The 72,089-nt window shown below is 50.0% G+C and overlaps 1 pseudogene; it reads right to left on the bottom strand.

Annotated features, from left to right (window-relative positions):
* Positions 1 to 28,209: 28,209 nt before the first annotated feature.
* On the bottom strand, positions 28,210 to 71,306 carry LOC125940296 (uncharacterized; annotated as a pseudogene).
* Positions 71,307 to 72,089: the final 783 nt, after the last annotated feature.

The following is a 72,089-nucleotide window of genomic DNA, read 5'->3' as shown; positions in this document are numbered from 1 at the left end:
CGAATGTCGTACTCCTGCCGTCGAAACGCCCATCGAGCAAGACGACCGGATGGTTCTTTTAAGGACGACAGCCAGCACAGCGAATGGTGATCAGTAATCACGTCAAATAGGCGGCCATAGAGATACGGGCGGGATTTGGTTATGGCAGAAATTATAGCCAGGCACTCTTTTTAAGTTACAACAGAATAGTTCGATTCAGGTTTAGTGAGTGCACGACTGGCGAAGGCCACGACGTACTCATCGAAGCCAGCCTTTCTCTGAGCGAGAACGGCACCAAGGCCGACGCCACTGGCATCCGTGTGGATTTCTGCTGGAGCGCTTGGGTCGAAATGGCGCAGGATTGGGACGTCAAGAGACGACGCAGCTTCAGTGAATGCGGCGTTGCATTCCGGTGACCAGGTCCAAAGGTTGTAGTCACCACCAAGAATCTGCATAAAGGTGCTATTATGGCGGCGAAATTGCGGATGAAACGGCGGAACTATGACGCTAACCCAATGAAGCTGCGCAGGTCTTTCAAGGTCTTTGGTCGTGGAAACTGGGCAACAGCTTGCAGTTTCGCCTGATCAGGGAGTACACCTTCTTTCGACACGACATGGCCGAGGATGACCAGCTGCCGGGCAGCGAAGCGACACTTCTTCAAGTTAAGCTGGAAGCCAACATCGGCGACGCATTTGAGGACGCGTTCAAGTCGAAGTAAGTGAGAAGGAAAGTCCGGTGAAAGATAATGATGTCCAGATAACACAGGCATATCTGCCATTTCAGGCCGCGCAAGATGTTGTCCATCATTCTTTCAAATGTGGTAGGCACGTTACACAGGCCAAATGGCATCGCGGTGAATTCAAATAAACCGTCGGGTGTGATGAAAGCCGTTTTTGGACGGTCTGACTCAGCCACTGGCATTGCCAGTACCCGGATCGTAAGTCTTTTTTTAAAGATGAGATGAATTCGGCGCCCAGGAGGCAGTCTAGCGCATCGTCAATGCGGGGTAGTGGATAAACGTCCTTTCTGATCTTATTGAGGCGCCGGTAGTCCACGCAAAAGCGAATTGTGCCATCTATCATTTGACCAGCACTACAGGAGAAGCCCAGGGACCGTGCGAAGGTTGTATGACACTGCGTTGGAGCATGTCTCCAACGTGGTCAGCGATGACGCTACGCTCCGTGGCGGATGGATGATACGGCATGTGGCGTAATGGCGCATGGTTGCCGGTGTCGATGTGATGAACAACAGTGGAAGTACGGCCTAAGCGAGATGGTTGTAGGTCGAATGACGTGCGAAAGCGGTCAACGAGATCAACTATCTGGGCGTGCGGACTTGGAGTGAAGTTGGGATCAATACATCGAGAAAATGTGTCACACGGCAGTGTCGGAGGAGAAACTTGAAGGGCCATAGCGTCAACCTGAGGAGAAGCCGGGTCGTCAGGCACATCATAAAGGAAGCTTGGATCGATTGCATCAGCATAACCAAGACACTCATCGCGGAGTAGGCTAGCAGGGCAAGGAAACAGGTTCGAGACAAAGTGCGCTGGAACCTTGTCGGACGGCAAGGAGAGCAAAAGGAAGCAAGGGGGGACGGCGAACAACAAGTTTAGACGGCGTGACAAGAACAGTAGAGTCGGAAAACCCAACGCAGGAAACGGGTACAAGTGCGGCAGAGTATGAAGTAATCTCGGTGTCCGCGGCGACGAACACACGACCGGAAGCGTCAGCAGCATCTTCAAAAGCGTTGGTGCCGAATGGCGACAGAGCGAGTTCAGCACGGGCACAATCTATAACGGCATGATGAGTTGACAGAAGGTCCCATCCTAAAATCATGGCATGGGAGCAGCGGGGCAGAATAGCGAACTCAACACGGTATAAAGTGCCGCTTATAACAACACGTACGGTACACTTCCCTAAGGGTTCAATCGGCGCAGCGCTTGCGGTGCGTAATGAAACGGCAGAATATGGCGTCGCGACTTTTCATAGTTGAAGACGAAGCTGGTTTGAAATCACTGATATTGCTGCTCCCGTGTCTACAAGCGCATGAAGGACAATGTCTTCTGCATAAACTTCAAGGACGTTCGCAGGAGATAAATTAGGGCTTGAGGAGTTCGTTGAGATCGCAGTTCTTGCCTCCGGAACTGCGTTCCTTAGTTTTCCTCTCGGATAGCTTCAGGGCGACGGACAAGCGGCGACAGAGAACGCCGACGGGGTGACGGAGACCGACGGGTATTGAAGGTGCGGGAAGCAGGAGGTGAAGCTTCGAAGTGCTGAGCGGCAGGAGTGGAACGGAACGGAGAGTCGAAACCGTTCCTTGGAGCCCTCGGTCAATCCGAAGGATACCATCCGCGCCGGCGGCAAAACCGCGCTACGTGCCCTGGCAGGCCGCACGAATAACAGATAGGGAGGTTGTCATGGGTGCGCCATGGATTGAGAACAGCGGGCTGCGACTGATGGAGATATTGGCGAGGTGGGCGCACAGGCTGCTGTGACGGCCAGTAGCTGCTTGTAGGTGCATATGTTGCAGCTACTTACGGAGGTGAGGGAAAGGCGCTGGTAGGTCTGGATTCAATAGCTGCAGACGGAGGCCTTGGATTCGCGACAGCGGCAGCGTACGTAAGTGGAATAGGCGGAGCAGGCGGTTGATGAGCAAGTGCTACGGCGCTAGCGACTTGGTGTTTTATCACCTGACGGAGATCGGGAGACAAGGGCGACTCTGACGCTTGACTGGCTGGCAGAAGAGAGAGTTGGCGTGCCACTTCTTCTCGTACAAATTGCTTGATTTGGTCGAAGAGTGCTGAACTGGAAGGAGTAGCACTGACACCGTCACTCAGAGCTGAAAGCGCGACGTTCGGAGCGGAAGTGCGGTGCGTAGAAAGCCGTTGTTTGCGTAGCTCTTCATAGCTCTGGCAAAGCGTTAGGAGGCCGTTGACCGTCTGAGGATTCTTTGCCAAGAGCATTTGGAAGGCGTCATCGTCGATGCCTTTCAATATGTTCTTGATTTTGTCCTCGTTGGTCATATCTGGGTTGATACGCCGGCAAATGTCAACTACATCTTCAATGTAGCAGGTAAAGTTTTTGTCCTTTTGTTGGGCACGACAGCGAAGCTGTTGTTCAGCCCGAAGTTTGCGCACAGCAGGGCGACCGAATGCTTGTTGAAGTTTCATTCGGAATGCTGTCCAGGTAGAAAAGTCAGCCTCATGGTTGCGGAACCAAAGATGGGCGACCCCAGAAAGGTAGAATGGTACGTTACGAAGCTTGTCAGCGTCATTCCATTTGTGTGGGTACTCACTCGGTCCTACGATAACAGCCAGTCCTCTACGTCATGATCGTCAGTGCCATTGAAGATGGGAGGATCCCGTTGGCGTGGCGCACCAGGACAGACGACCGGAGGTGGGGCCGGGGGTGGATAGCTAGGACCAGTCTCCTCAAGCATGGGAGATGTGACAGGGATTGTCCGACTTCGGAGATCCAGGTTTGCAACAGGTCCAGCACCTTCCACCAAATGTCACGAAGCACATGGGGAAGTCAGCGTTCGCGACTAGAACGATAAAGCAGCGAGGCAGCATAGCCGATCGACCACCGAAACAAGGTTTATTTCTCGTCGTCGTTCTCGCTGCCATAGCCACATCCCCACTGCTCCTTAATTTACAGTACAATATATATATATATATATATATATATATATATATATATATTGCAAGCAGACGTTCAGGTCAGGGCGTGATTTATCGGAATAATCTGGCGCGACGAAAGCGGTCCGGCCAATGGCAAAGCAGCGCGAGCACCAACAATACTCTTCGTCCTCGTCTTCTGCTTGCGTCCGTGTTTGTCGCTACAATTATCCGCCGGTGAAAAGGGAGTCACTTTGACGACCTAAGGAAATTGCGATACTGGCGGGTCGGAGTGCAGTTTCAACCGTTCAACATGCGCCGTGTCGCGGCCGCGGCGCCGTTGGTCCGTAGATGGCTGAAGGGGCCCAATGACGTAATTGACAGGGGACGTCTGACGTAGAACCCGGTAAGGACCGTCATACTTAGGCAGCAGCGTTGTGGAAAGGCCGGGAGCGGAGAAGGGAACGCGCAGCCACACCAATGTACCAGGTGAATATGACGGCGAAGAGGTGCTACGGTCATGACAGTCTTTCTGGCGGGCCTGGTCCTGCGAGGTAAGTGAGCGTTAGAGCTGGTGGTATTCCTCGGCATAGGTGGCTACTTCAGTTAGAGTCGTGGGTTCGGAGGCATCGGGGCGATATGGGAGGATAGTGTCAATGAAGGAGGAAGGCTCACGGCCGTAAAGAAGGAAGAACGGGGAGAATCCTGTGGCAGACTGAGTGTTGCTGTTGTAAGCGTAGGTAATGAAGGGTAATATCTGATTCCAATTAGTATGGTCAGCGGAAACGTACATGGCAAGCATGTTGCCTAGTGTGCAGTTAAAGCGCTCAGTCATACCATTGGTATGCAGATGATATGCGCTGGTAGTGCGATGAACTATGTTGCATTCACGTAGAAGGGCTTCAACTGCTTCGGACAGGAAGGAATGTCCGCGATCACTCAGTAGCTCACGAGGCGCGCAGTGCCGGAGAACGAGGTTATGGAGGATGAACAAGGCCACTTCACGTGATGTGGTAGACGGAAGTGCTGAAGTTTCGGCGTAGCGCATGAGGTGGTCCACAGCGAGTATTACCCAGCGGTTGCCATTTGGAGTACTCGGAAGGGGTCCGTACAAATAAATTCCGATACGGTCGAAAGGCCGGGTGGGACAGGGTAGGGGTTGAATTGGGCCATACGTTGCGTAAGGTGGGCTCTTGCGGCGTTGGCACTCTGAGCACGAGCGGACGTACTGTTGAACGAAGCGGTACATTCCACGCCAGTAGTACCGAAGCCGCAGGCGTGCGTAGGTATTCAATACGCCGGCATGGGAGCATTGCGGATCCGAATGAAAGGAGACACAGATGCTGGAACGTAGACGGCGAGGGATCACGAGCAGCCATTTACGGCCCTCAGATGTGTAATTGCGGCGGTACAGAAGCCCATCGTGGATGGTAAAGTGACGAGCAGCTCGTTGAAGCGTGCGGTTGGTGGTGCGCGGCGACGGCTCGGACAAGAACTCTAGGAGTGAGGCAATCCAAGGATACTGGCGTTGCTCGGATGACATGTCCGCATATGTAAGGGACGAAGAATCGTAGCTGGGGACAGACGCAGCTCCAGGCCCATGGGCAAGTGGAGAGCGGGAAAGGGCGTCGGCATCCCCGCAGGGGCGTCTGCGTCAGCAGGCGTTTGGTGGGCTGCGACACCACGTACCCGAGCACACTAGGGTTGGACCCTCCCGCGTCTAACTATGCGAGGCTTAGCCGTGTCCGGGGAAAAGGGAATCCGGGGGGTTGAGCCAATGCCGGGTGTTCGGACCTTTACGGCTCCTCGGCTGAGGCAACACACCCCTTTCGCCTCGACTTCACGTAGGCGGCACCCCCGAACTGGCCCATCCGGGGGAAATCGGAAGTCGCCTTTTCCTGTCCCCCTCTCCGATCTGCGTCTTTCTCTCTTGCTTTCAATCTTTCCTGTCTTCTCCTCTCTTCTATATTACTTCCGATCTTCTTGGAAGCGATGGTTAACCCTGTGTGAGTAGCCACCCTAGGTTATACCATATTCGGTTATAGTGGCGACGTACAGCTGGCGTCTGCAGGACCTGTATTTACAGGCCCTGCAGCGTCCCCTTCTAGGACTCCATGGTGGGTGGCTGGCGTTACTGCCGAAAACTACACATTCACCTATGGCGAGTTCTTTCGCCCCACTCCCTGATAGCCCTCTGAAGCGAGGCCACACCGAAGACGTGTTCCAGTTCTCTGCACATCAAAGACAAAACTTTTCCCGATTCCATGTGATTCACTTAGAAAAACCAGAGAAATCAGTACGAACAATCTCGCTTTTCCTTGTCTCAAAGTCTTTGGTATTTTTGGACCAGGCTATAAAGCATCTAGGATGGCAAGTGGGTATCTCCTCTTGGAACGCCGTGATGTCAAACAATACGAGAAACTGCCCAATCTGGTGTCATTCGGAGATGCCCAAGTAACAGTGAATATCACCCGTGGCGTTGTCTCAGATGATGATCTGTTGCAGCTGAGTGAGGTTGAACTCCTGGAGGGTTTCAGTGACCAGAATGTCATCAATGTTAAACGGATTAAGATGAGGCGAGACGGCGAAGAAATCCAAACCAAGCATCTGATGCTTTCAACTCAAGTGTTCTGCCCGAGTTCATCGAGGCCGGGTACATCAAGCTTCGTGTTAGGCCATACGTGCCAAATCCTCTTCGATGTTTCAAATGCCAGCGGTTCGGTCATATTTCGCAGAACTGCCGAGGCCGCCAAACTTGTGCGAAATGCAGTGCTCATGAACACTGCTCTGAGGCTTGTGAAAGCTCTCTACATTGTGTTAACTGTGATGGGGAGCACACCGCATACTCGCGGTCGTTCCCATCCTGGAAAAAAAGAAAAGGGAATAGTGACAATTAAGGCAAAGGAAAACATAACTTTCAAGGAGGCACGCGGGCGGGTATCGTACCTGCCGAAAACCAGTTTTGCCGAAGTGGCGCGCCAGGAGGCAAGCGCCACAACGGCCCCCGGCGGCTGTCTGGCACACGCGTAGTGAGCCGGCGGTGATGCCATCCGCCCTCTAGGCGGGTGCAGCCAGTGCTGCTCCACCATCTAAGAAGGGCCGATCAACCTCCAGGCTGGTGTGCACCAAGGTCTCGTCTTTTGAGGCGAGGCTTTCAAAGCAAACACAGCGCCCGCAAGAACGCGTGTCCAGCGCCTCGCAAGAGGACATGGACACAACACCAAGCGTGAGGGCGCAGCCAGCGCCTAAAGAGCGGCGCGATTCTATCGACCGCTCCAAAAAAGAAAAATCTCGTGTCACGGCGCCTGGAAAAGGCCCGTGAGCTAACATTGCATTCTTGAACACACAGCATAAAACATATACAAATGGACACACAAATCCTACAATGGAATGTGAGAGGACTTCTCCATAATCTTGACGACATCACAGAACTCCTCCATAAATATAAGCCAAAAGTGCTGTGTGTTCAGGAAACACATATAAAACCCCAACAAACAAACTTCCTCAGACAGTATGCTATCTTCCGGAGGGATTGTGACGACGCTGTTACCCCGTCCGGTGGAGTAGCAATAATTGTAGATAAGTCTGTTGCTTGTCAGAACCTTTCTCTTCAGACGCCCCTTGAGGCGGTGTCTGTGCGGGCAATTCTCTTTAACAAATGAATAACAATCTGTTGCATTTACATACCGCCTCGTTACTAACTTAGCAAAACAGATTTCTACAAGCTGACTCATCAGCTTCCGGAGCCCTATATTATAACTGGTGATTTTAACGCTCACAGTACTTTGTGGGAGACTCCCGGTGTGATGCCAGGGGTGGACTTATTGAAAACTTTTTGGTCACATCTGGTGTGTGCCTCTTTAATAAAAAGAGCCCACTTATTACAATAGCCACAATTCATATTCTTCTATAGATTTAGGAATTGACACTGCGAGCCTCCTTCCTTACAAGACTGGAATGTCATTAAGAATCCATTTGGGAGCGACCTGTGACATTGACCTTGATAGAGGAACACGATAGTCTACCCCAGGCCCCCCGTTGGAAAATAAAATCAGCTGACTGAAAAGGTTTTAAAGAGTCAACTTACTTAACACAAGCTTTTATCAATGATTTTAGTATCGATGATGCAGTAGCGTATTTTACTGGTTTTATACTCGACGCAACTGAAAAATTCACTCCACAAACAAAAGGTCTATCATGTAAAAGAAGGGTCCCTTGGTGGAATGAGGAGTGCAGACTGGCACGAAAGAAACAGAATAAAGCGTGGGGCGCACTGCGTCCTCCCCGACTGCGGAAAATCTTATCGAATTAAGGGGATTCACGAGTCAAGGGGATTCCACGGGAATCAAACGAGAACCTCGAAGGTATACTTGGCAAAGTGGGCGATGTAATTGGTGAACCAATAAGGAAAGATGATATTGAAATTTGCCACCGGTTGCCTGTGCGGGTTGCTGATTCTGACCCGAACATTGTGGTCGTTTTCAACAACCGTGCTAAGCGAGATGCTATCATTGAAAAGGCAAGAAAAAGTAGGTTCACTACATCAGACATCGGTTACACAAAAAACAGTGTGTCTATGTTAATGAGCACCTGTGTCCGCGGTTGAAGAAACTTCTCGGGATGACCATTGCAAAGAAAAGGGAATTGAACTGGCGCTTCGCGTGGGCTAACGGTGGCAAAGTTTTCGCACGTCAAACGGAAACATCCCGCATTGTGCGGATTGCATGTGAAGCTGACTTGGAAAAAATCTTTGACACAACATCTACTCGATAATCGCATTGCTGTCGTCGCCACAGTTTCTCAGATATTTTGTGAAAACTATGCTTAGTAACATAGACATTGCAAACCATGGCGATTATCTCAAATTCTTGCACTGCAATGCGCAGTCCGCGAGAAATAAATACGACGAGTTGACTTTGTTTTTGATGGGTTTCCTTATAAATTTGATGTAATAATGTTATCAGAAACTTGGTACAAATATGATGACGAGGTACTTCGTGTGCCCGGTTATCAAACTTTATTTTTAAACAGGGCTACACGTCGCGGTGGGGGCGTGTTGCAGTTGGTCTCGAATGAATTGTCATGCACGATGCTACCAGAATTCTCCCTTATAACGCCAGACTATGAAGTCTTAAGCGTGCAGTGCAAAAAATATGTTTTCGTTGTGATGTACCGCCCGCCAAATGGGAATATGGACGCATGCCTTTCTTTCCTTGACAGACTGCTAAGTTTCGTCTGCATAAATGACCTATATCTCGCGATCGGTGGGGATTTCAACGTTAACTTTTTGCAAAATACTAAATACGCGCGTGATCTGCAACTACTTCTTGAATCATTTTATTGTAGAAATGTGATAACAACCCCCACGCGCCTTAGCAACACTTCCGATAGCCTTCTTGACCCTTTTATAACAATCTGTACTAACGTAGACACAAGATCGGGTACCATTGTGGCTGATATGGCAGATCATTTACCTATTTATATGTTCTGTCGGTTCGGTGCAGATTCTAAGGGTGCTCGTCACGCCGAGACATTTCTTGTCCAAGAAATAAACCGCAAAACACTAAGCACGTTCCGTAATGAGATCTCAAACGTAGATTGGGCACCTGTGTTTCAATGCGCCCACCCTGACAGAGCATATAACACGTTTCGGCGCATCTTGCAAAATGTATATGAGAAGTGTTTTAAGTTTAAAACCATTAAAAAATGTTCTAAGATTCGTAAACCATGGCTTACTAATGAATGCGTTGTCATGATAAGCAAAAAGAATTCATTATACAATAAGTTTGTAAAAACAAGGGATCCAACTGATTTTACAATGTTTAAGAAATACCGCAACCAGGTTACAAAGTTTTTGAGAAATGCTAAAAAACATTATTTTGAAAACTTTTTCAGTCAAATAAGAAATCGGAGTGACAGGCTGTGGCGCGAAATTAACAAATTATTACTTCGCAATAATTCCCAGACTGCTGAGCTCGAGCTAATTCAAAATAACAGGACTATAAAAGGCGCAGAACTTGCAAATAAATTTAACCATTATTTTACTAGTTTGGAAAAAAGCGATCACAATGTGGCCGTAACTGCATATCTAGGTCCGCGCAATGCACATACAGTTTTCTTTGCGCGAACAACTTCAGATGAAGTCTTTTCTACTTTTATGTCCTTGAAAAATAGCAAAGCACGTGACATAAACGGGCTAGAGATAAGGCCAATAAAGTTTGTGCTTGACATCTTATCACCTGCACTTACCCACATTTTTAACCTTTCAATATCTACTGGAATCTTCCCTCAAGAAATGCAGCGTGCGAAAGTTAGTGTCATATTCAAAGCTGGTGATAAAAATGTGTTCTCCAATTATCGGCCAGTGTCTGTCCTACCCGTCATATCAAAAGGATTGGAAAAAATTATTTGCAAAAGAATAGCGTCTTTCTGTGATAAAAACTCAATCATAATGACGCAACAGTTCGGCTTCCGTGAAGGAATGTCAACGGAGTTGGCTTTACTAGCACAAAAGGAGCTAATATTGAACAGTTTTGAAAACAAGGAATTTATATTAGGTGTCTTTATTGACTATTCTAAAGCGTTCGATAGACTTAATCACCGAAATTTATTTACAAAACTAGAACATTACGGATTTCGAGGTGCGCCTCTTGATTTATTAATTTCGTACCCAAAGCACAGAAAACAATGCGTTGCCATCACGTCAAAACAATCTGATGAAAGAGAAATAGCTCAGGGAGTACCACAAGGTAGCATACTAGGGCCAATACTGTTCAATATCTACATCAATGATATAATAAATATTTCTAAAGCTGCCCACTACATAGTTTACGCAGATGACACAAGCATTTTTTTCAGATCACGCGATATAAGCAACCTCTCAGTCATTTGCAATACATCCCTAAAACAATTAGCTGAATGGAGCACAGTTAACTCGCTAAAACTGAATACTACAAAGACTAAAGCTATCCTTTTCACCCCGCCACAACGGCATATCAATGAAGAGTTTAGAATACAGCTTGGAACTGATAGTATAGAACTCGCGCCAAATGTTAAAACCTTGGGAGTTGTTTTTTAGTGATCATCTGACTTGGAATGATCACGTAGACCTTATCGCTACACGTTTAGCTAAAGCTTGCGGAGTGCTCTGTAGACTACGATATATTTTACCGCGCAACGTAAAACAAATGATTTATAATACCCTATTTTCCCCTCACTTAACCTATTGTCACTTAGTATGGGGTAATACTACAAAAGCCAATTTACAGAAGTTGATTGTGCTCCAGAAGAGAGCAGTTTGCCATAAAGCAAATGCCCAGTATGATGCCCATACTCGAGAGCTGTTTACCACCCTTAAAATTTGCCCCTTGAAACATTTTTATAATCTTAACCTTGCTCTAAAATGCCAAAAATATTTCCGATGTAACAATCGTACATTTTTGCAGTTATGTAATCTTACTGCGCCCATAGTTATCTCGTACAACATTAGAGAAAAAGCAAATGGCTGTTGCCTTTTTCACGTACCACATATGGGTTCAGTAGATTATCACATTGCGTACCAAGCTTGCTCAATAAAATTCAAAGAGATGGCATTGACATAGAAAAAACTTCAAGGAGTGCAATAATGCAATATGTTATGGAACACCTGCTTTCGAAACAATAACATGTGTTTTTTGGTAGCATGACTGATTGCCTGTGGTGTGCTTGTTTTTGAACCTTTTGAGTTTTCTTCTTTACATTTTTGTAATCTTGTGTAGTTATGAGGTTTGCATATAATAAATCACCCTTCACTACGTATACGACAATCCTTGTAATGCATATCAAACCTGCACTTAATTATAGAAAGAGTTGATGTATTTTTTATTATATTAAATTTTGTATTTTTGCTGCTTTCTTCGTGCAAAATTATCACGTTGTTTCTATTTTGTTGCGAGGCAATGCCTTTTGTTACCACTATGTGCGTATTTCGTAACTGACATAATTGTTTTATGTATATTTTTTCTTTGCACTCTAATATTCTGGTCTTGCATTTACTTTAGTTATACCAAATTGGTATACATGCAAACGAAAACTTGTGTACTTATGTGATGTATTTATATGTGTTTCTGTTTTTGGCTGCCAAGGATAGGGCAAGAACCTTGTCAAGCTGCTACTTAGCAGCTTTTTGTTCTTGTCCTCGCATTTGTTATGTGCAGATGCTGTACTGAATGCCAAATAAATCGATTCATTGATTGAATTCAAACTGGTAAAATCACAGAGAAGGCGTACGCGGCGACAGGCAAGGAGGGCTAGCTGGAGAGGTTTCTCTCTAGCATAACATCCTATACTCAAGAGTTTTGAGTATGGAATGGAATCAGAAAGCTAAAGGGGCAGCAAATCCACCCATTACCTTTAGTTGATGACTATGGGAATCCCTTGGAAGACCAGGCCAACGCTCTGGGCAAACACTTCGAGCGTGTATCAAGCTCCATACATTACTCAAAATCATTCCTTAAATATTGTTACGCGAAGAACGAGTCAGCAAGACGGGCAACTATTTACAGGTTGTATTTCAACAGCGGTTGCAGCGCTGACCGGCTAGGTTCACAGCGCGAGCCCAGCTCGTTCTTCCTCTTCTTTTCTCGAGTGATGGCGCCCGCGCGCCTCGGTCAAACAATCAAATACCACACGCGTGTAGCATAATCCCCCGGCGGCAGAAGCGACGTCCCGGAGCGTCTAAATGTCATCACTGGGAGGGTGATAGTGCTTCAGTCGTGTAACGTGCACGATATCAATGGACTGGGAAGCAGATGGGGCGTCAGGGGCGATCTCGTAGGTGACGGGAGTCACGGCACGAAGCACTCGGTAGGGGCCTGTGTAACGCGACGGCAGTTTTTCTGACAGGCCGACCTGACGCGACGGAGACCATAGAAGCACCAAAGAACCAGGCGGGAAGTGCACGTCTCGGTGTCGCTGGTCGTACAAACGCCTTTGACTCTCTTGGGAGTTCAGAAGGCGGTCACGGGCAATTTCCCTTGCGTGAGCAGCGCGGTCGACGGCATCAAGTACATATTCACTGGTGGGTGCCGCGTGAACAGGGAGAGTTGTGTCGAGGGGCAGTGCTGGTTTTCGGCCGAACAGGAGGAAAAATGGGGAATAGCCGGCTGTGTCGTGGCGCGAGCAATTATAGGCAAAGGTGACAAACGGCAGAGTGAGGTCCCAGTCAGTGTGGTCGGAAGAGACATACTTCGCGAGCATGTCTGTGAGAGTGCGATTAAGACGCTCCGTGAGGCCATTAGTTTGCGGATGGTATGACGAGGATAGCTTGTGCCTCGTGGCACAGGACTGCAGGATGTCCGCGATAACTTTTGACATGAATGTCCCGCCACGGTCTGTGAGAAGTTGTCGCGGAGCTCCATGTAATAAAATCACGTCGCGTAAAAGAAAATCGGCAACATCTGTGGCGCAGCTTGAAGGGAGCGCTCGGGTGATGGCGTAGCGCGTGGCGTAATCTGTGGCCACTGCGATCCACCTGTTCCCAGAGGTAGAAAGAGGAAAGGGACCAAGTAAATCTAAACCAACCCGAAAGAATGGCTCCGCGGGAATGTCGATTGGTTGTAGGTACCCAGCAGGTAGCGTCGATGGTGTCTTGCGTCGCTGGCATTTATCACATGCAGCTACGTATCTTCGAACGGAGCGAGCAAGCCCAGGCCAAAAGAAGCGTCGGCGGATCCGGTCGAAGGTACGTGACACACCGAGGTGACCGGCAGTGGGGAGGTCGTGAAGTTCGTGGAGAACAGCCGAGCGAAGGTGTTTAGGGATCACAAGGAGTAATGCTGGGCCGTCGGGGTGAACGTTGTGGCGGTAGAGTACGCCATCTTGAAGTGTGAATAAGCGAAGGGAATTGTCGGCAAGTGGAGATTCCAGGCGGTCAATGATTACACGCAAGGACGGGTCACGGCGCTGCTCGTCGGCGACATGGACCAGTGGAAAAACAGAGAGAACGCAGGCGTCGGTGTCAGGCTTAGACGTAGAGGTCGGGTCTTCGACTGGGTAGCGAGAGAGGCAATCTGCGTCCTGGTGTTGGCGTCCCGACTTGTACGTCACTGTGTAGGGATATTCTTGTAGTCGGAGAGCCCAACGACCGAGCCGGCCAGTAGGATCCTTGAGCGACGAAAGCCAACACAGCGCATGATGGTCTGTGATTACTGAGAAGGGCTTGCCATATAATTATGGGCGGAACTTTGAAACATCCCAGACGAGAGCAAGACATTCGCCCTCGGTAATCGAATAGTTGCGCTCTGCAGTTGTCAGGAGTCGGCTAGCGTCGGCTATAACGCGGTCGTGTCCGTGTTGGCGTTGCGCTAAGACGGCGCCGATCCCATTACCACTGGCATCGGTTCGGACCTCTCTTGGTGCGGATGGGTCAAAGTGGGCCAAGATCGGTGGATTAGTCAGAATCGTGATTAGGCGTGAAAATGCGGCAGCCTGAGGGGAACCCCACGTAAAAGGCACGTCTTTCTTCATAAGTTCTGAGTGGTTGAGCGATTGCTGCGAAATCTTTCACGAACCGTCTGAAATAAGAACAGAGCCCCACAAAACTCCGGACGTCTTTGACAGACTGAGGCACAGGAAAAGCCGTTACTGCTCGAACCTTCTCCGGGTCGGGTTGTACTCCGGAAGCATCGACGAGATGGCCGAGCGCTGTAATATGTCGGCGCCCGAAGTGGCACTTCGATGAGTTTAATTGGAGCCCAGCCTTTCGGAAGACGTCAAGGATGGCTGCAACGCGCTCAAGGTGCGTCTCAAATGTAGGAGAAAACACAAGGACGTCGTCGAGGTAACAAAGGCAAGTTGACCATTTGAAACCTTGAAGCAGAGAGTCCATCATCCGTTCGAACGTGGCGGGGGCATTGCATAAACCGAACGGCATAACCTTAAATTGGTAGAGGCCATCTGGAGTGACAAAAGCGGTCTTTTTTTGATCTTGCTCATCGACGGGAATCTGCCAATAACCAGATCGAAGGTCAATGGACGAAAAGTATTTGACACCGTGAAGACAATCAAGAGCGTCGTCAATTCGTGGTAAAGGGTAAACGTCCTTCTTAGTGATTCGGTTTAGGTGGCGGTAATCAACGCAGAAACGCCACGTGCCATCTTTCTTTTTGACGAGCACGACCGGCGACGCCCAAGGACTCGACGAGGGCTCAACAATGCCTTTGGCGAGCATCTTGTTTAATTCCTGCTGAATAACTTGCCGTTCTGCCGGGGACACACGATACGGTCGGCGGTGAATGGGAACAGCATCACCTGTGTTTATCCGATACTGAACAAGGGACGTCTGACCAAGTGGGCGATTTTCAGTGTCAAATATGTCGCGGTAGGACAACAAAAGGCGATATAGGGCACCTGCTAGGTCAGGGGCGAGGTCCGGACCGACCATGGGACGTAATGGGCCGCCGAGGTTCAAGGCATCCTGTGGGTAATCAGGAGGATCTGGAGACGCGTCGGCTGCAAAAGCAGTGACGTGGTCGTCTGTCAGAGACCGGAGCGTGGCCACCACTATGCCTTCAGGTAACACTTGCTTCGTCAAGCCAAAATTGATGACGGGGAGACACATCCGATTAGCGGCAAGGGTAACGACGGAGTGTGGCACAGAGACGTCGCGCGCCAGGAGGACGTCACGAATAGGTGCAACGACATAGTCGCCATCAGGCACGGTTGCCGTTGAGGCCAATTCGACGAAGGTTAGGGATTTTGGAGGTAACCGAACTGGAGGTAACCTACTGGAGGTAACAAGTAGCTGAACTTAAGTCACTGGATAGTAAGTGCCGACCGAATGAACAATTTACAACCGTCCATGTAATATTGCCGAGCAGAGAGCTGCCTTGAGCGTGTGCAGCAGCTCTGTACCGGCAGCTTACAGAATCATGTATGACATGATTAAAAACTTACACACTGACACAAAGATGACACTTCTGGGACTTTTCAACTCTATTTGCGCTCCCGGATACCTCCCAACCTCATGGAAAGAAGCTATTGTTTGTTATTCCAGTTTTAAAGCTGGGCAAAGACCCGTCCTCGGCGGCAAGTTACCGCCCGATAGTTCTCACAAGTTGACTTTGTAAACTTAAAAAAAGACTAATCGCCCACTTATACATTTCCTTGAACTCAAAAATATGCTTGATCCCTATCAGCATAGCTTCAGAGAAAGACCGTCCACAACTGATCATCTTGTGCGCATTGAAGGACCTATCCGTGACGCATTTGTACATAAACAGTTTTTCTTGTCGATATTCCTCTATATGAAAAAGGCTTACGACACAACTTGACGTTACAGAATTTTGCGAGACTTGTCGGGAATAGGCATCCGTGGAAATATGCTAAACATAATAGAAAGCTATTTATCTAAACGTACCTTCCGTGTGAAAATCGGCAGCGTACTGTCACGTCAATTTATGCAGGAAACTGGTGTCCCCCAAGGAGGTGTGCTCAGCTGCACACTGTTTATCGTGAAGTTGAACATGCTTCGTGCTTCATTACCGCCAGCTATTTTTTATTCCGTCTACGTAGACGACATCAAAATAGGTTTCAAATCCTGCAACCTCACAGTGTGTGAGAGACAAGTACAACAGGGCTTGAACAAAGTGTCCAAGTGGGCAGACAAAAACGGATTCAAAGTGAGCCCCCACAAAAATTGTTGTGTTATTTTTACAAGAAAGACAGGCCTGGTTCCAGATCCTTGTCTAGAACTGTATGGGCAACAGATACCTGTGAACAAAGAACACAAATATTTAGGCATTGCACTTGACGCACTTACTTTTATTCCACACATTAAATATCTCAAGGTGAAATGCCTAAAAACAATGAACTTACTGAAAATTTTATCTCACAGAGCATGGGGCAGCGACAGGAAGTGTTTAATGAATCTTTACAAGAGTCTCATTCGATCACGATTAGACTATGGTAGCGTGGTATATCGCTCTGCCGCCCCTAGTGCGCTGAAGATGCTAGATTGCGTCCACCATCTAGCTATCCGCCTGGCTACCGGCGCGTTCAGAACAAGCCCCATTAAAAGTTTATACGTCGAATCAAATGGGTGGTCACTCCATCTACAGAGAACATACACCAGCCTCACATATTTTCTCAAAGTTCTCTCTAATCATGAGCATCCGTGTTCTAATACCATTAACGATATGAAGTGTGCTACACTGTTTCGTAATCGTCCCTCTGTAAGACAGCCTTTCTCACGGCGTGTAAGGGAGCTTAGCGAAGAAATGGATGTCCCACACCTCGAACATCGCTTAAAGCCTCCAGCCAAGCTGTTACCACCTTGGAAGTGGCAGGTAGTAGAATGTGATATATCCTTTGTAGAAGTTACAATGCACGCTTCAGAGGTCGAAATCCCCGAATGCATTTCCTAGAATTACAGTCGAAGTACTAATGCACAACATTTTATACAGACGCTTCTAAATCACATGCCGGAGTATCTTATGCAGCCGTCTGTCCGTCCTTCTCGGAATCCGGCGTACTCCACCAAGAAACAAGTATCTTTACGGCTGAGGCCTACGCACTATTTTCAGCTGTAAAGCATATAAAGAAATCAGACCTTAAAAACACTACTATATTTAAAAACTCCTAAAGCGTCGTAAAAGCCTTGAAGTCACCCTGTAAAGAGAAAAACCCTGTACTCATTGAACTCTATTCTGTTCTTCGTAGAGCATACGCACCTAACCAGCATGTAATTATATACTCGGTGCCTGGGCATAGAGGCATCGAGGGCAATGTTCTTGCCGACCAAATGACCACACCAGTAACATCACCCACTATTAACCCTACAGCTGCTGTTCCTGCAAAAAGATTTGAAACCTTTCTTACGAAAGAAACTGCGAAGCCACTAGCAACGCTTGTGGGACGCTAAAGCAAATCATAAGCTACACTTGATTAACCGCGCAGGGGCGTCTGCTTCAGCAGGCGTTTGGTGAGTTGCGACACCACGTACCCGAGCGCATGAGGGTTGGACCCTTCCGCGTGTAGCTGTGCGCGGCTGAGCCGTGTCTGGGGAAAGGGGGATCCTGGGGGTTGAGCCGATGCCAGGTGTTTGGACCTTTAAGGCCCCCCGGCGGACGCAACACACCTCTTCGGCCTCTGCTTGACATAGACGGTACCTCCAGACTGACCCACCTGGAGGAAATCGGCAGTCGCCTTTTCCTGTCCCCCTCTTCAATTTTTGTCTTTTTCTCTCTTTTCTATCTTTCCTGTCTTCTATTCACTTCTCACTTCCGATTTTCCAGGCGGCAAGGGTTAACCTCGTGTGGCTAACCTGTCTTGGTTATGTCGTATTTGGTTATATCAACGCTTTACAGCTGGCGTTCGCAGGACTTCCCTTGCAGGGACTCCTGTAACGTCCCCTTGTTGGGCTCGGTGGTGGGCGGCTAGCATCGCTGCCCAAATTAAGATCTGATGGCATCATCATCTTTCCCCAAGCTACCTGATCGTCCTCTATACAAAAGAGGACGCACCGAAGAAAGTTTCAATCCTTTTCTCCTACGCAAAAAAACTTCCCGCGATAACATGTTATACATACTGAGAACCCTGGAAAGACTATCAGAACCATCTCACCATTCATTGTTGCCAAATGCCTCACGGACACACTGGGTAGTGGCTACAAAGTAAGAAGCACGCCTAGCGGCGACCTCCTGCTTGATGTACGTGATAAGCTGGAGCATGCAGCTGCAGCTGCAGATTTCAAATCTGGTTGCATTTGGTGATGCTCAAATCACGGTGACACGACATCGATCACTGAATACATGCAAGGGAGTGATATCAGACGATGACCTTGTTAGAGGGACGTGACGGCGGCTGTACGAGCCGTGCCATCGTCCCTGATCAGAAGGGCGAAGGCGGCGAGCCGAGCGACGGGGCTGCGACGACCAGCCTGGCTGGCTTCTGGAACGACACTGCGCGTGCCGAGCTTGCGCTTCGAGCACGCGCTGCACTTATTTTATTTTTTCCTTCGACAGCCGGCGCCAAGGCACCAGTTGAGAGCGCCGAACGAAGCGCCCCGCGCTGCGGCGTCGGTGGGCGCTACAGGGCCCCCCGCCCAGACGGAACGTCGAAATGGCGATCCAGTGAAACCACGTTTCGGAAGTGTCCGTGGACAGTCCAAGTCGTTGACGTGAAGGGCATCGAGTTGCCGCGCAGAGCTCAGGCGGGCGGCACTGGGAGCTCAGCAACGGACGAGGCACTCGCTGAACGGACGCTGTTGGGAGGGGCGCGTCCAGCCGACGATAGAATCGGCACATGCGTCTTGAGGAAGGAGGAACTGGTAGGCCTTTGAGGCGAATGGCGCGTCGACGGTACCAGTGCGAGCGTTGCCGGTGGCGTATGACGGACCGCACCGCTGCATGGCGTGTAGGGTGCGCGCGCGAGCGATTCAGTCGAAGCCCTGGACGGGCCACGACGCTTGCATTGCATGTGGACGTGGCACACCCTGTCGGGAGGCGACCACGATCCGACGCGTCCGGCGATGGGGTGCATCGCGAGGAAGCCACGGACTGGCCGGAAAATGTGGGGTCAGGGCCTGCATGAGCGTCCGGTGGTTCTTTGAGGACGCCTGACGTGGGATGCAGCGGGGGTCGCAGAAGGTCGTCGTGACCCACGTCCGCGGTGGCGTTAGCCAGCAGAGTCGTAGGCAGTGGGATCGTTGCGGTGCCGTGCTCGCGCGCCGCCACGGAGACTGGCTCAGCGGACCGCGTGGACGGGTCGGGTGTCGTCGTTGGAGGAGCAATGACGTTGGAGACAGACCCGATGGCGTGGGGCACGGTAGCCGGCGTTGGGTCGGCGATGTCTCCACTGTCGCCTGCCATCGTTGGGGGCGAGAAAGGCGATGACGTGGCCGGTGTCATGGTCGTGACGTTACCCTCGGCGACAACATTGTGCGCGTACTCGCACGAAAGAGACCCCTGGAGAGAGCCGGAGGCCGGGGACTGTGCGGTAGCACATCGGGTGGTCGCCGAGACGGTATCGGGGCAAGTCGAGGGAGGAAGGCTTGCCTGATGGTGGCGAACGGGCGCAGGAGCAGACGCGTCTGGTGCTGGCGGTGAGGGCGCTGGCAGAGATGACGCGCGCACCGCGCGGTCTACCTCTGGAAGAGGGTGGTAGACAGCGCCGAAGAAGTCGAGCACGCGCTGCCGTAGTTCGTCGTACGGGCGCGGGCCAGGCGATGGAACGCCGAGGTGGAGCTGGAGAGCAAGCGGCAGGACGTCGAGGAGTACAGCGTGCTTGAACTCCTGTATCCATATGTGGTTCAGCTCCAGAGCCGCCTCGAACTGGGCGAACCATGCGCCGACGTAGCTGGACGAGAACGGCGGCAGTGGTGGGTCGAACTGCGGCTCCGGCCAGTGAGCCATGGCAGCGTGTCGCTCTGTGGAACGCGCGTTCTCCCGGGTCACCAATGTAGAAGGGACGTGACGGCGGCTGTACGAGCCGTGCCGTCGTCCCTACTCAGAAGGCGAAGGCGGCTAACCGAGCGACGGGGCTGCGACGACCAGCCTGGCTGGCTTCTGGAACGACACTGCGCGTGCCGAGCTTGCGCTTCGAGCACGCGCTGCGCTTCTTTTATTTTTTCCTTCGACAGCCGGCGCCAAGGCACCAGTTGAGAGCGCCGAACTAAGCGCCCGTGCTGCGGCGTCGGTGGGCGCTTGAGTGAAGAAGAACTTCTAGAGGGCTTGAAAGACCAGAACGTCATTCAAGCACATAGAATAAAAATTAAATGGGAGAACAAAGAAATTCCAACCAAACATCTGATACTCACTTTTGGTACAAGTGAACTGCCCGAGATAATCGAGGCTGGATATGTAAAGATACTTGTAAGGGCGTACATCCCTAACCCACGCAGATGCTTCAAATGTCAAAGGTATGGTCACGGTTCGCAAAGCTGCCGAGGCCGACATATCTGTGCCAAGTGTGGTGAACACGATCATCCCTCAGATAACTGTAACCTTGCACTCCATTGCGTGAACTGCGACGGCGAACAAGCCGCATATTCCCCCTCTTGTCCGACATGGAAAAAGGAAAAAGAGAGCGTGATTATCAAAGTAAAAGTGAACGTTTCCTTCCAAGAAGCGCGCAAGCGCGTTTCCTTTCTTCATAGTGCAGGGTAAGCTGATGCGGCACGTAAGGGGGCAACTCCGCAGCAGACTCCGGTGTCGGCCCGGCCCACAAAGAGTGTGGTGGTGGCTGTGCCACCAGCCCCCTTGGCGACAGCAGCCGGCGCTGCTTCGCCGTCTCTAAAGGAGGGACAATCGACCTCTGGGTTGGTGGCCTCCAAGGCTCTGCTTTTCGAGGCAAGGCCTAATCTGAAAACACCCCGCTCGAGTGAATTTAAAAGCTACACAAAGTTTCTGCGGAAGTCCAGCGGCTACCAGTAGTCATTGGACACAACTCCGATCCAGATGGCGGAGCCAGCGCCTCAGGAGCGCCGTGATTCTCGTGACTTCTCCAAAAGCAAAACGCGCATTAGGGCGCCCGGAAAGGGTCCTGTGAGCTAATCTTTCCTTTCCAGAACACACAGTACTCAACTCTGTGAAAATCGAGACACAAATTATACAGTGGAATGTGAGAGGTCTCCTCCACAATCTTGATGACATAGCAGAACTCTTACACAAGCTTAACCCAAAGGTACTGTGTGCTCAAGAAACGCATTTAAAAGCTACACAAATTTTCTCCGGTCATATGCTATTTTTCGCAAAGACCGTGACGAGGCTAACACCTCATCCGGCGGTGTAGCTATAGTTGTCGAGAAGACTGTTGCTTGCCAACACTTGCCCCTTCGGACGTCCCTCGAGGCAGTTGCAGTGCGAGCAATTCTTTTTAACAAATTGGTTGCCGTCTGCTCCATCTACGTATCTCCGAATTATCACCTGAGCAAAACAGAATTTTATGGCCTTATTAAACAACTTCCTGAACCCTTTCTTATCGTCGGAGACTTTAATGCTCATAATAGTCTTTGGGGAGACTCCCGGACTGATTTGAGGGGTCGACTTATCCAAAGCTTTCTTGTGACTTCTGGTGCATTACTATTTAATAAGAAAGCACGTACTTACTATAATATTACGCATAATTTATATTCATCGATAGATTTAGTGCTTGGATCTTGCACACTTCTTCCTTACTTAGAATGTAATGTAATACAAAATCCATTTGTGAGTGCCCACTTCCCGGTTACTCTAATGTTTAAACCTACTAACGAAACACGACATTCCACCCCTTGTGAATCGCTGGAAACTTAACTCGGCTGATTGGAAGCATTTTAAAGAATCTACTTACTTATCACAAGATTTTATACGCGATTTTAGCATAGATGATGCCGTAGCATATTTTACTGGTTTTATTATTGGTGCAGCGGAAAAGTTTCTTCCACAAAAAACGGCCAATCATGTAAGAGACGTGTTCCTTGGTGGAATGAAGACTGTAGAGATGCACGAAAGAGACAAAATAAGGCATGGGGTAGACTGCGCCGATATCCAACGGCGGAAAATCTCATTGCATTCAAACATGTAAAGTCACAAGGAAGGCGCACGAGACGGCAGGCTAGGAGAGCAAGCTGGGAGAGGTTTCTCTCAGGCATCAATTCCTACACCCAAGAGGCTAAAGTGTGGAATAGGCTGAGAAGGCTAAAAGGGCAGCAGATCAACTAATTACCTTTGGTCGATGGCCAAGGGCATACCTTGGAAAACCAGGATGATGCCCTTGGCATACACTTCGAGCGTGTATCAAGCTCCCTAAACTACTCAGAATCATTCCTTAAATACAAGAAAGTAGCAGAACGTAAGCCAATAGACCGTAAATGCAGACCAAATCTTCCGTACAACTGTCCATTTAGTATTGCCGAGCTTAGAGCTGCCTTGAGCACATGTATGAGCTCCGCACCGGGATTTGACAGAATCAGGTATGGCATGATTAACAACCTACACACAGACACACAGATGACACTTCTGGCACTTTTCAACTCTATTTGGGCTGCCGGATATCTCCCATCCTCATGGAAAGAATCCATCGTAGTCCCGGTCTTGAAACAGGGTAAAGACCCATCCGACGTTTCAAGTTACCGTCCAATAGCCCTCGCAAGTGGATTATGCAAACTCTTCGAGAAAATGATAAACCGTCGTACTTTACATTTCCTTGAATTGAAGAAAATTCTTGACCATTATCAATGTGGCTTCAGAGAGGGTCGGTCGACTGCTGACCATCTCGTGCGCATTGAGGCAAACATTCGAGACGCCTTTGTCCATAAGCAGTTCTTTCTTTCTTTTTTCCTAGACACGGAAAAGGCATACGACACAACTTGGAGATATGGGATTTTGCGAGAACTGTCGGAAATGGGTGTTCGAGGCAATATGCTTAATATAATTGAAAGTTACTTATTACACCGTACTTTTCGTGTTAGGGTTGGCAATGCTCTATCCAGGCCATTTACACAAGAAACTGGGGTGCCGCAAGGTGGGGTACTAAGCTGTACCCTTTTTATCGTCAAAATGAATTCCTTGTGCTTATCTATACCGCAGGGTATGTTTTATTCGGTATACGTAGATGACGTGCAGTTAGGTTTCAAGTCATGTAACCTTGCAATTTGTGAGCGGCATGTCCAGCTTGGCTTGAACAAAGTGTGTAAATGGGCAGATGAAAATGCCTTTAAACTCAATCCTCTTAAAAGCTCCTGTGTCCTTTTCACACAAAAAAGAGGCCTATTTGCAGAGCCCATTCTAGAACTCCATAGACAACACATACCAGTTTCCACGCAACATAAATTTTAGTCGTCATATTAGACTCGAAACTAGCTTTAATTCCACACATCATCATCATCATCATCAGCCTATATTTTATGTCCACTGCAGGGCGAAGGCCTCTCCCTGCGATCTCCAATTACCCGTCTTGAGCTAGCGCTAGCTCCCTCATGACTCCGACAATTCCACACATAAAGCGCCTGAAAGAGAAATGCCTAAAAACAATGAACCTGCTTAAAGTTTTGTCACATACAACATGGGGCAGTGACAGGAAGTGCCTGATGAACGTGTAAAAAAGTCTTATACGTACACGCTTAGACTATGGGGCCATAGCGTATCAATCTGCCAGTCCAAGCGCCTTGAAGATGCTTGACCCTGTTCATCATCTATGTATCCGCTTGGCGACCGGTGCCCTCAGGAGAATTTCTATAGAGAGCCTCTACGTAGAGTCTAATGAATTGTCACTACATCTTCAAGAGTCGTACACTAGTTTCATGTATTTTCTGAAAACACATGCGAACAATGAACATCCAACTTATTTAACAATAAACGATATGACTAGTGCCACGCTGTTCCACAACCGACCTGTAATGAAACGGCCTTTTTGTCTGCGCGTGAGGAACCTCAGTGATAAAATGAGTGTTCCACTCTTTGAACATGACTTAATGGCTCCAACAAAGTGAGAACCGCCGTGGCAGTGGCAGCAGATAGATTGTCACTTGTCTTTTGTAGAAGTCACAAAACATGCCCCGACGCACATATATCCGAATGCACTTCTTAGAAATTCAGGCAAAATACTCTTGCCCAGAATTCTACACGGACGCCTCAAAGTCGCATGCCGCTGTCTGTTGTGCAGCGGTGGGCCCATCGTTCGCGGAATCCGTCGCTATACACCCAGAAACAATCATTTTTACAGCTGAGGCTTATGCGCTACTCTTGGCTGTAAAGTACATCGATAATGCACAGATTCGCAACGCAGTTATTTATACTGACTCTTTAAGCCTAGTTAAAGCCGTTACATCGTTACATCGTTACAGAAACATAAAAATCCTGTAATTGCAGAACTTTACTCGGCTCTATGCAAAGCTTACTCTTCTCAACATATCAGAATATGCTGGGTTCCTGGACATAGAGGCACTGAAGGCAACATGATTGCCGACAAAATGGTCACATCCACAGAACCACGTGCTAATAACAGTTCCATCGCTATCCCTGCCATAGATTTAAAACCATTTCTGCGGAAAAAAGTGAGGTGCTATTGGCAACGTTTCTGGGACACAAAACAGTCAATCAAGCTTCATCTAATAAAACCTTATTTAGGAAGTTGGCGACCTACAACAAAAACACGACGAACAGAGGTCACTCCCTGTCGACTTCGACTAGGCGACACGTATGGCACACATTCTTATCTTTTAACAAACAGTGATCCCCCTGCCTGTGGAAAATGTGGCGAGACGCTAACTGTGCTCCATGTATTGCTTGAATGTCGGCAGGTAGAAGAGCAAAGAAAAAAAGTTCTTTCCTTTAGCATAGAGACAACATATTCCATTACACCCGGCATTATTCCTTGGCAAAGACCCGCTCTTTGACACAAAATCATTGCTAGGTTTTTTTTAAATGATATTCGTATACTAAATGTTATACACCCATGTAATCCGTAGCACGGCCTCGCAATAGAGGCCTATGTTGCGGCATTAGTATGTATAGCACACGCCTCCAGGCCCTTGCGCACAAGGGTCCTGGTGAGGCAGTAGTGCTGCTTGGAAATTATCAATAACTGAGTGTTTTAAATTTATGTCATTTATATACATAGCACACCTCACAATAGTCATTGTCATAGTTTTATCCCAAGCACCTGTTTTACGCATCTATACAACGACCAGTTTTAGGCCCCTATACAGCCGTGATACATCTACTCAGCGCTAATCATCCATCGATCACTCTTTACCATTTCTTGGCGCTCTTTGGCCATACTTGGCCCTTGCGCCAGTAAACACTATACATCATCATCATTACACTTGATTAAGCCACAGTTAGGTTACTGGCCGTCCGTAACAAAAACCTGGCGAACTGATGTCCTATTCTGTCGTCTGAGAATAGGACACACGTACGGCACCCACACTTTTTGTTGACTGGTGATGAACCACCAACCTGTGGTAGATGTGGTGAGAGGCTGACCGTGCTTCACGTCCTCCTGGAGTGTCGGGAGGCCGAAACTGAGATTAGGAAACATTTTCATGTAGCATACCGTTGTCATATCCCTCTTTATCCAATGAAGTTTATTGGTGTAGAACTACTTTGTAATGCCAAAGCAGTCCTCGCTTTTTTGAACGATGTTATCTTACATGTTATCAGCCCAATAAATACGTAGCGCATCCTCTCTCCAGAGGATGCCGCTATGATAGAAGTTCAGTATAGCACGTGCCTCCAGGCCCTTGCACTTTAAGGGCTCTGCTAAAGCAGTAGTGCTTTTTGAAAATGTTCGCCTCTGACATATTTTAGTATGCCATCATTCTTTCACAATGCATCTCTCGGTTCCATAGTACACTTCATTAGTCATTGCCATATTCTTATTCCCTATAGCTTTTACACACTTTAGTGACTATTTTTAGCCCCTTTACAGCCATGCCACATCTGTTTTATTCTCACCTTATAATTCACTATTCATACCACTGACAAGCCATTATCATCGCCTTCGCGGTCTTTGCCTTGCGCCAATAATCTCCAACGATCATCATCAAGGGCGTCGGCATCTGCATGTTTACGGCCAGACCTGTAGACGACGCGAATGTCATAGTCTTGGAGACGTAGTGCCCAACGAGCCAGGGGACCAGATGAATCTTTGACGGAAGACAGCCAGCACAGGGCATGGTGATCAGTCACGACGTCGAAAGGTCGGCCGTAGACATAAGGTCGAGATTTTGTGATCGCCCAAACGATGGATCGACATTCTTTCTCAGTAACAGAATAGTTTGTTTCTGCTCTGGTGAGAGTGCGGCTGGCGTATAAGAGACGACGTACTCGTCAAATCCAGACTAGCGTTGGGCAAGAATAGTGCCGAGGCGACACCACTTGCGTCCGTGTGGATTTCTGTAGGAGCGTCCGGATCAAAATGGTGCAATATAGGTGGGGAAGTTAGGAGATAGCGTAAAGTGGCAAATGCGTCGTCGCAAGCGGGAGACCAAGCCGAGACGTCGTGGTTGTTGGCAAGAAGCTGTGTCAAAGGGGCGATGATGGACGCAAAGTTACGGACTAACAGGCAAAAATACGAACAAAGGCCGATAAAACTGTGGAGTTGTTTCAGTGTAGTCGGCCGGGGAAACTCGGCGACGGCTCGAAGCTTTGAAGTGTCGGGAAGAACGCCATCTTTGCAAACAACGTGGCTAAGATGGTGACGCGGCGTGCAGCAAAATGACACTTCTGCAAATTGAGCTGCAGCCCAGCACCTCTTAGGCAAGTGAGAACACTTGTGAGGCGGGTGAGATGAGAATCGAAGTCCCTCGAAGAGACTACGACGTCGTCCAGATAACACATGCACGTGTGCCATTTGAGGCCGCGAAGGATGTCCACCAGGCGTTCGAAAGTGGCAGGCGCATTGCAAAGGCCGAATGGCATCACGTTAAACTCATATAACCCATCGGAAGTGACAAATGTAGTCTTGGGGCGGCCAGCTTCTTCCATAGGTACTTGCCAGTATCCCGATCGAAGATCCAAGGAAGAGAAAAACTCTGCTTCTTGCAGGCAGTCGAGGGCGTCGCCGATTCGGGGCAGGGGATAAACATCTTTGCGTGTGATTTTATTAAGGCGCCGATAGTCCACACAGAATCTGATGCAGCCGTCCTTTTTCTTCACTAGTACGACTGGAGAGGCCCAAGGGCTGTGTGAGGGCTGTATCACGCCGCGGTGAAGCATATCATTAACCTGGTCGTCAATGACACGGCGTTCTGCGTGCGAGACTCGATACTCGGGCGCTGGCGCAGACGTGCGTGTGTGGCGGTGTCAATGTGGTGAACGACGGCGGAAATGCGGCCCAAGGAAGGCTGTTCATGGTCAAAAGATGTCCGGAAACGGTTGAGGAGCTCCAAGAGCTGGGTGCGTTGGTTGTCGGAGAGCTGCGAGTGAATTGATGTGTTGAAGACATCCCAGGATACCGAAGCAACTGAAGTAGCAGAAGTAATACTGGCGACAGGAGGGTCGGGCATATCGGGCAATTGACGAGGATAAACGGAGGCAATGTCCTCAAGGTGACCCAGACATCCACAACGGAATAAAGTGTCCGATGACGATAACCGATTGGTAACATAAATGGTTCCAGAAAAGTTCTGGATCGTTAGGACGGCTAAAGTAAGCAGGAAGTTCTTGCGAGAGGCGAAGGCTTCGGAGGGTGAAAACATAGCTGTAGAGTTGGGCGCGGAGTAGCAAGAGAAAGGCACGAGAGCAGAAGAGAAAGGTATATCAGTGACCGCGGCGACGACCACTCGGGGAAAAGGAGAGAAGCACGGCTCAGATGGGGCATCACATATCGACGACAACGCAAGTTCAGCACGCGCGCAGTCAACAAGGGCATGATGTGTGGAAAGGAAATCCCAGCCCAGAATTACGTAGTGTGAGCATGGTGACAACACGACAAATTTAACGACGTATGAAACGTTCTGAGTAACAAGCCAAGCGGTGCACGACACACAAGCCTGGACGTAGTGCCCGGTTGCCGTACGCAGGGAAACGTCAGAAAGCGGAATCGTAATCTTTCGTAATTTGCGACATAGTTTACCACTGAGCACAGAGACAGCAGTTCCGGTATCAACAAGCGCTTGTACAGCCACTCCCTCAATAGACATGTTTATCTCGTTAGCAGGAAAACACCGAGGCCTTGCAGTTTTCGACACGAGCGCAGTTCTTGCCTCCGGAACTGCGACGGTAAGTTTTCCGCTTGGACGGGCTGGGGGCGACGGAGCATAGGCGGAAGTGAACGGCGACAGGGGGATGGCGACCGACGGGAGCCGAAGGCTCGTTGACCCGACGAAAGAGATTCAGGCCCCGGGCCAGACGAGACCGCGTGTGGTGGTGGCTCAGGACGAGCGTAGCCTGGACTTCGGTCGCCGTCACGTGTGCGGAAATCGCGGCGATAGCAAAAGCGTGCGACATGGCCAGGAAGGTGGCAGAAATAGCAGATGGGCGTGTTGTCTGCAGTAAACCAACGGTTTGCTGGCGGTGGGGCGGGACGCAAAAGAGGGAGCGGGGCCAGACGTACAGGAGGCCGTGCCACGTTGAAGGTGCTTGGTGGTTGCCCGGGATCCGTGGCGAAGGATGCCCGAGGCCTGACTACCATTTCAGCGTAGATCAGAGGGGCGGATACAGGCGGATGCTTTTGCGCAAGAGGCATGGGGCATTGGGCACTAGGCAGCGCCTCGGAGACTTGCTGCTGAATTTCGTCTCGAAGCGAGGGAGCGAGTAATGGCGTAGGCTCCGGGACGCACGACACAAGGGACAATTGCCGTGCCACTTCTTCGCGAGCAAGCTGCTGTATTTGTTGCAGCAAGGAACTGTTGTCAACAGAATCATCGCGAAGGGTGAGAGCAGAGATGTTGGCCGTGTCGAAGTTAGAGCACCGCGTGAAAATGCGTTGTTTCCTCAGCTCGTCGTAACTTTGGCAGAGCTGAATCACGTCGGCGACCGTTCGGGGGTTCTTCGCAACGAGCATGAGGAAGGCGTCGTCCTCGATTCCTTTCATAATGTGTCTGATTTTGTCAGCTTCACACATGGAATGGTTGATGCGGCGGCAGAGGTCGACGACATCTTCAATGTAGGCAGTAAAGTTTTCGCCGGAGTTCTGGGCGCGACCACGCAAGCGCTGTTCAGAGCGGAGCTTGCGTACAGCGGCTCGGCCGAATACCTCTGCGAAGCTCGTCTTAAAAGACGACCAGTTCGCAATGTCAACTTCGCGGTTGCGAAACCATAGATGCGCAAGACCGCTCAAGTAAAAGATGACGTTGGTGAGTTCGTCGGCGTCATCCCACTTGTGCGCACTCACTCGTTCGTAGGAGGTCAGCCAGTCCTCCACGTCGTGGTCTTCGTTGCCGCTGAATGGAACAGGGTTGCGCAGCCTTGGAACGCCGGAACAGCTGAAAGCCGTGGGTGGCGTAGCTTCTTGCGGCGCCATGTCGTCAGGAATAGCTGATGCAGGAGGTGGAGTTCGGGTACGGAGTTTCAGAGTGACGACTGAAACCAGCAAAGTCCACCAAATGCAAGCAGACGTTCAGGTCAGGGCGTGGTTTATCTGAATAATCAGGTGACACGAAAGCGGTCCGGTCGACGGCAAAGCAGAGCGAGCTCGAGCACCAACAATACTTTTCGTCCTCGTCTTTTGCTTGCGCCCGTGTTTATCGCTAAAATGTATATATAAAATTTGGGTCGAGAAATTGTCAGTTTCCAAGAACGTCGGTGAAAGATGAAATCACTGGGAGGATCCGGCATTCTATATATATATATATATATATATATATATATATATATATATTACAAGGGTGTTCATTGGACGGCACTTAAAGCAACGCGAAGGGCGACAGTCCAAAAAGCGCAGCACGGACTCTCTGCACGAGCGGCGCTCGAGAGCCGAAGAAAACGACCCACTAGAAGGCGCTAGAGCGGACGACCCACTTCAGAGTTCTAACGCTTCGCTACAATTACCCCGGGTGTGAAAAGGAAGCCGCCCGGCGACTTAACAGGTTGTCACCATGAGTGGGTCATGATATATCTTGAGGCGCTCCACATTGACGATGTCGCGCCCTCGACGGCGCATGTCCGAAGATGGTTCAACGGGTTCGATAAGGTAATTTACTGGGGACGTGCGTTCGACGACACGGTAGGGGCCTTCGTATTTGTACAGTAGTTTCGAAGAGAGTCCAATTGCGGTGGGAGGGACTGAGAGCCAGACGAGCGCCCCAGGGAAAAACGTGGGCGCAGAAGTGATGGTGTCACCGCGGATGCTCTTCTGCAGCTCTTGTTCATTTGCAGTAAAGGTCCGGGCAAGGTCGCGACACCCTTCAGCATGTCTGGCTGGCTGTGGCAGATATAGGCGTGTACTCAGACGTGTCTGGCCTGTATGGAAGGATCGCGTCGATCGTGTGCGACGGGTGGCGGCCGTACAATAAGAAGAACGGTGAGAAGCCAGTAGTACTCTGAGGGGCGGCATTGTAGGCGTAGGTGACGAAGGGCAGAATGGCATCCCAATTTGTGTGGTCGGCGGCGATGTACATTGAGAGCATGTCGCCGAGCGTTCGGTTAAATCGCTCTGTGAGACCGTTTGTCTGTGGGTGGTAAGCAGTAGTTTTGCGGTGAACGACGTGACACTCTTTGAAAATGGCTTCGATGACTTCCGACAAGAAGACACGGCCTCGATCGCTGAGTAGCTCCTGGGGTGGACCGTGACGCAGTATGAATCGGTGGAGCAGGACGGAGGCAACATCTCGTGCTGTAGCCGCTTGAAGGGCGGCAGTTTCGGCGTATCGCGTGAGATGGTCAACAGCGACGATCACCCAGCGGTAACCAGCCGACGTCAGAGGAAGAGGTCTGTATAAATCGCTGCCAACGCGCCCAAACGGCCGGTTAGGACAAGGTAAAGGTTGTAGACCTGCTGGCGAGAGGTTCGGGGAAGATTTCCGGCGCTGACAATCGAGGCAGGAGCGAACAAATTTCTGCACGTACCGGTACATTCCCCGGCAAAGGTACCGTTGTCGAATTCGGTGGTAAGTTTTGTATACCCCAGAGTGTGCACACTGCGGCTCAGAGTGGAACGATTCGCATATTTTAGAACGGAAACTGCGGGGTACTACCAGTAACCACTGGCGGCCGTCGGCGCTGTAATTGCGTCGGTAAAGTAGCTCGTCGCGAATGGCGAAATGGTGGGCTTGACGACGCAATGAGCGAGTGGGTGGTGTTGCCGACGGATTCAGTGAGCAAGTCTATCAGCGAGACAATCCATTGGTCCTTGCGCTGTTCTGTAGCGATGGTGTGAAGGTCGATGGAAGAAACGGCCAGTTGAGTTCCTGAGCAGCGGGCGTTGTCAGTCGGGTAAGGGGGAGCGCGAGAGGGCGTCGGCGTCGGCATGTTGGCGTCCGTTGCGGTAGAGCACGCGGATGTCGTAGTCCTGCAGACGAAATGCCCAACGGGCGAGACGGCCTGGGATCCTTCAATGACGACTGCCAGCATAGTGCATGGTGGTCAGTAACGACATCGAACGGGCGGCCATACAAATAAGGGCAAAACTTCGTAAGGGCCCAGGTGATCGCCAGGCATTATTTTTCGGAGACGGTGTAGTTGGCCGCGGCTTTAGCAAGCGTACGACTTGCACACGCCACGACATATTCAGGGAACCCTGGTTTGCGCTGCGCAAGGGCAGCGCCAAGGCCAACACCGCTGGCGTCCGTGTGTACCTCTGTAGGGGCCGTAGGGTCGTAGTGGCGTAGTATGGGCGGAGACGTAAACAAACGACGGAGCTTTGCGAACGCGTCCTCGCACACTGACGACCACGAGTCTAGGGGCCCCTTACTGCCAAGGAGCTTCGTCAGTGGCGATATAGTAGTAGCGAAGTTTCGAATGAAACGTCGAAAGTAGGAACACAGGCCTACGAAACTGCGCAGTTCTTTGACGGACGTAGGTCTGGCGAACTCGGCTACGGCCCGAAGCTTGACTGGATCTGGGAGAATGACATCCTTGGACACGACGTAGCCCAGTATTGTCAGCTGCCGTGCTGCAAATCGGCACTTCTTTAGGTTCAACTGTAGGCCGGCGTTGCTCAAACGCGTCAAAAAAAGTTGTCGCAGTTTCACCTGAAAGGCGAAGCATCAATTGCGATAGCAAACTTGTAGAGAGCTATACGGAGTAATGATATTACTCTATATTAGCTTTATCAGCTTTATATTAGCTTTTCAGCTAATATTAGCTTTATTATTAGCTTTATCAGCTGTATAAACTTGGACATGCAGCAGCATCGGCAACACGCAGAACTGTTGTCGACGCCATCGGCGCTTTGCCCGCGTTCGCTCAAAATGCGTGCGGCGTTGGTGACTGTTGCCGGAGCCTCTGATGTAAATAGGCACTTCGTGCCGCAGCTAAACGTCGCCTCCCTTCCCTCCCCCTCCCCCACGGCCTCTCGCCCGTCGGAAGAAGGCACGTTTGCTCTACATATATGGTGATTGTAAAAGACAAAAGAGACGCCTTCTTTTGCAGCCCTTAAACGAGCACGGCGCAGAACGCGCGTTTGTTCTACGCCGTGCGTTCATTCCCCGTGAAAGACGCGCCCCTCGCGCCCTTTCACTCGCACATACAGCGTTCGGCGCGCGGCGACGATTTCTTCTCCAAATGACGTCATACGGAACCTCACGGCGACGGCAGAAATCTGGTTTTGAGTGTCCATATAATTGAAAATGTCGGAGGCGTTGAAGATGCGTGGAGATGTCCGGAGCGAAAACGACGACGTCGTCGAGGTAGCACAAGCACGTGTGCCATTTCAGGTTGCGCAAGACGGTATCCATCATGCGCTCGAAGGTTGCGGGCGCATTACACAGTTCGAACGGCATGACGTTGAATTCGTACAAGCCGTCGGGCGTGACGAAGGCTGTCTTCGGTCGAGCGTCCTCAGCGATAGGGACTTGCCAGTACCCGGAGCGCAAATCGAGTGATGAAAAGAATTCAGCTCCTTGGAGGCTGTCAATCGCGTCGTCTATTCGTGGCAGCGGATTGACGTCCTTGCGGGTTATCTTGTTGAGCCGTCGATAGTCCACACAGAACCGTACGGAACCGTCCTTCTTCGCAACAAGAACAATCGGAGACGCCCAGGGACTGTTTGACGGTCGAATAACATCCCGTCGAAGCATGTCGTCGACTTGCTCGTTAATTACACGACGCTCTGCAGGAGATACGCGATATGGACGTTGCCGCAGTGGCGGTTGGGAGCCAGTGTCGATGCCATGCGTGACAGTGGACGTGCGGCCCAGGGAAGTCTCCGCGACTTCGAAAGATGGGCGAAATTCTTCCAACAAGCACAGAAGCTGTGAACGCTGGACCGACGTAAGGTTTTCATCGATGGAGGAGCCAAATACATCTTCGGGCGACGAATCCGACTTCGAAACAGCACTGAGCGTACAGGAGCTGGACCAGCGCGTGTCATCGGGTGCGTCTACAACTTGTGCGTCTTCGAGGGGTTTCAGTCTGCCGAGACATTTACCGGGCAGCAATGTGACAGTATATAGGGATGGATTGCTAACAAAAATAGCGCTGTCACCGTGAGTGATTTGCACTGTCGGAAAGGGAACCAACAATCCTTTCTTAGTGCGAACGCGGTCAGATGGCGAAAGGAGTGCAATTGTGTCGCAGAGACCGTCGCAGTACACTGACACAGCCGCTGACGCGTTCGGAGGCACTTGGGTATCGTCTATGACGAGTATCTTGTTCGAAAGCGATGGTGTGTCTGCCGGCGTTATCTCTGAGAACGGCGAGAGTTCTATTTTGGCGGGTGTGCAATGAATGACGGCGTTGTGGCGGGAGAGAAAATCCCATCCCAGGCAATGTTGGCAGGTCCGACGAGGCGGCGTAGCCAAAAGCTAGAGAATTTGAAGCCCAAATATAGCCAAAAAAAGTGCAAAAAATTTCGTCGCCAAATATAGCCATTTTTATTTCCAGTTTTATTTGTGTGTACATTTTCACAATCGACTACGGCAATCCTTTCTTGCACAAACCGTCGTAACAAAATGTCCGTGTCGCCGTGACGGTCGGCCCTTGACATCAACAACAGCGACATCACGCTTGCTCAGAACCATGGAGGAAAGAAAAATATAGGAGGGAGAATTACGTCATGCAACCAGCCTTGGCAAGCGAACGCTTCGTGTAGCCAGCGTAGTGGTGGCCCAACACGTGACCTCTTGCGTCGAGATCACGGAGAATGTCGAGACGTTTGGTTACCAGTGGTTGTTATTCGGTGCGCGCTCGGCCGGCAGCTGCTCACATGCAGGCAGGAAAAAGATTTTTCCTTGTTCTGCTTTTTCCCCCTTGGTTTTGTTTTTGTTTATTTCAAGCGTTTCAAATGGTTTCGAATGGGTATTGAAAAAAATCAACCAGGAGTACTAAAACCTACCGCGCGCTCTGACGTATCATTCGTGCTCTAATGTTTTCATCGCGTGTTGGGCCTAGAGCACTGCACGGGCCGATTTGTGCGGCCCGGGCCCGGCCCGGGCCCGTTTCTACATTGGGCGGCCCGCCCGAGCCCGATCAAAACTTTTGTGGCGAGACCCGGGCCCGGCCCGGGCCCGGAAATAATCTACGTTACCCGCCCGGCCCGGCCCGCCACCCCTTTACCTTAAGCCCGAGCCCGGCCCGAGCCCGGCTCAAAACCGGCCCGAACCCGGCCCGAGACCGAAAAATACATGTTTTTCAGAGTTGAGAAGCCCGAGAATAACTCGCAGGAAGCCCGAGCCCGGCCCGGGCCTGTGTCAAAAAACCCGAGCCCGACCCGGGCCCGGGTCAAAAAGCACACGCGGTGCCCGAGCCCGTGAAAAAACTGCTTTACCAGGCCCGAGCCCGTGCAGTGCTCTAGTCCTCACTGCGTTGGCACTCGGAAGAGCCGGTGTCGAGGCCGCCGTCGTAGTACGCGGCAACGACGCCGGCAGCGCAAGCCCTCAGCAGCATGTCACGCTCATCGGAGATTAAATAGTTAAAATCGAGCCCAGCATCGCGAGCCAATGTGTCGTTGGCAGGGTTGTCAACTAGATGGTCCATTGCGACGAGCGACGACGATCACCGTGTTCACAATTCGGCGCGCGCTTTACCTTTCTCTATGGTGGCTAGCCACCATACTGCCGTTTTCGCATTGCCGTCGGCTCTGTCTTGGCTCTGTTTCTGGCCGCGCGTTTGCGCTTTCCGCAAAAAAAAAAAAAAAAAAAACCGTAGCGCCGTCTGCGGGCGCCATATAGTGACAACATCACTATATGGCCATGTCCTCGCCACTCCTTGGTCGGGCGGGCGATTTGAATTGCGTTAGACGTACGCGGACGTTTCACACGGAATTTTCTCTTCAAAGAAATCTTTTCTTGGCACGAAACAACGTTTCGAGGTTTCTGATATGATATAAGTCCACGTTGAAATAATATTTGCCTTTAGTGTCCCTTTAAGGTATGTCCAAACGGCGCAAGCAGCGTATACGGTGCTTGTTCTAAAAGCGGTGCTAAATATGTATTCCAAGCTATCCAAACATTCCGCTCATGAATTCAGTCAGGATTAGTGTGTTTTGCTCTTTGTTATTTATTCGGCAAATATTTTGAAGCAGTGGCTTGCCAGTTTCTGACTCAGTGAAGTTGCTCTGTGCGGCCACCGTCTGAATATTTTCTGCCTAATCGCTCGCGGCTGTGCTCAGTTCCGATAGATTTGTTCTTGCTGCGCACAAGGCTTGAAACGTAGCTGTTTTGTACATTGTAATACCTTGTAGAAAATATATATTACAGCTAGTAACTCGTTTACTCTTGTGGACTGTCACGAAACATTCAGCTTCGACCATTCGCGAGCCATCGGTGTAGTCCGTCATTTATTGTGCGTATCCAGTGTGCATATATTCAAGTGTGCGCCCATTCAATTATTCTTGGTACGTCGGCGATATAGTGGGCGTAAGTTTTCCTGCCATTTGGCACAGATGTGTATAGATAACGTCCGCGAAACTTACTATGACAGGAAGCGGCGCTACTCCCTTTGTCATTGTTTAACGAGTGGTACTCACTCTGGCCGACGTTCTGGGGATGAAGCCCTTTTTTTGAAGGTTAGCGATACAAGGCTGGCGGATGAGCAAATTTCTGTATCCTTGAGGAAAGCCGTACATCTCGAAGTGCCAGTAACACATTTGGACAGTTGCAGTGCGGTCCGCGAAATTGGCCACACAGATTCATTCCATTCCTTAACATGCCAGTCACTATTTTTGCAGCCAACTACTGCACACCGCTTCAATCCACATGATTAAATCTAGCATGATTGAAGCAAGTGTGTTAGCGAAAACTCAGTTTCAGTATCGACAGCTGATCGCACAGAAGCGAGGTAGAAGCGCTAATGGTTTCGTTTTCGTGCGCGGTCACTGAGGAGAGGTATGGCGCGCTGCCGTGAGCGCCATCTCGTTTCTCTAAAACAAACTGCTCCGCGAAAAGGGTCAATATCTTGGCCGGCGTCGACGCGCTCGCCACCACGTGACTCGGCATCATGATTCACTGCTTCACCCGCCGCGCTCTCCGACGGCTGCGTCGGTCCCCCCTCCCCTTTTAGCCACCATAGCGTGGATAGCCAGGGAAGCCGTCCGGTTTGAATAGGCCCGCGCGCTCGCGGCATCGCCGAGCTGAAAATCCGCTTGGCCTCTTAGACGCTCCGCTTTCGGTATGAACGTGCTTTAAGTGTATGCACTTTCTTTCGCTTGTTTGGTACATACATAGTCAAACAACAATTACACATATAAGGAACCCTTTTCTTTAGTAAAGATACATTGTCATGCTTTTTCCATATGCGCAATCACAGAAGCATCATCAGCTCTTTGGTAACCTCTAAAATAGCGTATGCTACTAGTTTTATGAGGAACGAACATCACCAGAGGGATTGACATATATAGAAGACAGTGGTCCGATAAACCTCCTTCAGTTATAACAGTGTGCTCTCTAAAACCACGGCTTATAAAGGCCAAATGTAATGGCGAGCTAAATGAACCTTGGATGCGAGTGGGCTCTTTAACAATTTGAACCTAGTCACGAGTAAGCATAATTTCAAATACAATATTCATATTTTTTTTAATTTGCTTGTAACTTGTAGTCGCTCCCAATCAAAGCTTGGTAAATTAAAATCACCGAGCAAAAAAAGAAAAAGGCGGGCAAGTTTGCACTCGGTCGCGCGAAGCTTAGGCACAGCAAAAGTGTCAATCCTCAAGTCTGACGGCCTGCTACTGCTAGGTATTAACATGGTTGCTGCTCGGTCTTAGCTTGGTTCAACTTAACTACGCATCTAGGGAAAGTATTCTCGAGCGATCATTTTCGGAGGTACCTTCACTTTCGCGACATTTAGCGTGACTAGCGCTGGACGCGTCGGCGCCAACGAGTGACAGCGTCCCTGGCATGCCACAAACGCAGGCAGGCAGGCAGGAGCTGTGTCTGCGTCGGGTGAAGCGAGCGCGCACCTGCGCTGGCGGTTACTAGGCAACGCGAGGCGACGTCACGGTGGCTAGAGCGTACGTCGATGAGCTCCTTGACATTGGAAATTTGCAACCCGCACATGAGGTGCTCAGCGCCTCCGACATCGAGCAACGCTGCACTGCTACAGGGAAAAGAAAAGTGACTCTATGCTCATATTCTATATAGCAGGCTATGTAGCAAGGAAGTTCCTGCAAAGAACCAAGTGCTCCGATTGCTCAGGGACATTACTGAATTCAACAGAATGAGCAGGTCAGGGCTGTTGCTCCCTTCTGAAGCGCTAAAGAAACTGGTAGCATCGCTCGAAGACGCCTTCAAGCTGTGCTTCAGTTTAAGTGAGTTACGAAGGAACAGTATAGCCGACTAATTTGCATCCTTTCTGCATCTGAATCCTTCGAATTTGATCGGCTGTGAGCGGCACAAGAAAGAGCTCACAAAAGATGTTGTAAAGTTCTATTCAATTACACGCCTTTACTTTCTTGTCAAGGGCAAGAACATGACGCGCGAAAGCAACAGGGAGAAGAGGAATCACCTGAAGCGGAGGCTTGTGCTGTGAATAATGTTATGATGTGGTGGACCAACGTTGCGACCTTGCTGGCGCTAGGCAATTTATGTTGGGGCGTGTGCTGACTCAAGTTTTGAGAGCGCTTTTTGTATTTTAATTATATTCATGAATCAAGCCCAGGACGTATTGCTTTATTTTATTGCAACCAAACAGTGAACCATGTGCACTTACCAGCACAATTTGTCTCATAACAATTTAAATACCGTAACTGAGGCAGCAATAAACACAATTGCTGGAATTCTCGAAATTGGAACAGAACTTACTAAATATCACGTAAACACGATTCCATATACCGTATAAAACCACTGCAGTATTGTTTTATGCATGGAAAAAATGCATCTACGTATTTAATGCAATGGGCTGGAGCGCCACGCCACGTTTATACCAATAAATGTGACCAATCGCCAAGCTAGAAAATTGACTTCAGCAAATCGTGTCTTCTGAGTAGACAACAGTAACAAATTCTCCATTCTGCTTACACTGCTCAAAACGGCATTGTATAACGCGTAATTCAAAGCTAGAGCAGAGGCAGCGATACTATCAAACACGCTTCTCGTCTACACAGCGCAGCGGACGTTGCGCGCAGCTCAGCCGCTATACTGTCCGCAGCGCCACTTCTGCGTCATGATGCGGAGAAGTAGGGAACTACGCTCGGTCGGCACACCTACCCATCTAGCCACCGTAGGACGCCATCGCTACTACTTCGGCGCATGCGCGGCTAGGCAACACGGGCCAACGTTTATAAGTATCTATAAACGTTGACGCGGGAGGTGTCGGCAGCAGCTCTGAAAGGTTGCCTCGTTGGTGCTGCTTAGAGTGTACTAGAATACGGTCGAGTGGGACGAGCGGCTGGGGCGGTGCATGCTTTGCCGTGAGGCGCCCGACGTGGAAAAATACTGTGGCGGCGCTGCGATCGAAGTGGATTTAGGGTCCCTCGATTACCCAGCGCCGCCGTCCAGGGTGGAGACAACCCCGCTGGCGCCGCCATATTGAGCCACACGAGCTGAGACTCAGCTACGCTTGCGTTCATAAATAGTGTTACTCGCGGCGCACTTCCAAGTGCTTTGCCTTGATGAGGATTTTTTTATCGGGATCGCATCTGCATATCTTTATAACCAATAGCCGTTAACTCGTCGAAGGTCCAAGACGTAAATGTATGGCGCCGGGAACATGCCCCAAGTTGCCTAATTCAATTTACATTTAATATGCCGTGTGTATGTTTGAAATACGCACTATTTTTTTTGCGCTTCGATGCTTGGTATATAAGGTTTGCGACCCCCTGTGTGTGGAAGTTTGTCTTTTTCGCTGTTGTATTTTGGTTTACACGTCACGCCTCCTTTACCGTAGCCAGCCACTCGCGCACGGCGGTTAGTTTCCCTTGCGTTGCGCGTGCTCTTCGCGTTCGTTGCAATTATTTGACGATATCTACGCGCAATGTTGCTTTTTTGCCCACAAAACTGTGAGCTGACAGGATTAAGCTGGTGTAAAAATAACTGCGATGTGAAAATAAGGTTTAGTTAGTGCTGTAGAGAAACATGTAACGTAACTTGTCTGTGTCAATCTTGCGTAGTACACACAAAAAACCAAACGATGCACAAAATACATTTACTTATAATGTCTAGTACAATCAATCATGAAAGAGATATGTACATGAAAAATTATATGTACTGTGTGGCGCCTGAAGGTTATGTTGAAAGACGAGATAAAAAGAAAATTCGCAAGGTAGGCTCGACACACAATTCGGGATACTGAGAGTTGTTTTTAATTTATTCATTACATGGGGGGGGGGGGTTCAAGTGAGTACGTCAACCTTATTACACACAATATAAACCGAAAACAAGAATGCAAACAAGAAATCGCAACCGCGGGTAATATTAATCAAGATATCCAGCCAGAATACATCAGCTACCATCGAATACGTTGCATCAGCCAAACACATCGATGGCGAGTACAGAACATTTTATAAATAACCATTAGAACACTGATAACTACATTGAAAAAATAAACAACACTGCATACATATCGCGTACAAAAACCGTAAATGAAACTAAGACAGTCAAATACAGATTAGCAATGTTTTTCACTTCGAAAATACAGTCCATGATGATGTAGGGCTGTTGACTTTAACAGACGGCGCCCATCCTGTAGATTTCCCTCGTACTGGTCCTCTTCAAAGTGTTTCTAAGTACAAGTAAAACAACAAAAGTGATTATTGGTATGAAAAGTTGCCTTGTAAATACAGAGAACCCATTACAGTGCTTAAAAATAAATTTTCGCAGAAGTAATGCTGTATTACCTCGCTTCACACGTTTCGAAGAAATGCACAGGCTACAACAGACACCATGCCAGAAAGAGCCGAAACATTTTGTCCCATGATGCCCCTTAACTCTACTACACCTGGGCATACCGTGCACAGGCATTTAAAGACCGTCACAGTACCCACTACGATCGGGAATGAGCACGAATGACCATCGGCTTACGAGCACCACGCTACAAATATATTCGTCTAAAAAATCAGCTATATAACGTAACAACCTGAGATCCGCAAGATATCTGCTAAGAATAGAGAAAATCACAATGCTTCGCTTGCCACGTACACAACAGCCGCTCTCCCCAGAAGAAGCACTGCGTTCTTTAGTCCCAAATAACGAGTAGCGAAAAAAGAAACTGAGAAAAAAAAAAGAAACAAGAGACACACGATGTGTGCTTCCTGTGAAAAAGTAAAATAGGTGGTTTACATGACGATTTGTAGCTAATGTAAGGCTATTTCGCGGCGAAGCATTTTCGTCAGTTCTTTAAATAAGGATACTACTCGCATAGACTGCGCCGATCAAAACGGCAAAAGCCTATGCGACGCGCGCTCGCAAACCATAGGCTACTCAGCATCGGTGCAGTGCTTAGTTCGTGAGCGAACGTAGGTACGTGAGCGAGGATCAGAGAATACTTTCTTATTTAAATGAAAAACACGATGCGATAGTCTAAACTTTCTTGACACTTACCTCGCAAATGTAGGAGCTATCCGTTGCCTTCCAGTGATACCGCTTTACTTGGGCTTCCCATCTCTTCCTTCCCTCTGGGTCCCGGGGGAAGCGTAAACAACGAATCCCTTTACGCGTCGATCCGGTGCACTTGGGAACACAACAGCCCGTCATGTCGACTCGATGCACTTGACAAGCTTGTCATTCATGCGGCTGAACACTGTCCAGCAAATGTAAGCGTCAGCGAAGCATCGCGGCACTCTGTCTCGAACCAAGCACCCGCACCAAGCACTCGCAACCGCTCGCTGCGACTCAAGATGGCGTCGCAGCGAGAAAGCGGCGACGCGGGTGCGGTCAAAGGATGGCACCACCCTGAACGGCGGCGCTGGCATCGAGGCACCCTAAGGAGTAATGGTGCCAGCGCTAACATTTGCAAATGCCATTATATGCTTAAAATCGGATATATTGGCGGGTTTGGAAGTTAACCAAAGATCAGTAGGCCGGTTGGCTTTGGGAGCACATGGTAATACGACAAATGAGGCAGTGCAGGGTGACATGGGTTGGGCCTCTTTTGAAGTCAGAGAAGCACAGAGCAAAATTAGTTTTGAAGAAAGGCTCAAGAACATGGATGAAAATAAATGGGCGGCTAAAGTGCACAAGTATCTCTACATGAAAAGCGTGGACACAGAATGGAGGAAGAGGTCAAGGAAGTTGGCAACCAAGTACAGGATAATCGAAACTGTAAATAGACAACCAGGGATCATCAGAAAGAAAGTGAGAGAAATAGAGACCGTGAATTGGATGCAAAGAATGGAAATAAAAAGGACAATGGAGATTTACAAGAATGAGAAGAAAGAAATTAGAAGGGAAAATTTGTACAATAACACAAAAGGCAGTGCCTTGCTATTTGAGGCTCGAGCCGGTTGCCTAAGGACGAAAACATATCGGAACAAATATTCGGAACTAGATGAGACATGTGTATGCTGCAGTAAAGATCCAGAGACCACTCAGCACATCCTAATGGAATGCGACGGGATCCACCCAGCGAGAACCGTAGGTAACGTGGAACTCCCAGAAGCGCTTGGGTTTAAAGTGGAAGGAAACATAAACAGATCAGCCGTAGAGATCAGCAAGAGACTATTAGAGTACTGGTGGAAAAAAAGCAGGGAAAAGATGGATACGACCTGATCTCTTAAAATCATAGGCAGCGGTAGAAGGTAAATTTTTGAAAAATAAAAATAATGAGAGGTATACAAAAATGATGGATAAAGAACATGTATAATATACCTGATTAAATCAAGCAGGCTAGATGACTATTTGTCGCCGCCCCGTTTCAAAGGGGATGCCAATAAATCATCATCATCATCACCTAAGGGGATTGGGCCGCATCAAGGTCGCGCTGTTGGAAACTGCTGGCGATACAGCTCGGCAGGGTCATTGGTACTACTTCGCGCGCTGGTATTTGCGTTCAGACCGATCAACTGGTGTTCATAATTGCATATGACATGCATTTATGTTTTAAGAATAAATTCCTTTCATGCCCTTTTTTCTTTTCTTTTTTAATGCCGGTCGGTGATTGCGCGTGCATTGCGGCCGCAGTGTAGGCTTTCATTCTACTATGTCATTGTACGCTTCCCTTTGGAGAAGAAATATTTTTCTCGTTCTTCAAGCAGCATGTATCTCTCGTGTGTATTGTTGCGCAAATAGTTTTCCATCAGTAGGTCTTGCGAAACGCAGACGGAGAAAGATGTGTAACATTCCTGCTTGCCGCTTCAAACAAGTAAAACATATCTGCCGCATCCGGTGCCTCGTACTCAGATTTACGGGAAGCTTTGTTACAGAAAAAAAAAGCTGCAGGCAACATTCCATTCAAGTTTCCGCCTTCCTCGCGTAACAGAATGCGGAGTAATTGGTACGGAGTCATTTATTGTGGTCGCACGTCGGGCGCCGAAAGCAGTTTTAGTTAGCCATGCTATATGCTAATCTTTGTCCGTAAGGCGTACGTGGAAATTTTTTTCCAGTCAGTACTTCACAAAATAAGAAAGAAAGAAAATAATTGAAAGAAAGAAAGCTGGCGCCGTAGCCTAATTAGTGGCTATATGGCGGATACGGCGTTGCGCTGCTAAACTGGAGCTCGCGGGTTGAATCGAGGTCGCGGGATTCGATGGGAACAAAATGGAAAAACACTCGTGTACTTCTATTTATGTGCACGTTAAAGAACCCCAGGTGGTGAGAACTAAACCGGGTGCCTCATAATCATATTCTGGTTTTGCCACGTAAAACCGAAAAGAAAACGTTTAAATTTAAAAATGTGGTTGATCCCTCTTATATAGGAATCGGTATAGAACACGAAAGTGAAACGTGTCTTCACAGAAGTAGTGTAATGTTTATTGCACATTCATATATAATGTCTATTGGTGTTTTGTGGCTAAAGCGCCCTTAGGCGTTGATGCACCCACGCTGACGCCTGGTGGCACGTCTCCTCCATCACGACTACCAACGTCGATGACCATGAGCAACCGTCGTGCATATGGAAGCTGCACTACGCTGCACACGCTAGCACAACGCGAAAGACGAAGCACGTAACTGACACACTAATACAACGCGCAAGACAAAGCACGTAACTGAATCGTCACCGAGTCAAATCAGCGCGTACAGCGCGTCGTAATTGCAGCCTCCGCGATCAACTTCAGAAACATTTTCAGAGCTAATTGCGGAGGCCACGCTCCGCTGTGCTGAGTACAGTGAACGCCACCTGGCGTTGGTAGTGCTTCTTGATGCCAGCGTCCCTTCGAATGCTGGCATCGAGGCGTCGTAGTGCTGAGACCACCGAAGCGTTCACTGTCGGTGCGCGTTAGTGTCATAATGCAGTACTTCTCTTTTCTGCTCGTAGGCGGCGGCACCGCCCCGAGCAAGAGCGCGGGTACACGGAGGAGTGTTAGATATATAAGGCGCGTCTGTGTAGCTCTCTGCAAATGCGTTTGTGGCGCAATGGGTTAAACGCTCGGCTATCTATCGTCGCGGACCGAGAGGTCGTGGGTTCGATTTCCAGATTTTGCATGTTTGTGGAACTTTTTCTTCTGGTTTCTTTCTTTGTATTATGTTCGTGTACAATGTAAGCTGACGTATTTCCGTGACGGAAATACCTCAGTGAAGTCTTGGTGGACCCCGGCATAAAACACTTTCGTGTTAAAAAATCACAGCATATCCACGAAGTGAATGATCATGAGTGGGCGAAGCACCGGGGGATCATTCGGGTAAACCACAGCTACGGACGAGAGATAAAGAGAGCGCGCGTCGGGAACGAGAGAGAAAGTTACACCATCTTCCCGTAGGGGAACCCTGAGTAGTATGCGAAGTAGCCATGGGGTCGACTCAAGGTAGCTTTATCAGCTGTATAAACGTGGACATGCAGCAGCACCGGCAACACGCAGAACTGTTGTCGACGCCGTCGGCGTTTTGCCCGCGTTCGCACCGAACGCGCGCAAAGTGGAACCGGAAGTGGAAGCGGAACCGGAACGCCATCTAGTGAACACTTCATAAAACTACAGGTGGCTACATACTACTACTACTACTACAGAGGAGGGAACGACCCACACCCTAAGGAGCTTCGCCCCTAAAAAGAAAAAAGCAGGTGGCTGCGTTCTTCGGCTTTTTTCTAGGGTGTAAACAAAATAAATTATTCTAGAGTCTGATTTCCGAGAAAAACGTGTTACGTTTATGCGACATTTCATACATAAATGTAATGCCGTTCCCAAATGTACGGCCGCTCAACTCAGCAGCTTGTATACTATAAACGGATGCTTTCAGTTATCCGGTGCACTATCATAACGACCATAATGAAACAAAGGAACGACATGACTCACATACACGTAGAGATATGCTCAGATCTGTCGCGTACGTTGAATAAGTGTGGTGCCACATGGGGCACCCAGTTTTAAAGGGTTGCAAACATGGTGAGACGCATGCAATATGACTATCACGACCCGTTCAATATAAACGGGGCGTTTATATTGAATGACAGCTAGGAACTTGTTAAGCAGGACTTATTAACACTCGTGCGTTAATTCTCTCAGGAACTGCGCCTCTGCGCAACAATCACGACTCTCCGGCAGCACAATCATTCGGAATAAAAGTCCACCTTGCATCGGTCCTCACCTTTGAGACTTCAACAGCGCTGTAATGGGTTACATTCGAACGAAACCGACTACTCGGCGTCGTGCAGTATATCAACAACACTTGCATATATATATATATATATATATATATATATATATATATATATTCTAAAGGTTTTTATTCGGCAGAGCTTGGAGCAGCGCAACGTCAATGGTCAGCGCAGTAACAGCTTTCAAGCACGCGAGCCGTTGCCGATCACAAGCGCTCGACCCACTAGCGCTTTGAACTAGTAGCGATGAACCCGCTAGCGTCTCTCTTCTTCGCTACAATCACCCCCGGGAGCGATAAGGGAGCCGTCCGGCGACCTATACAGTTCGTCACGATGTGCGGGTCGTAATAAGGCTTTAGACGGTCGACATGGACAATGTCTCGTCCACGGCGGTGCATGTCTGAAGATGGCTCTACTGGTTCTATCACATAGTTCACAGGAGATGCGCGTTCAATGACACGATAAGGGCCTTCATACTTCGGAACCAGTTTTGATGAGAGGCCAGGGGCAGTGAGAGGGACTGAGAGCCACACGAGCGCTCCCGGATTGAAGGTGACCGTGAAAGTGGCGTCACCGCGAGTGCTCCTCTGGCGCTCTTGATCTTCGGTAGTAAAGGCCCGAGCGAGGTCGCGGCACTCTTCTGCATGTCTGACCGTGGCAGAAATAGGCACGAACTCGGATGCATCCGGCCGGTACGGCAGAATTGTGTCGATGGTGTGCGAAGGGTGCCGACCATACAGTACGAAATAGGCTGAAAACCCAGTGGTGGTCTGCGTAGCGGTGTTATAGGCGTAGGTGACAAAGGGCAGGATGGCGTCCCAGTTCATGTGGTCGGAGACGACGTACATTGAAAGCATATAACCGAGCGTACGGTTGAAGCGTTGCGTGAGGCCATTTGTTTGAGGGTGGTACGCCGTAGTTGTGCCATGAACAACGTGGCACTTTTTGAGAATGGCTTCAACTACCTCCGACAGGAAGACGCGTCCGCGATCGCTGAGCAGTTCTTGAGGTGGACCATGTCGCAGAATGAATCGGCGAAGCAGAAATGTGGCAACGTCGCGCGCTGTAGCTGCCGGAAGGGCGGCAGTTTCGGCGTATCGGGTGAAGTGATCGACTGCAACGATGGCCCAGCGGTTACCAGCTGATGTCAAAGGAAGTGGTCCATACAGATCGATTCCAACGCGGCCGAACGGCCGGTTAGGGCAGGCTAGAGGCTGCAGACGAGCTGGCAAGAGCTGGGGTGAAGATTTCCGGCGCTGGCAGTCGGGGCATGATCAAATGAACTTTCGAACGTTGTTGTGCATTCCTCGCCAGTACCTCGGCGTTCTCGGAGGCGCTGATAGGTTTTGAAAAGTCCCGAGTGTGCACACTGTGGATCAGAGTGGAACGGTGCGCAGATCTCAGAACGGAGGCTTCGAGGTACTACTAATAACCACTGGCGGCCGCCAGAGGTGTAATTGCGTCGGTGAAGCAGGTCGCCGCGAATGGCGAAATGGGAGCTTGATGGCGCAACGCACGAGTGGTTGGCTGCGGTGACGGATCAGCAAGGATGTCTATGATGGAGGCAATCCAGGGGTCCTTGCGCTGCCCGGAAGCGATGGTCCCAATGTCTATGGAAGAAACGTCAAGCTGGGATAGTGAGCAGCATCCATTGCCGTCAGGCAAGGGCGAACGTGAGAGGCCGTCAGCGTCAGCATGCTGGCGTCCGTTGCGGTACAGTACGCACATATCGTAATCCTGCAAGCGAAGTGCCCAGCGGCGAGACGGCCGGAGGGATCCTTCAATGACGACAGCGAGCATAATGCATGGTGGTCCCGGACGACATCAAATTGGTGACGATACAAATAGGGCCGGAACTAAGTAAGTGCCCAGATGATCGCCAGGCATTCTTTTTTGGTGACGGTGTAATTGTTCTCGGCTTAGTAAGCGTACGGCTTGCATATGCCACAACATACTCAGGAAACCCTTGTTTGCGCTGCGCTAGGACAGCGCCGAGGCCAACACCGCGGGCATCCGTGTGTACCTCAATAACTGGAATCGGAGCGATGGACAAAGTATTGTGAGTCCCTTGACCCCCGCAAGCCACTGTCTCAAATATGGAGAACTGTGAGAGGCCTACGTTCTGTTCCGGAACAACGCTTTCCATTCAAGGCACTAGCACTTTTCCAACGCCGAAAAGACCTCGACGTAGCGGAAGATTTCTGTGCCATGATTACAGGCCAGTCAGTGGGATCAAGTTCCCTTATCTTTGACTACGTTCCGGACACACGGGACTCACGCATGGATCTGCCGTTCACCACTCAAGAGCTCGACGCGGCACTTGCCCTATGTAATCAGTCGTCGTCACCTGGACCAGATGGTATTTCTTACCGTACCTTGTGCCACCTCGGTGAACTAGCGAGAAGTGCCTTGCTGAACATCTTCAATGAGTCCTGGGAGAATGGAAACGTTCCTCAAGAATGGAAGACCAGCCGCCTGGTACCACTCCTCAAACCTGGCAAGTCTCCTCTAGAGATTACTTCCTACCGCCCAATCACGCTGGCTAGTTGCATTGGGAAGGTGATGGAACGAATGATCCTCACCAGAGTTGAATGGTACCTGGAACGCTATGAAGTTTATTCAGACGCAATGGCTGGCTTTCGACGTCACCGATGTTCCAGTGACAACGTCATCGATTCGGTTACTTACGTTCAACATCAAAAGACGTGTAAGCGATTATCTGTCGCCATGTTCCTCGACATCAAAGGAGCATATGACAGTGTTCTTCATGAGGCTATATTAGAGGCTCTAGAAATGGTTGGCCTCGGCGGTAGACTTTATCTTTGGACACGCAGTTATTTACATATGCGGTCTCTATTTGTGAATACCGAAGACGGCCCAACTTCTCAACACTATACACACCGTGGAGTACCACAGGGTGGTGTGTTGAGCCCAACACTCTTCAATCTTGTGCTCATTGCCCTCGTAGAATGCCTACCAAATACGGTGAAGTTGTCAATATCTGCGGATGACATACGCGTCTGGGCATCAGGCGTGACGCATCCTCAAGTACGTGCAAGGCTCCAAAAATCTGCGGCGTTTATAGCGACGTACCTTAATGAACAAGGCCTCAAGATTTCCCCAGAAAAATGCGCATTGATCGCATTTAGCCGGAAACGAATGACACCATACACCATAACCATCGATGGTTAAAATATCCCTTACGTCAGAACGCACAGGTTCTTAGGGGTAATCATCGATCGTGACCTTTGTTGGAGTCCCCATGTCACCAACCTAAAGAAGCGCCTGACAGCTATCTCTCATCTCTTCAAGTTTCTTGGAGGAAAATCCTGTGGTACTTCAGTACACGCGATGATGCAACTCTACAGGACGCTGTTTCTCGGGTATCTGAGGTACAGCTTGGCAGTGCTGACCAATACCTGTAGAACTAACATTCGTGCAACCGAAAGTGCTGAGGCACAGACACTTAGGGTCTGCCTAGGGTTGCCACGATGTACATCAACACCAGAAAGCATTGCAATTGCACATGACTACCCAGCCAAGATTCACATTATTATGGAAGCGCTCAGAGCACATGTCAGGCACCTTGTTCGCGCCCCTTCCCACTATCTCGCCTCACTGCCAGAAGACCGACCACGTGCCTTTTTTGTCAGACAATACTGCCTTATCGTATATACCTTCCATCAGGTTACACAGCTGCAACGACAGTTTTGTTTCCTCCTTGGTGCTTGGCTCAGCCACAAGTTCGACTGACAGTGCCTGGAATTCGAACGAAAGCCGAACTCTCATCACCAGCTCTCAAGCAACTTTCGCTGATCATGCTCTACGAAAAATACAGTGATCATACCCATCTATACATTGATGGTTCAACCACCATGGACGGTTCTGCAGGATCAGTGTTTTTTCTTGCGAAAGTCTCCACCTTGAAATTCGAGACATCACACCAGACGACATCGACAGCCGCAGAGCTTGCTGCTCTTCGTAGCGCATTTCGCATAATTCGTGAGGAACCACCTAACAAATGGAGTGTTTTCAGTGACTCCAAGGCAGCTCTACATTGCTTGCTTTCCGCCTTACACCGTGGACCCTACGAACAACTAGTCCTCGAAATCCGAGAGCTCCTTCATTGCCTCGTCGAGCAAGGACACGACGTCACCTTTCAGTGGCTCCCTAGCCACTGTGGCGTAATGGGCAACGAATATGCTGATGAAGCTGCTCGATCTGCTCATGAAGACGGCGCACAGGAACCAATCCCGCTGTCAAGAACAGATGCAGCAGTGAAACTTCGAGTGCTTGCAAACGATGCCACACAATCGTTGTGGAACACACCTAGTTTGCAACACACGTCTGCATCGACTGCACCCCTGTCTTCGACTTCGACCTCCACCTGGACTATCCCGACCCGAAACAACAGTACTTTGCCGATTGTGGCTTAGTGTCGCATTTACAAAGTCGTTTGCTTTCCGCATTGGATGGTAGGATAGTGCTGCGTGTGACCACTGCGGCGACGAGGAAGCAATCGAGCACGTACTTTGTCACTGTCCCCAATACAGCGCACATAGGCAGTCATTCGCGACCGCTCTGGCACGTCTTGACGACCGGCCGCTTTCGGAGAAGACATTCCTGGAACGCCGGCCTATACAGTCGTCACACAACAAGTCAGTCAAGGCACTCTTGAAGTTTTTGCGATCGAGTGGACTATCTGCCAGTCTATAGTTCTCGCAGACGTTTCCAACCTCCTCCTTTTCTTCTTTTTAATTCCTTGAATTTTTTCTTCGTGACAGCTTTTTCTCTTCCACATTCTTTCCGCCTTTCATTTCCCCTTCCCCTGCCCCCAGTGCAGGGTAGCAAACCAGAATCTTTTCCGGTTAACCTCCCTGCATTTCCCACCACGTTTCTCTCTCTCTCTCTCAATAGGTGCCGTTGGGTCGTAGTGGCGCAAAATGGGAGGAGACTTCAGCAAACGACGGAGCTTTGCGAACGCTTCGTCGCACTCGGATGGCCACGAATGGAGGGGTCCGTTGCTTCCAAGGAGCTTCGTCAGGGGCGATATGACGGTGGCGAAATTACGAATGAAGCGCCTGAAGTATGAACACAAGCCTACGAAACTGCGCAGTTCTTTGACGAACGTCGGTTTCGGGAATTCGGCGACGGCACGAAGTTTGGCAGGATCGGGGAGGATTCCATCCTTCGAGACGACGTAACCCGGTATCGTGAGCTGCCGCGCTGCAAATCGGCACTTCTTTAGGTTCAGTTGTAGGCGAGCGTTTGTTAGGCACGTCAAAACATGCCGAAGGCGTTGAAGGTGCTTGGTGAAGTCAGGGGCAAAAAGAACAACGTCGTCTAGGTAACATAAACACGTGTGCCACTTCAAGCAGCGCAGAACTTTGTCCATCATGCGTTCAAAGGTTGCTGGCGCATTACAAAGTCCAAAGGGCATGACGTTAAATTCGTATAAGCCGTCGGGTGTGACAAAGGCTGTCTTCGGCCTATCGGCGTCAGCCATGGGCACTTGCCAATAGCCGGAGCGTAAATCTACAGATGAAAAGAATTCAGCTCCTTGTAGGCTATCGATAGCGTCATCGATTCGCGGTAGTGGGTATACATCTTTGCGAGTGATCTTGTTCAGGCGCCGATATTCTACACAGAACCGTACAGAGCCATCCTTTTTCGTCACAAGGACGACAGGAGATGCCCATGGACTGTTTGAGGGTCGGATCACTTCGCGGTGAAGCATCTCGTCAACTTGCTCATTAATCACGCGACGATCTGCGGCAGAGACGCGATATGGGCGTTGCCGCAATGGCGATTGGGAGCCAGTGTCAATATGGTGCGTGATAGCAGACGTCCGGCCCAGGGAAGGTTGCCCGACATCAAAAGAAGACCGAAATTTTTCTAAGATGCGCAGAAGCTGAGAACGCTGAGCTGGGGCGAGGCCATCGGCAATAGATGAATCGAACACACCTGTGGCTGTAGACAAAGGGTCGGACGTAGAGAGAGAACCGTGCGTGCTGTAACTGGCGCAGGACGTGTCTTCGGGAGCATCCGTAATTTGTACGGCGTCGATCGCTTCCACACAGCCAAGGCATTCGCCTTGAGGCAGCATCACAGGGTATGACAAGGGGTTACAGACAAAAATAGCTGTGCAGCCCTGTTTGAAGTTCACTGTCGCAAAAGGTAGCAGCAGACCTTTTCGATTATAAAAGCGGCCGGATGCAGAAAGTAGTGCGACGGCGTCAGAGAGGCTGCTGCAATGCATAGCGACAATCACTGACGAGTTCGGAGGTACGTTGGTGTTGTGCCTGACGAGTAGCTTGTGCACAAAAGAAGCATTATCGGCAAGCGTCATATCTGACATCAGCGACAGTTCTAGTTCGGCCCGTGCGCAATGAAAGACAGCATTGTGGCGGGCGAGAAAGTCCCACCCCAGGATAACTTCGTGGGAGCACGATTAAATTACAATGCATTCGACGGCGTATACAACGTCCTCGATGAGAACACGAGCGGTGCACGCCGCTATCGGGTGAATACGCTGTGCGCGTGCTGTGCGGAGGGAAAATCCAGCAAGGGGCGTCGTGACCTTTCGAAGGAAGCGACAAAGCTTTGCGTCCATAACTGATACAGCGGCTCCGGTGTCTACGAGGGCATATATGCGCACACCGTCAACTAACGCATCTATCACATTGGTCGGGCTACGTTGAGGACTTTCGCGTTTCGACGGCGTCGCAGCCCTTGCCTCATGGACTGCGACGACTAGTTTTCCTCTTCCCGAGCTTCGGGACGAGGCCGCATCGGTGATGGGGAGCGTCGACGTGGAGAGGGTGAGCGGCGGATGTTGGCAGACCGGGCGGAATGGTGATGACGCAGCAGGAGGTTCATCATCGTAATATGGGCGCGGTGAATCCACCATACGACTTGGCGCATATGGTATAGCGCTAGGCGACTGTACGCGACTACAGTGGCGTGCGACGTGGCCTGCGTAGCCGCACGCTACACATATCGGCCGATTGTACGCTGTGCGCCACCAAATCGCTGCGGTAGGCCCTGATATAATCTCGACCGGGTGAGGTGGATCGTCACCGCAGGAATCAGGAGACGACGATGAAGGCGGGCATCGTGATGATGAAAAATAGAAAAGATTGTATTCACTTCATTGGTACATGGTTTTGACTCTATCCGAGTCTCGAGCGGTTCTGATTAACACGAGGGCCAGGACGGCCTTAAATCCCCTCGTGGTGGCCGAGGTTTCCTTCGGGGAAGTCCTCTCTCCGGTGGTCAAGTTGACGACCTCCTCTCCCTCGGGTCCTCCTTCTTGGCAGCTCGCCGTTTTCGTCTGCTCCGTAGAGGTGAGACGCTTTATCGGGGATGAAGGGGATTATCTCGTCACGGGAAAAGCGCTGGGGCTTGCTTCCCACATGGGAGAGATACAGATTCCAGGAAGATCATAACCTGCCGATGACTCCTTCGGGGAACTTGTGGAAGTGTCAGACCTCTGTCGGGCGGTCAAGTTGGGCGGCCCGAAATGGTCGCATTTCGAGAAAAGCGACCATTTGCGACTACTTGCGACTGGTCGCTTTGCGATCAACTTGGTCGCGCGACCTCGCCTAGTCGCAAGTGTCGCAAGTATAGTCGCAAATGGTCGATTTTCTCGACATGCGACCGTTTCGGGCCAGTCGCTCACTGCTCGATTTTTCAGTCGCGCGACCGCAGTCGCAGAACAGCTGAACCAATCAGATGCGAAGGAACAGGACGTCCGTATACGCTGACGCTTATTTTACGCGGCGATGACTTTTCAAGCAGACGTGAACGGCATATCGTGATACATTTCGGTTTAGCGACTCGTCGGTCGCATTTGTAAGTGTGAACATCGTTCGTCTTGAGTAGTTTTCGGGTCGCCAGTCGCAATTGGTCGCGCGACCTTGCCTAGTCGCAAGTGTGAATGGGCCTTAAGCCTACGTTCACACTTGGGAAGCGGCAAGCGGGCGGAAAGGCCAAAGCGGCCTGAAAATTTTTTCCGCGCCTGTCCAAGTTTGTTTTGTTTTGCTACCGCCGCGGCCGCCGCTGCCGTTTTCGTCCAGATCCATCTCGTCTGCGTACGTTTGTCGGCGTGATGGCGCTCATTATCTCATTATTTCGAGCGGTATGTTCATTCTTTGACCCACGTACCGTCATCAAAAGTGATCATTTTACGCAACTTCGCGTTTCATCTGCGACCTTCGGTAAATTCCTCGTTGGCGTTCCGTAATTCTCCGCACACGGGCGCGGTAGCGCTGAGTCACAGGTTGGTGCCTAGGCGTGAGAATATTTCTTTAATAGCTTTTATTTACAAGTTGTAATAACATTTCATCATTTCGTATTGTCGGCGCCTCCAAGACACCAAAGGGGCAACGGGTACACCACAGCTAAAACCCGGGCTGGCCCTTGTGTTAGGGCTCGCCAAAGCCTGCGCGTCCTACGTGAGACCTACGCTCCCAATCTATCGTCGCGACGAGAAAAGCACCCCGCGACTTCTGCAACATACCGTACACGTGCGAGGAGAATTATGGAGCGCCAACGAGGAATCTGCATAACTATTGTCTGCCGTGGAAGTGGAAGAAGAAATGGCTTTTATACTTCTACCTACTTGTTTTCTAGAAATGGACAATGAATAAACGGAAGACGCGGACACCTCGGAAACGGCGGTGGTGGGTTCGCCTGGCTTTGCAAAAGCGCGAGAAGTTGGGTCACGCCAAGGCTTCGTTGCGGCACCTCCGGTCGCGCGACGTTGAATACACTATCGCGAGTATTGCTGACAGTACGTTTTAGTGCCACTCTTGTCGTAGAGCAAGGGCTGGTTCTTGATCGCGTCGATCAGCATTACAGCCTACACTTCTGGTGCCATGTTCAATTTTACGACCGGTTGTTTACATGCTACTGTAGCTTCCAGTGAAGCAGAACGACTTTCCGCCGCGTTTCCGCTTCGACATAGCGAAAAAAAAATCGGCCCGAGACTGGTTTGGCTCGCAGCCTGTTTTTCTGCCTGTTTTGCCGCCTAGGCGGGCGGATTTTTTGCAAGATTTTGCCGCTTCCGACAGCTTCGAGACCAAGTGTGAACGTAGCCTAAGATCCTGCGCGAGCGCGGCCTAACCGGCACCTGAGGGGAAGCGGCGGAAATGTATACCGGAGATTTCGACCACCTGGGGTCTTTAACGTGCACCTAAATCTAAGTAAACGGGCCTCGAGCGTTTTCGCCATCATCTAAAATGCGGCTGCCGCATTTGTTGCTTCGGAATGCGGCCGCCACATTCTCGCCCAAAACTTCACAGAGTGTCAAAGCCTTGACAAACACCGTGACAGTTTTTTCCATATGCAGACATGATTCGCTGTAAATTACTAACCAAACGGAAGCGCCCAGGAATGAAATTGTCATAGTAGCACCGGTCTCATGAATTATGGCAGCGCGAAGCGACGAAAACAAAGGGCGGGTAAGTGGGGGGGGGGGGGGGGGTTGCGGAAAAAATTTCGGGGGGGGGGGGTTGAACCGCCCCAACCGCCCCCCCCCCCCCTGGCTACGCCCCTGCTACAGCCCTCGTTCGAGCTTCCCGAAAATTAACAAAAGGAAAAAAACTAGACTTAAGTGCATATTTCAATTAACCTAATACCTAAAGTTTTTGTTTCTTCTGCCCGGGAAAGCCACATTTATTGAGAGACTGCGAGTGCATTGAAAATGATCAGACGGATAAATGCTGCGCAGTGAGTTAGTTACTCGTTGGGTCAATAGTATGTGCCATTACCAGCGCTTCTAAGGCAAAATGTACTGCGCTCTGATGACCGCTTGAACTCCTAATTAAGCTGATTCATAAAGTGGCATTTAAAGCCAGAAAACCAAAAGCCATACTCTATCTGCAATGGTAGCCGATAAACGCACCTACCCTGTAAGCATTGAATTACCCAAAATGGTTTGTTTCTACAAACCTCCAATGGTCAATGCCTATCTACAAAAACAGCGCGTTCACGAGCCACCACCGTCGCAAAACCTGCTTCGCAGTTTTATTCCCGTAACTGGCGCGCATAACAATCATCACAACGAATCACCGAGATTAACGCGGAACCTTTTAAATTAAAAGAAATAAGGTCTTAATAACTAACAAATGAAAAAAAAATGCAACGTGCTCTATTTACAGACGGGAACCTTATGGAGGCGCCCAATTCGACAATTACTACCTCCTAATGCGCACTCGATTAGGTCGCAATCTGAAAGTCATTGGGCCTCGCCATGGGCAATAAAGGGTGCCAGACATACACTGCCCCCTCCCGTCACCTGTCAAGTCGTGTGGCCGCGGCTTCCGTAAACGCGAGGAGAATCGCCATTCTTCCTTTGTCCTCGCTCTCGCGTCGCATTCCCCCTCATTGACTGTTTGACTGGCCCTGTGCGTGCGCGCGTACCTCAGCCAGGTTTCCCCTTTCAGCCGCAGTCCTACTCGCGGAGACGCGCCCTGTTCTGTTGTCATCCGCCTTTGGTGACGTCTCCGTTTTCTTAACCACCAAAACGAGCCCTTTGGAGTTCTGCGTGATGGCCTGTTCCCTTGAATTACGGGCTGTCGTGTGGCGTCTTTCTCGAATTTGCGCTTCGCTAAATACTTTGCTCGTTTGCGCCGTCTGAAAAATTTTTGCATCGCCAGGCGGTCACCGAATGTGCCTCTGCAATCCCCGATCGTCCGATTCCTGTCCTGTTTAGCCGCCATATCAGTCTCCTCTCCTTTGGACGATTCCGGACCGTCGTTCAAATGCGGAGGTACAAGGGAGTTTTTAAGCGCCTCCTTGACCTTTTTAGGGCTGCTGAAACAAGCCTTGTCTCCGCAAGGAACGTCCTCCGGAAGAGCCACTGTTTCTACCTTCGCGATGTAGTTGCTCTCTTCTGCCGCGATTCCTTCTTTAACAACCTTCAAATGGTCTAAATAGCCCTCCGAATGTGGCAGCTCCAAATTAGTTTCTAATTCCTCTGTCATCCCTTGCTGCTGTATGCACACTGAGCCGGAGGCCTCGTCGCTAGCACCATTTCCCCTGCTTTCCTTAGCTATGTGCTGTGCTTCCTGAGTGCCTAAGTCATGAGGCCTATCCCTTTCTTCGTTGCCGTGCCTAATCTCCGCCGCGATCTCCTGAGCCGGGGGACGCGGGAGAGCTTGGACCGTATGGTCGCCAAAACTCAAGCCCTTCTTCTTTAACAGCATCTCCGAGCGATTTGAAAATAAGTAGGGGTATTTTTTGGACAGACTTTGCGATACTGCTGCTTCAGTCAGCAATAATCCGAACGGCCCCTCGATCTTTACACTGGCTATGGGCAAACAAATACTATTCTCCTCAACTAGCTGCCGGATCCACGCGTGTTCCCCGGTGAAATCCTCAGGTTGCACATACGCAGGGTGGACGATGTCCATTGTCGCCGCCGTGTCCCTAAGTACCCTACATGGCGTTCCGTTCACTGCGAGGTCGCGAAGGTAGGGTTCTAGGAGCTCCAAGTTGCCGTCGTCATTAACGAAAGAAAAAACAATCCTACGCTTCCGACTGCCGATCGCAAGATGTCCAGGCTCCTGGCAACGGAAACAGACGACCGGTTTTCTAGTCTCAAACGCCCTTTCTGTTTTTCTTTCGTCTTTCGCTGCACTGTTATTCTGGCCTAAATTATCTGTCGGCACGTCTTTGGTCCCACTTCCAGCTTTCTCGTTGTGAAAAGGGCGCCTGTTTTCCTCTTCGCTGAATTTCGTTAATGGACTGACGCGCGTTTTCTCGTATTCGCGACGTGCGGCGAATTCATCTGCTAGTACTGCAGCACGTTCTAAGTCCTTTTCGCCCGACCTATCTTGAATCCACAGGCGCATCTCTTCGCTCAAGGACCCATAGAACTGCTCCTTGCAGATTAGCTCCACAACCTTGTTGTGACAACCGAACGCATCTTCCCCTTTTAGCCACTCAATTAAATTGGCTTTCAGCTTATAACTGAAATCTTGAAAAGACTCGCCCGGTGTCCTAACTGCCTCCCGAAAACGGCGGCGGAAAGCCTCCGCTGAGAGCCGATATTTTCTTAACAGCGCAGCTTTTACTTTCTGATAGTCCTCTGACTCGTCCTTCGTTAGCCTCGCAATTATTTCGGTTGCTTCGCCAGGAAGAACGGTCAGAATCTGTTGTGGCCAACTCTCTAGTGCCAACCCGTTTCTCTCGCAGGTTCGTTCAACAGTAACGAGAAACAAACCCATGTCATCGTTCACCTTGTACGATGGTATGAGATCCCTTATCTTCACTCCTACTTCACCTGAACGTCTTTCATCTATTGAGAGGTTATTTGCTGATTGCCTGGCCAGATCCCGCTGCACGTCTACTTCTTTTAGCTTTAGTTCGTGAGCTCTCTGTTCCCCGCGTTCCCTTCTTTCTGCAGCTCTCTGTTCCTCGCGTTCCTTTCTTTCTGCAGCTTCCTTTTGATCAGCTCTCTGCCTTTCTCTTTTTTCTGCAGCGTTTTGTTCAGCTTTCTCAGCTCTTTGCCTTTCCCTCTCCTCTGCAGCGTTTTGTTCAGCTTTCTCAGCTCTTTGCCTTTCCTTCTCTTCTGCAGCGTTTTGCTCAGCTTTCTCAGCTCGTTTCTCTATCTCTTCCCATGCTTCTGAAATTTCGTCCTCAAGAGCCCCGCACTTCTCAATCGCCTCAATAAGCTGTGGCTTTCTCTGAATTTTCCTGACCTCAATTCCCAGCTCTTCACAAAGTAATAACAACTCTGGCTTTTTCCGTTTGCCCAAATCCATGGTCAATCCCGAACGAGGACTTTCTTACTCTGCTGTGACGTGAGGAAGCTTTCAACAGGAGCCTGCACGTACAGAAACTAATTCACCGTTTTAGAAAACACACAAGCTAAAACCTGGCAAATTCTCAAAGAAAGTCAAGCGCTCACCATTCTGCTGAAGCCAGGACGAAGGGTGGAGTATCCCATTGCTGCCAACCAGCTGATATAATCTCGATCGGGTGAGGTGGGTCGTCACCGCAAGAATCAGGAGATGGCGATGAAGGCGGGCATCGTGATGATGAAAAAATTAGAAAAGATTGTATTCACTTCATTGGTACATGGTTTTGACTCTATCCGAGTCTCGAGCGGTTCTGCCTAACACGGGGGCCAGGACGGCCTGAAATAACCCCTCGAGGTCTTGTGGTAGCCAATGTCTCCTTCAGGGAACTTGTGGAAGTGTCAGTCCTCTGTCGGGTGGTCAAGTTAACGACCTCCTCCCCCTCGGGTCCTCTCCTTTGGTAGCTCGCCCTTTGCGTCTGCTCAGGTCGTAGAGGCTTGACGCTTTCTCGGGGATGAAGGGGATTATCTCGTCACGGGAAAGGCGCTCGGGCTTGTTTCCCACATTTGAGAGGTACAGTTTCCAGTAATATCATAACCGCCACTAGGGGATTAAGATAATTGCCCCGACACGGGAACGTGCGCGGGTTTGGTTTCCCACAACTGAGATGCAGAGTTCCAAGTCGATCATAACAGCCCCATCCAGTTCGCTTGCAGCGCCATCGCACAATTTTTCCACACACGGCGCCTCAGCGGGAGAGCGTCATTCGGCCCACTCCGCCATTGTCTAGTACACTCTAGTGCTGCTACAATTTCTTTCTCTCTCTATCTCACTCTCATTTTGTCCTTCCCTCTCCCGAGCATTGCGCGCGCCGCACACAGTCTCTCCTTCCCTCTCCTTAACGTCCCACGTCAAGACTAATGTGCACGGCACGGAGAGGAGGTGAGGCCAACGCCGCTCCGCCAGATGGCAACGCAGTGACGTCGTAGCTCGGCAATTTCGCGACAGGAGGCACCCGTTTTTACGGTTAGCTAGAACAGCTTTGCTGTTAAAACCTTTCTTATTTTGACAGAAGTACATAAGTTGTAATTTAATTAGATAATTAGAAGTAGGGTTAGGTGGCGTGTAGAATGCTATTAGGACGAAGCTATGATCGCAGCAATATATTTTAGGAGCGAAGCTCCTTAGGGTCGAGCGCTGTCCCCTGTCGCGCCGTCGTAGCCACGCTAGTACTCGCCGCTCCCGCTAGAGGCGCAGCTGTGCTCTCTTTCTCTCTCGTTCCCGACGCGCGCTCTCTCTCGTCCGTAGCTAGGGGCGCTGCGGTGCACAAGGGCCGAATATACTACCCGCCGGGGTGGCTCAGTCAGCTAAGGCACTGCGCTGCTGAGCACGAGGTCGCGGGATCAAATCCCGGCCGCGGCGGCCGCATTTCGATAGAGGCGAAATGCAAAAACGTCCGTGTGCCTGCGTTGTAGTGCACGTTAAAGAACCCCAGGTGGGCAAAATTAACCCGGAGCCCTCCACTACGGCGTGCCTCTTAATCAGAACTGGTTTTGGCACGTAAAACCCCAGAAAGACGAAGAAGCGCTGTATATACTGTACACATGTACAGTATGTATATGTATGAATATATATATAGTATATGTACGCCACGTTCCGCTTCTGGAAGCCAGCTTCCGATGGGCGTTTTGCCCGAATAATCCCCCAGCCTGTGCTTCGCCCACCCATCATTTATTTATTTATTTTGTTTTACAATACTACAGGCCCTCCTCGGGCACATGCAGGAGTGGTTACAAAATGAGATACATTACAAAAAAGGAGAAAAAGAGAGAAAAGTGAAACCATTGTATCCAAACAAAGAACATAAGCACGCACAAAAGTGAACATACTCAATAAATACATACAATTTGCTTAAAGGAGCGGTTCGCGCACAAGCAGGAAAAGCAACGTTTACGATAAGTATGCAGCCACAAGAGGCTGCATATGGAATACATATCACTCACTCCGTGGATATGCGGTGTTTTTGTTTATTCTCAAACCCTCTAGATCGCGAAAGTCGTCGAGTACTACTGCCTCAATTGAAGATTTAACAAGGACTGCTCCGTCCGCATCTCTGATTTCTGTGTCTCCGAAAAACTTTATAAGTGAAGGAAAGACTAAGTCGTCAGCTATGTCGCTCTGCAACCAGTTTTCAATAAGGACTGTAATGTGAGGGTTACGTTCAACTAACTTTCGTTCCAGACTGTGTTTTTGTTAATAATGCTCCTGGTAATAATATTTAAAAGCATGCGTTAACTTTTCTTTGACTTAACATCTGGAACTAAAACAGCTAGCCGTTTCTTTGTCATGAAGTGTTGGTTTGGCCACTCAAACAGCTAAAGTTGTGTGCTGAATGTGCATGCAACTGCACGTCACGGGGAAATTTGGTTTGCTGTTTTCGATTTTCTTGCGGTAGCACTTATCATTTTTATTGTCGTCCCATACATAGGCCACCTTATTGATATACAGTTTGTTAAAAGCCAAAGAAACCTCGCCATGCTTTTCACGGTTGGTTCTTTCGCTTGCTCATAACTTTTTTTGACCTCACGTAATCGCTGCGAGAAATCTTCGCCAATAGAATATTCAGTATTTTTCAGTTTATAACATTTATTTAGAATTTAAACTTTATTCCCCGAGACCATTAGCGTTAGAATCACGGGTCTAGACTTTCCAGCGTTTCGTCTCTCCAATGCACTCTAAATCAGTGTAATTTACTTGAAGGATGTCCTGAAAAATACCCTTATTGTCTTTTCCAGCGATTCAGCATCTTCCCTCTCAGATTCTGGTAACCAATTAAAATGTATCTTCCGCTATGGCTCTTTAATCGCCAATTCGTGCCTCAAGTGACTGCATTGTGTTTCTCATGCGGTCAATCTCATTCTGGCATGAAGAAACCTCCTCCTCTTTGTTAGCCTCCAAGTTTCTGCCCTATATGCTAGCACCAGTAGAATGCAATGATTGTACACTTTTCTTTTCAACGACAGTGGTAAGCTCCGCTTTCAGGATTTGGCAATGCCTGGCGTATGCACTCCAACCCAGTTTTATTCTTCTGCGAATTTCTTTCTCGTGATCAGGGTCCCCTGTGAGTAATTGACCTAGATAAAGGTACTCCTTTACAGACTCTAGATGCTGACTGGCGATCCTGAATTCTTGTTCCCTTGCCAGGCTATTGAACATTATCCTTGTCTTCTGCATATTCATCTTTAACCCAATTCTTACACTTTCTCGGTTAAGGTCCTCAATCATTTGTTGCAATTCGTCCCCAGTGTTGCTGAACAGGACAACGTCATATGCAAACCGAAGGTTGCTGAGATATTCGCCGTTGATCCTCGCTCCTTAGCCTTCCCAGTCTAATGGCTTGAATACTTCTACAAAGCATGCAGTGAATAGCATTGGAGAGATTGTGTCTCCTTCCCTGACCCCTTTCTTGTGGAGAACCAAGTTAGCAGTGGAATCTTTGTAGATATTTCCCAAGATATTCACGTATGCCTCCTGCACTCCTGATTACGCAATGCCTATAAGACTGCTGATATCTTTACTGAATCTAATGCCTTTTCATAAACAATGAAAGCCATATAGAGAGTTTGAATGTACGCCGCATATTTCTCGATTACCTTATTGATGACATGGATGTGATCCATCGTAGAATATCCCTTCCTGAAGCCAGCCTGTTCTCTTTGTGTTGCCCTTATTCTATTGGAAATTATTTTGGTGAATATTTTATACAATACTGAAAGCAAACTAATGGGTCTATAATTCTTTAATTCCTTAACGTCTCCCTTCTTATGGATTAGTATAATGTTGGCATTCTTCCAGCTCTCTGGTACATTTGAAATCATGGGGCATGGCGTGTAAAGGGCCGCAAGCTTTTCAAGCATGATGTCTCCTCCATCTTTGATCTTCTACTGCCGTTTTTCCCCCCGGTCATGTCTTGCATGGGCCTTCTAACTTTATAGCTAGTTAAAGAAGGAGCCTCTGTATCCTGTTCATCACTTCCTCGAATGACGGTAGCGTGACTGCTCTGGGTACTTACTGTTCAGGTCAGGTACTGTACAGGTTCTATAACCCGCATTTACCGCATGTAATATAGCATGCCATGGTATATAGCATACGTATAGACCTACACCATGTTTGTAAACAGCGTTAGGCACCGTCAATATCTTTTAGCCTCTATAGCGACGTCACGTAGGCTCCGCGCACTTTTGGCGCCCACGCTTGCACGCGGGAATGGTGCTTTTTTTAATTGGATGGGGGTGGAGGCTGGTAAAACCACGTTTTGATTATGAAGCACACGTTAGTGGGGCACCGGATTAATTTTGACTACGTGACGTTCTTTAGCGTACACTAGGGAAACGTTCTCGCATTTCGCCCCCATCGGAATATGGCCGAACGAGACGGTAGGCCTAGCTCGCTTACCGCCGCAGTGACGGCCTGAAAGCGCATGCGATCTAAACACGATTAACGTGCGTCTAAATGAATTGGTGCGAATAGCAAACGAATAGCAAACGGTGTCTTTGGTGCGATTAAGAAAGGAAACGTAGTATACTTGCAAAAAATTCGAGATATTTGTTCTATTAAAAACGATTTCAAGTTAAAAACAGGCTGTAGCCAATTTCTACGTCGCCGTGAGCGGCGACAGAAGCGATCGGTGATGGAACCGGCGAGGTACCGTCCCGACGGCGACGCCGGCTGTGTAGGACTGCGCAGTCTGTCTGTAGGCCGCGGCCGTCCGATCGCTCCAAATCTGCACTAACGCTGTACATTTTATTTCGCCCTCAAAATTTAATTGACACGTTTAGGCGCGTTTATGACATCCACACTGCAATTAACTCAGCTGTGACTGTGCTACCTGCGTATCTGAACGTGTGATCTACACTGCAAGTGGCGCAATTCTTTGAGCTGAAAATAAATTTGAATGAGACGTGCTTTGTGGGGCATCTGCTCGCTCGACCTACATTAAAGGCTAATCCTAATCTAGCTTTCCCACAGTGCGGCAAGAAACTGTAATGACGCGCTAATAACGATCCTAGGATCATAGGTTGGCTCATGCAAGCCACTCAAAATAAGAGAAGCTTAACGGTTACGAAATGTTTTGCGCGCAATGGATGATCTGGTATGACAATCCAACTTTCGCTTTTTACCACGGTGGTCCATTGTTTGCGACGGTTTTCATCAACAGAAAACCTATGAAAACTTTAGCCTCTTGCGTATTTCGACACAACTCAGCACGTCGACATACTCCATTTCCTTCGTTGTAAGATCATAGAATAAAGACCTCACACATGGAACCGCACAACCACCCGCGAAACCCAGCGGCTGCTGTGGTAGGCGCGACACGGGCGGCGGCTCGGCGGCGGAGTGCCTACCATGCGAAACTAAATTCCGACGACATCGCCACCGCATTTTCGTGACGTAGCGCCATGGTGTAGGTCTATACCTAAATATATACAGAACCTCACGGCGACGGCAAAAAGTCACTTGGAGTGTCCATATAAGTGATATCGCAATAAAAGTAAAACAACAGCAAGTTGCCCAAACATTTCATACACTGCCGGTTCCGAAAACTGGAGAGCAGAAAGGATCCTCTTCGGCGTCCTGAGGCCACTGGCTACCAAAAATGTCCACCAAGCAGTCACAAAAGTGGCGGTGGAACGCGCCCTCATATCGAAAACAAGAACGTGTGCAGCTTGCACTAGTGTTGCAAGGCTGGAGTAAACAGCGGAGCTGGTGATCGACCTAGCTTCTTTCATGTTTTACTACAATTGGCTAAATCTTGCTAGGAAGTGCTAAGTGCTACTACGCACGGTATTCCGAATTGACTCGCCGCCGAGGCGCAGATTCTTGCTTGGCCTCGCGACGCACTTCAAGATGAGCGGCTTCTTCTTCGGGTGTCCGGATCTTCTTTGGTCATCCCATGCCAATGCTACATGTACTCGCCACAGGGTCAACGAAAGTTGTGCCGCCGTCGCGCCGGCTCTGAGCTTTATCTCCCCGGTGACGTCATGGCCAAGCTGTACCACCACACTTGCCGGGGTGTGGCTGGTCAAAGCCTGGTGGTGGTGGTGGTGAATTCCTTATTTCGCCCGAAAAGAGGGGACCAGTCCAAACGCCGGAGGAGGTCGGCGGGGACCCCTTGGGATTCCGCGGCCTCCATGGCACGCTGGATGAGCCGGCGTTGGTATGCTGGCTCGGAGGTACGCAGGAGGGACTCCCACGACTCTGGGATATTTGCGTTGTCTGTGCTGTAATGCGTACAAGTCCACGACATGTGTATGAGAGTGGCCGGAGCTGAGCAGTGTTTGCACCTAGGCGTTATTTGTTGCAGAAAGATTTTAGGGGGTGTGGGAAGCTGCCTGTTTGTAGTTTGTGCCATTGGACGGCCTCGCGTCTTGTTATATCACGGTGTGCGGGAGGATATATGCATCTTCCGAGTCGGTAGCACTGGAGGATGTCTGTGTAAGTGGTGAGTAGAGAATCGTGCGAAATAGGGGTGTCAGGGGAATCTGGGCGGTGGATCCTGCACTCGGCTCGGCAGCTAAGATATCGAGCAAGTGTCTGCACCTGGACGTTTCCGCAGAGCGACTCGTGGGCTGGAGCCCACAGGAATAAGGGGGATGTGGAGGAGGGGGGAGTAGAAAGTAGAATGTTTGATGCCGGGCGAGAGATACGGCCGGCATCGTAATTGCGGATCGCCCGTTGAGAATCACTTATGACGACTTTGGTAATAAGATCAGTTAGCGAAAGCGCAATGGCAACCTCCTCTGCTGCGATGACTGTGTCTGCGTTGGGAATGCTGCAGGCTGTGGCTGTGTAACAGCTACGGTGCAGGGCGAGGGCTGCCGCCACCATCGCTGGTTTCGAGGGGTGGTAAGAGGCGTCCGTATACGTGACATCCGGACGTCCGTTGAAGCGTTTCTCGAATTGACGTGCACGATCGGCCCGTGTCTCGGCGTGGTGTTCCAGATGCATCCGTTTGGAAATGGGAGAGATGCAGAGATTTCGACGATATTCCGGTGTAAGTTCAATACAATTGGGGGCCGCCCTCGTTAGTGAGATCCCAACTTGCTACAGTACCACTCGGCCAACGTGTTTGAGTGACAACCGCTCGTATTGGGTGGTGAGAGTAGCTTCGATCACATCGCTCACGGTGTTGGACATGCCGAGAGCCATAAGCTTGTGAGTAGCTCTGGACATGGGAAGACCCAGGGCCGTCTTGTATGCTTTGTGAAGTGACGCCTCTAGCTGTTCGCTTTCGGCGCGTATGAGACGTAAGTAAGGTGCGTGGTAGGTGATGCGGGAGCAGATGAAGGCTTGGACGAGGCGCAGAAGGTTGGACTATCGCATACCTCGGTGCTTGTTGGAGACTCGCTTGATAAGACGTCCGATCTGTACCACCGACTTGTCGATGCGTTGGAGCGATATATTGTTGCCGTTTGCCTGTAGCTGTAGGCCCAGGATCCTGGTGTGATCTGTACGAGGGAAGGGGTTGCCTTGCACCTGGAGGTTGATTTCAGGAAGTATCTTTGGTGGGTGTTGCCCTGAGGACGGGATGATTATATTGTTACGGTGAGGAAGGCAGACAATGTCGACGATGGAGAAGAGGACGAAGTGGCAACAGCCCCTGTGTGTTCTCAGCTGCGGTCTATCTATCTCCTGTAAATACATCTTGTAAATAGTTTATACCCGTGACATTTTGGTGAGAGGTGCGAGGTACGCGTCTTCGCCCCGGAGCTGCGCAGCGGATGTCTCGCGCAGCCTGGGAACATGCATCCAGCGGCAGGCACCGCGTCTGCAGCTGCATCGCCGACTACGCAGACCCAGTACGTTGCTCTACCTCAGCCGCAACATCCCGGCAAGTTCAACGGCCTCAATGGTGTTGACGTAGAAGAATGGTTGAAGATGTACGAGCGCGTCAGCAAGGTGAGAAGGTGGGATCCGACCATAATGCTGGTCAATGTCGTGTTCTATCTCGACGGAACACCGCGAACGTGGTATTATACACACGAGGAAGAGCTCACCAGCTGGGAGTTCTTTAAAGAGAAGCTGTCCGACGTTTTTGGTAATCCGACTAGGTCGACAGCTAGCCGCCAAGCAACAACTCGCCACGCGTGCTCAAACTGCTACCCATTCGTACGTCTCCTACATTCAGGACGTGCTCGCCCTCTGTCATAAAATCGACACGTCAATGCCAGAGGCGGACAAGGTTGGACACATTATGAAAGGTATCGCGGACGACGCATTATACCTTCGGGTCTTTAGAAACCTATCGACTGTCGACGCCATCATGAAGGAATGCCGCCGTTTCGAGGAGGCGAAGAGTCGCCGTATACATAATCAGTTTACACGGCTTCCAAATACTTCAGCGACCTCTTCTTGCACTGACCCAACCGACCAATCTAGCTTGCCACCACCAAGTGAAAACGTGACCCGCATTGTGCGCCGCGAACTCGAAGCAGCGTTTCCTGTCTCGCCTCAGCAGACGTCTTGGACCAACACTGCTGGCACGATATCGCTGATCCAGTCTGTGGCTCGCCAGGAAATCGTTAATATGGGTCTCCCCAGCGCCTGCTCCTTGAGTGGTCCTGACACCGGCCCTGCTCCTATGCCTCGGTCCTATCGCCGTCCACCGTACAGCGCCCGTTATCTCTACAGTGCCCGGAATCTTTCGGACTGGCGTACACCTGATGACACGCCGATCTGTTCCTGCTGCGGTCGAATCGGTCACGTTTCCCGGCACTGCTGTAGATGTTGGTCGTCCCCGCCTCGAAACACTTTCTGGAATTCAAGTTCGCCCCGCAGTTCTTCACCCCGTCGCTTCTACGACGCTTCCGACGCCACTACCTCTCCTCGCCGCTATACTCGCTCGCCCTCGCCTCAACGTCACCAGCCACGTCCACCCCAGCTTCACCGCTCACCCTTGCCGACCTACCCAGGACCATCCCTGCCGGAAAACTAGGCAATGTGGCAATGTGGCATTGCAGCACTACCTCGGGGTAGTGCTGCAATGTCTAATTCACCGCAAAATCCTCCTTTGATGCTGTTTACGAAACGTAACCTTCTCGACGTCCACGTTGATGGTACACCCGTCACACCACTCATAGATACCGGAGCGTATATATCGATTATGACCAGGCGCCTTCGCCGCCATTTAAGGAAAATTGTTACGCTTGCCGTTACTCGGGTCGTACGAATCGCCGTCGGCAGCATTGTGGCCGTGGTCGGATTGTGTACTGCGCGTGTGAGCATTTCCGGCCGCCATACTGTCGTCCTTTTCACTGTGCTTGACCAGTGCCCCCATGACCTCATACTAGGCCTCGACTTCCTCTCTGTACATTCAGCGCTCATCGATTGATCCTCGAGTACTGTGCGTCTTGACCTGCCTCTGCTGGACGATGATCCTACAACACCTAACGAAATTCGCCTGAGACCCGACTGATTTTGGTCCCGTTCCACCAAAGGCCTTGACATACATCGAAAAGGCGCCATCTATACCAGTTCCCGATGGTGATTACATCTCCGCTCCTATAACTGCCATCGTTCTCAGCCACAACGTTACTGTTCCGCATTCAATACTGCGAGTCACAGACACGTATCTCCCTATAGTGAATTTCGGGCTCACAAAGCAAATTCTGCCTAAAGATATTACCCTGGCTACGATCACTGCTTTAGAAGTTCACTGCGTTGAAACTTTTGCCGTCGACACGTCCTGTGAACCTTTCAGGTCTACCAATTGTACGGACCACGACATGAAGAAAATGATCGCCCCGAGTCTCACACCTGTGGAGGCTGAACAGCTCCGCAGTTTATTGCTATGTTCAAGGACATATTCGACCTGAACAACCGTCCCTTAGGCCAGACGCCTCTTGTCAAACACCGTATACATACAAGCGATAATCCTCCGATCCATCGGCGGCCCTACCGAGTTTCAGCTTTGGAGCGCGAAGTCATCAAAACAGAAGTAGACAAGATGCTCCCGAAAGACATCATTGAGCCATCGACAAGTCCCTGGGCGTCACCTGTTGTGCTAGTAAAGAAGGACGGCACATGGAGATTCTGCGTCGACTACCGGCACCTCAACCGCATCACGAAGAAAGACGTCTGCCCACTACCTCGTATAGATGACGCCCTTGATTGCCTATACGGGGCACAGTATTTTTCATCCATCGACCTACGGTCCGGATTTTGGCAAATCGCTATGGATGATCTCGATCGTGAAAAGACCACCTTTATAACGCCTCATGGTCTTTACCACTTCAAAGTTATGCCTTTTAGGCTCTGCAACGCTCCGGCTACCTTTGAGTGTATGATGGACTGATTACTCCAAGGATTCATGTGGTTGACTTGCCTCTGCTACGTAGATGGTGTTATTGTGTTCTCGCCAACATTCAGCACACCTTGAGCGCCTTTCAGCTGTACGTGCTGTTTTTCGCAAGGCCGTTCTGCAGCTCAACTCGAAGAAATGTAACTTCGGCCATCATGAAATTACAGTCCTTGGACATGTCGTTATTGCGTCTGGCATCGGACCGGACCCGGAGAAAATTCGCGCCATGAAAGATTTTCCTGTCCCACAGTTCGAAAAAGCTGTCGGCAGTTTCGTGGGCCTTTGCTCTCACTTCCGTCGCTTTGTTAAAGATTTTGACACGATAGCACGCCCTCTGACAGATATTCTAAAGAAAAGTGTGCTATTTTGATATGGAGACTCTCAGGCCACCGCCTTTTCTCGCCTTACCACCATACTCACCACCCCGCCGATTCTAGGACACTTCAATACGTCAGCCCCTACAGAGGTGCGCGCCGATGCCAGTGGCCACGGCATCGGTGCCGTCTTGGCACAAATTCAGCACGGCGTGAACGAGTTATCGCGTACGCTAGCCGTCTTTTGTCACCTTCGGAGCAGAATTACTCTATTACCGAGCGCGAATGTTTCTCACTTGTGTGGGCAGTAGCAAAATTGCGCCCCTATTTATACGGCAGGCCCTTTTCTATTGTAACGGACCACCACGCCCTCTGTTGGCTTTCCTCCTTAAAAGATCCCACAGGGAGGTTTTGACGATGGGCTTTGCGGCTACATGAGTATTCCTATTCTGTGGTGTATAAGTCTGATCGCCTACACAATGACTTTGACTGCTTGTCCCGTTACCCTGTACCCACGCCCGACAACGCCGACACGGATGCTTCCGCAAGTGTTCTTTCCTTTTCCCAGCTTTTGGACATGGCCCACGAGCAACGCCGTGACGCTACCTTGAGGACCCTCATTGACCAATTGGAATCTGCTCCCAATGATCCATCGTTATGGTGGTTCGTCCTCAACGACGGGATATTGTACCGCCGCAATTTTCACCCTGACGCTCCTCCCCTTCTATTTGTCGTTCCCCAACATCTGCGCTTAACTGGGCTTCAAGAGCTTCATGATGCACCTACTGCCGGAAACCTTGGGGTTGCTCGCACTTACGACCGCGTGCGCCTCCGCTTCTACTGGCCCGGCCTACCGCGCTCCATACGGTGATAAGTAGCTGCTTGAAGTCCTGCCTCATCGGAAATAGCCAGCAATGATTCCTGCCGGGTACTTACAGCCGATCGAGATTCAAACTGAGCCAGAGGATCTCGTTGGCCCTTTTCCTGAGTCCAGCTCCGACAACAGGTGGATCGCTGTTGCTACTTATTACGCGACGCGCTACGCCATCACTCGAGCGCTTCCCACGAGCTGCGCGACTGATGTCGCGATTTCCTACTCCGGGATATAATTTTAGTCTATTGCGCCCCGCGACAGCTCCTTACCGACCGTGGCCGCACTTTCCTCTCCCAAGTCATCGCCGATATCCTACGCTCCTGTTCTACCAAACACAAACTCGCTACCTCCTATCATCCCCAGACCAACGGCCTTACTGAGCGACTTAATCGGACCATCACTGACATGCTATCGAAATACGTTTCACCCGACCTCAAGGACTGGGATATTGCGCTACCATATGTCACGTTCGCCTATTATTCGTCAGGCCACGATACTGCTGCGTATTCCCCCTTTTACTTGCTGTTCGGTCGTGACCCTGTATTACCATTGGACGCTTCACTCCCCTTGGTACGGAATTCACGGACCGATTATGCCCGCGACGCCATCGCCCACGCTGACCATGCGCGCCAGCTTGCCCGTAGTCGTTTGTTGGCATCGCAGGAAACTCAAAAGCACGCTTACAATTGCCGCCATCCTGAGACATACTTTGCACCAGGCTCTCTCGTACTACTTGGTCCCCTTGCCGACGTGTGGGGCTCTCCGAGAAACTCCTTCCGTGCTACAAAGGTCCTTACCGCGTTCAACGTCAAGTGACCAATGTCACGTATGAGATCATCCCAGTGAAATCCGTCGTGGCAGCCGGTTACACATCACCCGACGTCGTACACGTCTTTCGGCTTAAGCCCTATTATGCCCTTCCCGATGGCCTCTTCTGAAGCACCGGGACGGTGCTTTTTCCGCCGGGGGTTGTGTTACGATGAGGAAGGCAGACAATGTCGACGACGGAGAAGAGGACGAAGTGGCAACAGCCTCTCTGTGTTCTCAGCTGCTGTCTATCTATCTCCTGTAAATACATCTTGTAAATAGTTTATACCCGTGACTCTGACTTAGTCGCCGAGCAGCTGAGGCCAACTGTATCTAGTCTCCGACGCGATCGATGGCGGTCTGGAGAGTCTTTTCGATCTGGCCGTTACTGCCGTGAGTGATCCAAACAATAAGATCGTCAGCATAAAGGCTGTGGTGTAGGTAGGGAATGTCAGCCAGAAGCTTGGGCAGGCCTACAGTCCAACGTTGAAAAGCAGTGGCGAGAGCACGGAGCCTTGAGGCGTGCCACGGTTGCCAGGAGAGATGGTGGAGGGATGTCCCGTGCCGTCGCTGAGTTGTATCTTGCGGTCGGTCAGGAAGTCTCGGACGTACGCATACGTGCGATGTACGATGCCGAGAGTCTGGAGTCGTTGAAGAATCACTTCATCGAGGATACTGTCGAAGGCCTTGGTAACATCGAGGCCGACGCTTACTTTCGTGTCTAATGTGCGACGCATCACTACCTGGTGCTGGAGAAGAAGCATTATGTCCGGGGCTGCTAATTGAGGACGGAAACCGAACATCGTGTCTGGTAGGAGGTGGTTGTCTTCGAGGTAGCGAAGAAGTCTGGACTGGATAACGTGTTCCATTAACTTCTCAACGCAGGATGTAATAGAGATGGGACGGATGTTGGCCAAGGTGGGTGGTTTTCCCGGTTTGGGGATGAAGACTAGCTTGGCGCACTTCCATTCCTGCGGGATGGTACCGCTGGCCTAACACTCTTGAAGGTAGTCGGTGAGGGCGTGAATAGAGGCGTCATCTAGATTCCTAAGCACCGTGTTAGAAATGCGGTTGGGGCCGGCCACCGAATTGGTCTTGAGGGGATTGAGTTCTGGGTGTACCTCCGCTAAAGCGATTGGGGCGTCTAAGCCAGGGTTTGCGGAGCCCCGATAAGGGGGAGGAGGCTGGTTGCCGGTTCGGGGCAGATGTAGGTGTCAATGAGCTCTTGTTCGAGCTCATCTGGCGTGCCAGGATACTGATGGAAGATTCGCTCAAGCTGTTGGCGTGCTCGGAGATCGTCTCCAGCCGGGTGCATTAGATGTCGGAGAAGGTTCCACGTGTTACGAGCGTTAGGAATCTCGTTCATCTGGTGACAAATGTTGCGCCAGCTCTGGCGGGTGAGTTCTACTGCATAGTTCTCAATGTTCGTGTGGGCGCGTGCAAGCCAACATCGGATATCGCGGTCCCATTTTCGAGTGGCGAGAAAAGCTTCTAGCGACTTCTTGCGCTCCCAGGGATGGGCGTAGTAACGGTCGCAGCGTGGGACTGTGTTCTCAACCTCAAGGTTTGCGTGGCGTCAGTCACTTGTTTGACGATTACGGCTGTCCATGCTTTGATGTCGGTAATGGCGGGAGGTGTGGCCTGCTCTTTCC

The sequence above is a fragment of the Dermacentor silvarum genome, chromosome 9 (genome assembly GCF_013339745.2).
Source record: "Dermacentor silvarum isolate Dsil-2018 chromosome 9, BIME_Dsil_1.4, whole genome shotgun sequence".
Taxonomy (NCBI): domain Eukaryota; kingdom Metazoa; phylum Arthropoda; class Arachnida; order Ixodida; family Ixodidae; genus Dermacentor; species Dermacentor silvarum.
Note: the sequence above shows the minus strand (reverse complement) of the source record. Positions and strands in the feature narration are given on the sequence as shown.